The sequence below is a fragment of the Rattus rattus genome, chromosome 5, assembly GCF_011064425.1.
Source record: "Rattus rattus isolate New Zealand chromosome 5, Rrattus_CSIRO_v1, whole genome shotgun sequence".
NCBI classification, from domain to species: Eukaryota; Metazoa; Chordata; class Mammalia; order Rodentia; family Muridae; genus Rattus; species Rattus rattus.
The window spans coordinates 158,010,703-158,073,403 of record NC_046158.1 but is presented as its reverse complement, the minus strand read 5'-3'; the positions used below and the strand labels follow the sequence as shown (position 1 = coordinate 158,073,403).

Genomic DNA, 62,701 nt, shown 5'->3' with positions numbered 1-62,701 from the left:
CAGATCTCTGACTTCCAGGCCAGGCTGGTCTACAGAGTGAGTTCCAGGACAACCTGGGCTGTACAGAGAAATCCTGCCTCAACAAACAAAAGAGCAAAATCTAAGCCAGACATGAAGGCTTAACCTTCCACCTCCTATGTACTCTATGTACTTACTTAAACACACACACACAATTATGTGCAGCCCAGGGCATAGGAAAATGGTGACTGGAACCTCAGGTAAGGGTCTGTGATTCCACTTTTATTGTGAGGATATGTTAATGGCCTTACCACCATTACCACAGACCTAGCCTTCACTGGGCTGCTTTGCTTATTTTGTTGCTCTGGCTAAGGCAACCATGGTGGCTGTGCTTCTCAATGGTGATGACACCACAGCATAAATAACAGAAAAGTAGTCAAGGCCTTGAGCCCAGGCCCTTGATGTGGCCCAGCATGATCCAGAGGGTCCCGTGGCTCCCAGGGAGGGTAGCAGGGAGGAAACAGCTACACAAGCTAGGTGTAGTACATATAGTACATGTGAGCTTGTGAAAGTATGTACTTGTTCATACCTATGTATATATATGCTTGTGTGTGTGTGTGTACTTGGTGTGTAAGTCAGCATGACTTGTATGGCGGTGCAGGTGCTGTATGTCTAGGATCTCATAGATCTCTGGTTCACCACACGTCATCTACATAGAGATATTAGTTATGGCTTGTGCTGAGGGCAAGTGTCTCTCCAGGACCACTCCCTAAAACAGGCACATGTATACACTGCACAGCTACCAAAGACACAACCTAGGAGGGCATGAGACTAACATGTCAGGGTTCTGTGGCAGACAGAAGTGTACATGCAGATCTGGGCTTCTCCCACTCATGGCTTTCAGGTAGGTCGGGCTGGTTGAAATGCTACTTGGCAGGTAAAAGCAAGTGGACCTGACCTGGTTGTGGTTCTCACCTTGATCAAGACATCCTTTTCTGTGTGCGTTTGCGCATTTTGTGTCAACTTGACATAAGCTATAGTCACCTAAAAGAAGGGAACCTCAATTGTGAAAGTGCCTCTAGAACGGCAGCTCTCCACCTTCCTAATGCTGCGACCCTTTAATACAGTTCCTCATGTTGTGGTGACCCCTAACCATAAATTTATTTTTTGCTACTTCATAACTGATTTCGCTGCTGTTATGAATCCTAATGTAAATATCTGATAGGCAACCACAAAAGGAGTGGATTGAGAACCAGGCTGAGCAAACTGCTAGGAGCAGGCTAGTAAGCATCCCTCCTCCATGGCTTCTACATCAGTTCCTGCCTCCAGGAGCTACCCTGTTTCAGTTCTTGTCCTGATTTTCTTCTACAATGAACAGTGATGCGGAAGCATAAGCTAAATAAACTCCTTCCCCCCAAGTTGTTTTTGGTCACTCTGGTGATCACAGCAGTATTAACCCTGACCAACACACTGCTCCAGGAAGCCCCACTGCTCAAATGTGAAAACCTTTTAAGCTCACCCTGAAAACATCCTCCTCAGCTCCCTGACCTGGGTTTTCTCACCAGGGTTCAGTAAGCGTGCTTCCTGGACTGGCCTCCAGGGGGCAGGCCACCCCACTTGGGGTTTCATCGGAAACAGTCTTTTATTCCAATCTCCTGAAAGTCTGTGGAGGAAAATACTGCCTTGGAAGGGCTAGATAGTTCTGGCGGGCCACCCAGGGTTGGGATGCAAAGGGCTGATGCAAGGAAGACTGGCCAGGTACAAGTAACCTGGATTTCAGACCTGGAAGGAACACTCTTGCCTTGTGTAACAATTGGAGTAAAGGATGATAAAGAACTTCCTCCTGGTGACAAAAAGGCCTTAGTTAAGCAGCCTGCTTGGCCTGAACTGGGGCCCTTCCAGTCAGAGGGCAGTGCTAAGCCCTCTGGTGTGAGGCCTACTGAATAATTCAGAGTTCACAAAAACAAAACGGTGGGTGATCCTGAGTCCTCACTACGAAAGCTGTTATTTACTAGCCCCAGTTGCCAGCGACCATACAGCCAACACCCTGAAATAGACAAGACAGAAAACACAAAGCCTTTGTGGGTCACCATCAGTCCTTGTGACCAGTTGGAAACCCAGTGCTCACCCTCCGTCCTCTATAGTGTACTCACCATGGGCCTTCTGGGTACCCATGGCGTATAGCACCTCTCTCCAGAGAGTAGGCCTCTGGTGGGGGAGGAGCGCACACACCAGACCTTAGCCAACAGCACAAGCACCCACTCCTTCACTGGTGAGCAGGGTTGAGTCGGTGGAGGCTGACCTCCAGCTGACACCATACCAACTGCATCACCCTCTCCTTTCTCCTAGGAACTCCCTATATCCCCTAGAAATCCAGATTGTTCCCAGTGCCTGGTGCAGCTTCACCTCATGTCACGCCTCCCTTTCTCTTTGCTGTGTGCTGAGCAGAGCTGTGCTACCTCCCAGTGAAGATTTTGCTTTTTGTTCTTTTAATGAAGCTGAGGCTAGGTAGCAGGCATTAGCCGTTGTCCACCTCACCAAAGGTTTTGCTTTCCTGTTTTGTTTCTTCCTACCTCCAGATCCTTCCTGAATCAGGAGAGAAGAATGTAAGCTGGCCCAGGTCCACCCAGATAAGGAAGGCTGCTTCAGTGCGGCCTCTGCCCCTTTGGGTGGTGGGAGGGGCCTTGATGTTGAGAAGGGCCTGGAAGAGTCCAGCCTGTCAGCTCCCTGCTGCAGTCTTGCAGTGTTCAGGAGGGACTGGAGGAATTGGGACGGGGTGTGGGGGGGGACTAGAGGAATGTCAGAGCGGGCGACACTGCAAGGTCAAGAAGCCACACAGGCTTCAGAAGAGCAACTGTCCTTGGAGAGGAGTCTTGGACCATCCTTCCATCTTAACCCCCCAAGGACCTTGCAGCCATGTTGAGTCACATTTGGTCACAGTCACTAAGAAGGTGCCAGGACTGGCCAGCTCCTCAGATTGCAGGCTCCGTGGCTCAGATCTCCCCTGTGATGGTTAGAACCCCAATACTCCCTGTGCCTTAGCTCCTCCCATTCCTGTCTTAGGTGGGAGTCTTTCTTGATTCCAGTTGCTAGAGGCAGAAACCCAATGTTACATGGCAGACACAACAAGGAGAATGTATTAAATCTGCTGAAAGCCGGACACTGGAGAGCAGACAGTTCACAGCCTGCAGTGGAGAGCTAGCTGCCTCTGTGCTCCTTGGATATCAGGCACACTTTCTCTGCATTGTAAGGCCGTTTTTAACTGTTTGTGCCCTCAGCTCCAGTGAAGCTAACAGCCCTCCTGAGGGAAATGCCGACAACAGAATAGTGGGACTTTGTTGGTCTTTTTTATTCTCTACAGGGTTCTTACAGAGAGGTAAAACAGAGGACCTGGGAAGAGTGCCCTGTATACTGTCCAGCAAAAGTAAAGTATGCCCCACAGTGAGAAATGCCCGCTCTGTGACTGTGAAGCTGAGTTTGCTGAAGGGATCATTTCTACATCTCCCTGGGTACTCTGCTGTGATTTAACGACAGGGTCTTTTCTAGAATTCATGCCAGGCCTAAAACTTTAAGGCAAGAGCTTTTCAGCTGTGGTTGTAGAGAGATGGATGAATAAGAAGGCTTTGACCTGAGAAGTGGAATAGCATTGCTATAAAAGGGCTCCAGGTTGAAAGGTTCCTCCCTCTTCCTCTCCCTCTTCTTCTCCCTCTCCCCATCCCCTCCCCTCCCCCTCCTTCTCTCTCTTTCTACCTGCCTCAGCAAGGTTTCAACGAAGAGCCAGCTTGGAAGCATGGTGGCTACACCAGACACCAAATCCAGTGAAGCTAAATCTTGGAGTTACAGGTTTCTGAGCTGCGAAGAGTAAGTTTCTGTTCTTTATAAACTACTCTAGCTCAGGTGGTTCGTCTCAAACATTGGTTTCTTGTTGACATCTAAGAATCATGTTATGGGGCTCCATCATGAGAGAGAGGGTAACAGGGAGAAACAGAAAGTTGAGGGAGAGGCCCAGGGAGTATACATAGGATACACTGAAAGAGAGCAGCTGCTATCCCCAGGAGAGGGCAGAGAGAGCCAATGGGGCTTGCAGCTGGCTTTTGATCTCTTTTGAGTTTTTCCAGTTTGTTTAATGAAACTAATGCTTGAAAGCTTGTGAGAAAAACATCAGCCCCGCCTGCCGCCTGCCTCTGCTTGGTTGGACTCTGACCCAGGAGTTCCTGATGCTGAAGATGAGGTCCCAAGACATCCTGGTCTGATCCATGGCCTTGGGCTCCCATGGAGAGGGTCTGAGAAACCTGGGTATATAGCCACAGCAAAGAGTCTCCTCCCTCGTACTGTTAGATTCCAGGCATGGGCCCTTCTGCTACAGGGCCTTCTGGTCTCCTTGAGACCAGAGAGATGGAATTTTCCTAAGGATACGTAGGCAAGCATCTATTAACCCCTGATAAGGCATCAACTATAGGCCAGAGAAACTATTCCATTTGAGTCTAGCTTAATAAAAAAGTGAGTTTATCAGGATTGCTTACAGAAGCATAAATAAGGGGTTGCTTACAGGACAAGGGTGATTCAAATGCAGCTACATCACCGAAAAGCCCACTTCAGCGTGATGACTCCTGAGTGCTGCATCCAGAGAGCTCACTGCACGGCCTGCAGATAGATCCATGGGAGAGTCTCCTCAAGCCAACCATCGGTATTGCTCATATAACCCTGGGGAGTGCCTTGTGAACCTGTAAATATTCTTAGCTTCCCAGGTCTGAAAAGTTGCATGTGCTTCTCCCTTCTTTCCAGGAGAGAGTGTTTCAACTCCTGAGGAACTGGGTGCCAGGCTTAATGTCTCTTCTGTAGCTGATCACGGTGTCTGACACCCTAGTGAACTTATCAGAAGCGACTGGCCTCACCTTGCTCACCCTGCTCTGGTCTAGTGTCCGTAATCGTGAGATCACCATCACTGGCTGGTATGGGCTCCATTCTACACTGAACTGGTGGTGGTCTCAATACTCGGGCTTGAGAGTCTCTCTTTGCCGTGGGACCCAGGGAGGCCCAGGCCTGTTGCTGGCCACTCAGCAACGTGCGGGATTCTGTGAGAGCAAATGTGCACTGCAAGACTCAGCCTATCAGGCTTAGCTATAGCCGACTTCTCCTCTCCTTCTCCTCTCAGCCGTGTAAGCGCCCTCACACAGCTTCCAAGTCTGAAATGAGAATCAGGCTACCAGCTCCGAGGAGCAAGAACACCCGATAAGAAGCCAGTCTACCGGCAAGGCCAGCCCATCTTACTCCAGCTGTATTAGTCAGGATTCCCTAAACTCTGGAGTGGTGGTTCTCAATCTTCCTAATGCTGCAACCCTTTAATACAGTTCCCCATATCACGGTGAGCCCCGACCATAAAATTAGTCTGTTGCTACTTACAACTATAATTTGGGCTGGAGAGATGGCTCAGTGGTTAAGAGCCCTCTTCTGGTGTGTCTGAAGACAGCTACAGTGTACTCACATACATAAATAAATCTTAAAAAAAAAAACAACTATAATTTTGCTGCTGGCTATGAATTATAATGTAAATATCTGATATGCAGAATGTCTCAACCTGCAGGTTGAGAACCACTGTCTGGGGGATCAGAACTGACAAGTGTGTGTGTGTGTGTGTGTGTGTGTGTGTGTGTGTGTGTGTGTGTTAATTGGAGTGACTTACAGGATTGGTAGGCTAGTCCAATGGCTGCATAATGATGGAAAGTTCAAGAATCCTGTAGTTGTTCAGTACAGGAGGCTGGATGCCTCAGCTGCTCTTCAGGGCAAACCAGAATCCCAAAGAAGTAGACTCTAAATGCCAGTAAAGAAATGGGCTTGTGTAAAAGTACAGGGTTTTTCTACCCCCTCTTATGTTCCCAAATAATGACATGGAGACATTTATTATAACTATAATATTATATCTATTAATAAGCTTCAAGAACTATAGCTGGATATTCGTCCATTCCATTATGCTACCTACTACCCAGCCACATGTCCCACTGCCTACTACCCAGCCATGTGCCACATTACCTACTACCCAGCCACGTGACCCACAGTCTACTACCCAGCCATGTGCCTGTTAGCTGCCATATTAATCTCACCCTATCTGTTCCTGCTCCATCCATGTCCTCATGCCCACCCTCTCATCACAACTCTCCCCTCTCCCTCCTTTCTCCACCTGGGACCCTCTCACTGGGGTCAAAAGTCCTGCTTCAACTCTCCTCCCCAGCTATAGGCTAGTGGATTCTTTATTAACCAACCAGAATGATGGAAAACACTTCTTACACAACATCGAGTCAGGCGATGCTTTAGTAATAATGACAGTGCCAACATCTGGACTGAAAACCGATCTCTGGGCACAGTAATCAGTGAGAATGAGGACAACCAAGGAGGGGGGTTGAGAGAGAGAGAGAGAGAGAGAGAGAGAGAGAGAGAGAGAGAGAGAGAGAGAGAGAATTTCTTCTTCAGGATCTTTTACATAGACTGCCAGCAGAAGGTATGACCCACATAAATCATGGATCCCCTCACCTCGAAAGATCCTGGTTAAAGAAAATGGGCCTTCCCACTTCAAATGGTTTAATTAAGGGAAAAAAATCTTTAGCATGTGAGCCTGGCTGCTTGGGTTTTAGTTAATTCCAGATGTAGTCAAGTTGACACCAAGAACAGCCATCAAAAGTCCACTCCTTGTCAACTTGACACACAATCCTATCTCCTCAGACCACGCTTAATTTCCAAATGAAACAATAACCAGGTTATAAGTGCCCCTAGTGTGATACGACTATTCCACGAACAATTATAAACACATTATACGTTTAACCAGGTCATAATCACATCTAACTTGATGTAACTCTCTGGGGTGCAACTGCAAATGCATTAACGGTTTTAGAATAGGTGGCACTGCTCCTCGAGCTACTATTCATAAGAAAGGCAGTCCCCATGAAGGCAACAATAGATGCTGCTCTGTAAGGATGGAGCTTGGCACAGGGAGCAGACGGGGAACTGGAGGGAGATGAGACTGAGCATGTGCCTGGGTTGAGCACAGAGTCACACTGTGAAGTGGAGGAGATGAGCGGATATGTCCTGTCCATGCTCTACTTGCCCTTCCATGTACTAAGACCAGCTGAGCTCCAGGACAGGAAGTTGGGGTGACCCAGAAACTTGGTGTGACTCTGGATGCAGAAAGGCAGGTTCCCATAGGTAGACTAACAGCCGAGGGAAGCCCTGGGGTCCTAGCCACCCCCGACCCATAGCGTGTGTCAGGAAGAGTCCACCGCTCATGTCTGTTCTCCTATGAATAGAAATACTCTTCTTGTCTTAGAGAGTGAGCTCTAAGACAGGCTATCATCAAGACTCAAGGTCTTGCAGGCACCAGAAACAAAATGCCTGCTGTCTACCAAGAAAACTGGGAAGAACACAGGCTGGGAACCCGGCTGGGTGAAGGTATGGAGGGTGCAGGCTTGGACCTAGTATGTTAGACTCAGTACTGCACTCTTGGTGTTGGCTATAATATGGATACCACAGACAGTAGGCAGCAAAATGTACACCTGTATGCAAACCATGCCGTGGAGACTGTGGCCCACACATGTGGCCGTGGTGAGAACGTACTCAGAGGTGAGCACAGGGTCATGTGGTGGCCAGTGCCACGTGTCTGTACGCACGGTGCTGTAGCTGCCCTGACTACAGAAAAGTGCCGTTTCTCTGTTGAAGTTAAGGTACCACTAACGTTTATCCCAATCTGCCCAGGAGCACCCCATCTGAGGAGATTATCCAGCTCCACATGTCAAGAACTCTCTTCCATATAACGTACACCATTGGTCTTTTTACGGAGTGACCTTCCATGAATACCTGCCCAAGAAGTTCTGCCACCGCACACAGCTTGCTCTGATGGTTAGGACTTCTAAACACCACATGCGGCAATACCGCTGCCCTGTTCAGGTAGCATCCATTTAGTCTCTATCCTTGATGGGTGGTTAGAAGCCCTTTCCTGGGGTCCAGTTCCCACCAAGGCCGCTCTGAGTGGGCAGGGAGTGATTGGGAGCCCCACCTTCTTTTTTTTTTTTTTTTTTTTTTTTTTTTTTTTTTTTTTTTCGAGCTGGGGACCGAACCCAGGGCCTTGCACTTCCTAGGTAAAGGCGCTCTACCACTGAGCTAAATCCCCAGCCCCGGGAGCCCCACCTTCTTGTCTACTTGATTTCTCCCTTCTCATCAGCCGGACCCTACGCACACCTCTCTGAGCTTTATTTACTGGGTTCCGAGACCCGCACTTACACAAGCTCGGATTAAGGATCTTGGCTGGCTTCCTCCCCAAGGCTGAAGGCGTTGACCTACTCTTCTATTCAACGGGCTGGGACGATTGGAGACTGCCAGTGCTGTTCGTGAGTGTCCACCGAAATGGGATAAGGGAAATTTGGTAATCCATAAAATTCATCATAGTACGAGTGATTCAGGGGTCAAGTAGCCACAGGAAGTCACAGGTTACTTCTCCACGGGAAGCCAATGGTGAAGGGGTTCTCAGTGCACAATGGTTGTCACACAGAGGAAAGCTATCCATAGATACTCGGAGCGTCCCCCTGAAGCTGGGTCACGCTGGCTTCGGTTCTCTATCGCTGAGCTGCTCGTCAAGGGCAAAGCTATCTAGACTCAGTTTCTCCCAGAAGCCTGTGGCCAAACTACCTGCTGAGAACTGCTTCTCCTGTCTACCTCCCCTTCTTCCCACAGTGAACTATCCTGCTGCCATACTGGGACCTCCTTCTGTTGCTAGCACAGGATTCCTGCCCCAGGGACAGGCTTTTTATCACCAGGACCTGCACTACAGCCCAATGCTTCCCTCTGACCATGATGTCCCATTCCTGCCTGGTTGTTGTTCCTCTACAACCTAACTCAATCCCATTTTCAAGCCTCTGTGAAGCAGGGGTTTTTTGTTCACTGTTGTGGACAGGACACCCCATTAGGGTGCCTAATGCTGTCCCCGAGCAGACCTGAACCCACACCTTCCAGAGAGGTGAGGTACTGGTGAGCCCATCATTTCTCCTGCTCCTGAGTGCCCCCTCTCAATACAGACATAGAGCTCTGTACCAGGTCGGGGCTTCTAGAAGATGAGGAGTCTTGGAGACTTTCACACTGAAAACACTTCATTCACGGGGTACCTCTGAACCTCCACAAGAATGGAGTTTGATGTCAACAGTGCAGAGGTGTACGTCCCATCAGAGGATTTGGAGCAGAGACAGAAGCCAGGCCAAAAGCTATCTGGGGTAGACACAGTTGCTGATTATTCTTTTATGAGCACTCTGGGACAGACTCGTTGACAGATCAAGTCTGTCCTGTGGCCACTGTTCAGCCCTGAGCTGCTCTATGCTGCCAGAAAGCCCTGTCATCGCCGCTTTAAGAAGGGGTCCCGCGCCTCCTCTCCGGACCGCTTGAAGCCCCTAAGGGCTGCAAGGACCAGGGGTATCTAAGCGTGGAGACAGACACAGCGCAGCTGTTACCCAGAGCTGGAGAGAGGGGGTGGGTGGGCGGGGTCCATAGAGCGGGTGGGCAGGGGCGGGACCTAAAAGGAGGGGCAGACAGGGCTGGGGTCTACTAAGCTTACCCGAGACAAGATCCCGTTGGGGCGGGATCTGCAAGCTGGAAGGAGGCGGCGTTTTCAGGGGCAGGCAGAGGAATGGGGGTGGGGGGTGGGGAGGGTGGACAGAAGATTTCGCACGCGGAGGACTCCGGCCCCCTCTGGCAGCAAAGGCTCCAGCGGGCGAAGTGAATACCATGGGCTCTTGCTCCGGCCGCTGCACGCTTCTTGCGCTCTGCGCTCTGCAGCTGGTGAGTCCGGGTGTCCTGCGTGGCTCTCCGGACCTGCACCAGCCTCGGGTGGCTCATGGGATGACGGCTTGGACTTAGCTGCTGCGGCCGATTTTCTGGCTGCCAGGCGTGCGAGGGGAGCTGTCACGGTGCGGGATCCTGGCTGTGCCCTGCTGTGTTTTCTTGGGGAGTAGCGTCCCTGCTGGCGGGGACAGGTGCTGGGTAGTGTCAGGGGGCCCCGACCGCTAGGAACAAAAGCCTTCGGGAGGGCTGCCCCAGGAGCTGTGCTCAGGTCCAGAGTGCCTGATTGGGGACGATATTGCTTTTGATGCCTACATGCCACAAAGGCGCCTGCGGCCGGGAAATGCAAGCGCGGGTGTCTTACTACTGCGGCACAAGGTGCTGGCAAGCCAGCCGCAAAGTTCAGTGTCTTGAGTGTGGACTTTAGAGTCGGATGTGCTGCATAGTGTGATCATTTGATGCGCCCAGCTTGTGCGCAGGCACAGACTACCTTGGAGTCTCCCAACCTCCCTGGGCCTGTAAAGGGAAGGGGCTCTGAGGCCCAGATGCTTATGGTTGAGCCCAGCTCCACTAGTTGGAAAGCCTTGTCAGAGAACTTGGATGAAGCTGAACAACTTTGCAGCTCTCCCTGAGCTTGGAGCCTGGAATCTGAGGCTGATGGAAGACGGGGCTAAAACAAAGGTCGCTGGGGAAACTCCTTTGCTAAATGCTAATGAGTCCTGAGTATCTGGTCTTAAAAAGGAAATGTAGCTTTGTTGTTTCTGGGTTGGGTGCGGGCCTGGGCCCAGCTGAACTAGGTGCCTCCTCCCTGGTTGAAGTTGAAGGCCCCTGAGGAAGAAGTTGTTTTTAAGACACTTTAAGGCATTTGGTGTTTTGTCCTCCCAGCAACACAGGCAGTGTCTTGTACCTCCAGGGACAGCCAGGCATAATATAGGATTCCAGGGAGGTCCACGATCCAAGTCTTTACTGGTCTGCAGGTTTCTACCGCGCAAGTCAGACTTAAGAGATCTGCCTCCAGTCTTGGAGCAGTGTTGAGAGCTGTCTTTCTGTGAAGGGATCCCTCAAGGGGAAGATGGAGAAAAGTTCTGCAGGATGACCAGGTAAAGGACAGGGATAATAAGTTCAATTCACTGGCTCAGGCTTAGAGCCTGCCCCATGTGGGAGTCAAGAAACAAAGTTGCTTTGTGAGGGGGGAAGATTTTGGTTTCCTTGCCCTGGGTTTGGCATAAGTGTTCTCTGACCTGTAGCTGAGAGAAGCAGGTACTTCTGCCACCTCTAGTTCAGAGATGTGGCCTTGGGGTGAGCGAGGGTAAGATGAGGGCCTGTTGCTTCTGTTTGACCTCTGTCTGCAAGTAAGAGGAGAGGGGTCATTTCGGTGCTTGGGTTGTAGGGCTTTCCCCTGGACAGGGCTTCTCAAACACAGTCTTAGCCAAGACAAGCCCCAAGGACTTTGTTGAGCTGTACTGAGCCCTGTACCCTTGCTTTGTCCAGCAGGGCCACAGCTGAACCGCCCCAGGAAACTGTCAAGGGTCTTTTGTCTTGCACTGGCTGGCAGTTGGGGGCGGGCCACCCTCCTCAGCCTCTGGGCAGAACAGGCCCAATACCACCCACTGCTCTGGTCTCTGCTTTCCAGTGGGGAGCAGAGGAAGCTGGGAGTAGCAAGGGGGTCCTGAGGCCTCCCTTTTTTTTTTTTTTTTTTTTTTTTGACAAGCGTGAGAGTTTTCTTGTTACCAAGTTACTGGACAAAGGACCCAAACAACTCTCCCTTGAAGGACAGCAGGAATTTTGTGGGCTATGAGCCAGCACTATGCTGAGACCATTCCCAGCCCTCACTTTGCTGTGATGACAAGACAGGAGATTCGGGGCCCATGAAAGGGCCTGCAACTAGATTCTTCAGGGCTACTAGCTCCAAATCTCCATGCGATGGGAGACTCACACATGGCTGTAGAGCTTCTGGGCATGTTAGCCCAGAAGTGAGAGGATGCGTCAGTACTCTCCTCTCTTTCAAGGTTTGCCATTCCTGAGGCAGCCAAGGGGCTGGCAACTCTTCAGACTGAGGTCCTGCAGCAGACATGTGCCTCTGACCCAGCATCCAGTTGGGGCCTCACAGGATGGTGCCTTGGGTTTCTTAGTGGACCAAAAGGGGTATCTTCATCTCCCCTTTCTTTTTCTCCCCCAGTGGGATGAAGACCAGTCAGATTCAATCATTCATAAAGAGGCTGGCCTGGTTTCTGTCCCCCGGTGCTGCCCCCCTCCCATTTGTAATTTTATGTGCAGGGCTCCTCCAGGAACTAACTAGAGAGGCTTTCTGGGATGGAGACAGCTGGCTCCAATGCTTGAGATCCATTCTAGATCACGCATTTTCAGATTGTGTGCCTGTGGTCAGTGCCTCTAACAGTAGAAAGGAACAAGCAAGTCACACAGCCCACTGTGTGACTTCTCAGGACAAGTCCATCGTGGGGAAGGGGAAAGGCCATCACTATCTACCCGGGTCCTGGGCAGGAGCGTGCAGGGGTGGAGACCCCGAGTGCTGCCTAAAGGAGGGATGTCTCTGTTCCGGAAGCTGAGAGGGTGCACAGGGCTCTGAGATGGTGGTGGAGGCAGGAGGGGTGAAGGTAAATGATGACTTGAGTGAGGGGCTTTGGTGCTCAAAGGCTGGGGCTGTTAGAGCCTCCCTCTATGGGTCAAGAGCAGTCTGTGACCGTGGTTCCATCAACAGTCTCTGTCCCAAACATTCAAGCAGGCCTCCGCCGTCCTCCATTTTATAGGGTTGGTGTGGACAGCCATCTGGAGCCTCCTTAAAGGGAGATTCTCACTGTTAGTGGGTTTTCCATAGAATGCTCTTCTGATGAAATGAGAGCAGAGGAAATACCCGTCCAGGGCTTGTCCTGGCAAATCTGATGATGTGAGGGGGTCCTGAGTGCCTTCCCAACAGCTATGTGTCCAGTAATTCAGCAGTGAGCTAGGGGTACAGCTAGTGGGCCAGTGATTGGCTAGCAAGTGCAAGGTCCTGGGTTTGATTCCAGCATCTCTGTCTCTGTCTCTGTCTCTGTCTCTGTCTGTCTCTCTCTCTCTCTCTCTCTCTCTCTCTCTCTCTCTCTCTCTCTCTCTCTCTCTCTCACACACACACACACACACACACACACACACACACACACACAGCTTGGAAGAGTTTCCTGGCCCCTACTGACACTCAGAGACTGTCTTCTGAGCTCTGTCACAAATGTACGCTGCTTTCTGTTGCCTTCTGGGAAGCTGAGGGCAGAAAGGGCATGCAAATTGAGGACCTGTAATTCTCAAGGCCCTTTCTTACCCCTATGAATGCCCCAGGGTGGCATCTCCATCATTTTGATGCAAGCCTGAACTGAAGTTTAGAATCTGGACATGCCTTGGGACACGGATCCAGAACCCAACAGTTCTGGGAAACTCTGACAGAGAAGCTGGGGAGGGGCAGGCATTTCCAAGGTGCCAGAAAGTCAGACACCAGAGGTCCCCATAAGATTATTGGAGCTGTTGATTTCATAGGGTCATGGCAGCTATGTAGACTCCCTTGTGGTGCAAGGTACTAGGTAGGCAGAAGACAGACAGAATATGGGAGGGGTAGTATGTCAGACCTCTTTAGAAGGTTGTGCTGGTGGGCACCAGTCATTCTGCAAGTTTATTGTGGCCTCAATGTGTTATGCTTGGCTGCTGTGCTTGGCTTGTACTCCATGTCAGGAGCATTGTAGGGAGGGTCAGCAAATGCTGGGCATGCAATAGAAAGGAGTTGGCTGTGATGTAGATGGCCACGGAGAGACAGGAGGATATAAATGGATTCTCAGATCAACAGGAGAGAACAGACCTTGCCTGCCAGGCAAACTCTGGTTGAAGGACTGGAGAATCAGGCAGCCGGGGTCAAGGCCTTTCCAGCAGAACACTGGGCCCATTGGGCCAGGGCAGCTTGTGACAGCTGGGAGAGTAAGTGCAAGTTTTGTATAACAGAGGGAGAAAGCTGGTAAAGGGTTAAGTGTGTCTGAGATACCAGGTCGGTAATAAAGGGGTGCTGGGCATACAGGTTGCAGTGATATGGGGTACAGATGTACTTCAACCATGGGCTCTGAGGCCTTAAACTCAGTCTGACCATTGAGAGTCCATCTTGCAAGGGCTCTAGGCAGAAGCAAGGCAAGGCTGACACCCTACCTTGGAGGTTTGTGCTACTCCTCAGGAAGAGTCTCCAGTGCATATTCTCCTCCTGGGGACAGGAGAATGACATGCGGGGTAACTCCCTTCTTGAATACCCCTCCTCATTCCCTGCTCAGGGAACAGGCCATGACTGACAGTCCCAGGGTTACTGAGCGCCTGAGTCAAGCTCACTGAGTCTCTGTGACCCCCACATTCCAGGCCTAGAGCCACCAGGGTGTGTCTGAGCTGAGGGAGGGGCAGGTTCTGAAGGAATTTGGCAGATCACAGAAAGAATCTCCCTCCCCAGAGAAGTTATTAAAATCACCCCCACAGGACAGCAAGTCTGGGAACAGCAAGACAGGAAGCACTATGGACTTTCAGTCGTACTGACTGGGTCTGTCATTAGGCTTCTCCCTGACTTCTGCTGCATAATACACATGTGCTCACACAGACAGGCACGTGCAGGTGTACTCACACACCCGCATGCGGACATGTGTACACTGGGCGCTGTATTTTATGCAGACATGCGGCTCATGTGTGGGTCCACTTGCTGGCATTTCAGGCATTCTCTGGTTACTTCTGGGGTCACAGCGTCTCTGAACAAATAGTCTGGACTCAGGATCCGGAGAGCCATTGGAATGGACGCTGAGGGACTGTTTCTGCCATGTGTTGGAAGTCCAGACAGTCTGAGGAGACGAGGCCTTATCCCTCCTATCTGCTGTGTACAGCCCTGGACCTGACCATTTACTTGTCCAACAGAGCATACCTTCTGTGGGAGGAAAAGAGGCCAGGGACCCTGTGAGCAGCCACAGAGATTCTCCTAGACTCAAGCTGAGAACAGAAGAGGCCCAGACCATCCCTAGAAGGGGGTACAGAGAGCACAATAACCCACACTCAAGACCCCTGTGGCTGTGCAACAACTGCAGTGGGGTAGTCAAGGCCTGGCCAGGGATGCCGTCACCATGGTTATAATCCTCACTTCAAATGCTGTGCTGGGTGAGTATTGGCATTGGTTGATCCTTGAGCTCCAGCGCCCTCTAGGGAAGTCAGCAAGACTGTCTTCTTGTTGGGACGCACCTATAGCTGATTCTCCCACACAAAGGCTTCTGGGTTAGTCATCCTTCTCTGATGCTTCTCTGGTGACCATGGGATGTACACTGGCTCTGGTGGCACAAAGTCTCTTGGGAAAGTGTCTTAGGCGGTGTGACCTCCTAAAGTCTTTTGGCCTTCTACTCAAGTGGTATTAGTTTATGTTTGTAAAAGGGTTTTTTTTTTTTTTTTTTTTGTTTTTTTGGGGGGGACTTCTGTTTTCTGCTCCATCCCCTTGTTTTTGTGAAGGTTTCAGGAAGGGTGCAGATAGCTTGATGCGGGGGGTGGGGGTCCAGACCTCATACTTTCTTTCCTCATCGCTGTGACAAAATGCTTGACATGAACAATCTCGGGGAAGAAGGGTTTTATTCTGGTTCATGGCTTCGAGTTCAGCTCGTAGCTGGTAAGTTATGGCACAGCAATGGCTCCCTTTTGTACTGGGAGCATATCACAATGGCTGTTCATGTGTCTCTAACCAGGAAACAAAACACAGATGGGAACCTGGGAACTGGGGTTGAGCACAACCTTCAAAGGTCTGCCCTTTGTGACTCGCTTGTACCAGTCGGGTCTGACTTCCTGAGAATCTTAAGGACACTGCCTCCTAAACCAGTGCACCAACAGGAGAACAAATATTTAAACATGAGCCTGTAGGGAACTTTCAGATTCACCGCTAACACCTGGGTCACCGACTGTCTCCATCTACACTGTTTTCCTGAGACGGTTGAAAGTCACACAGTTGGGTTTCTTCCACACTCTGGTATGATGTGTATCTCCCTGTGTAGTCCCAGCACTGTTTCAACGTTAAGACTCTACCTGACGCATTACCACAGGGCTCTGTTGAGGTGGCTGCTCCTGAGCTGTCCTTCTTGTCTTTGGCCTCTAAGACTTGCCGCAGCTTCTGCTGTGCACAGTGTCGGTAGCTACAACAGCTGACATGCCTATGTGGGGCCAGTACCTACAAGCAACTGCTCTATATACTGTATAGGCCAAGCATGGTCTGGCACCCCTGTGGGAGTGGAAAATCCCTACCTCATATTCATGGTCCAGAAAGGACTAGTCAGGGAAGACAGTGCTCATCTCAAGCAAGAGGCTCAGGGAGACCCTGGGACCAGCTATGTTTGTGTCACCCCAACTCCAGCCCATGCTCAATGCCCGCAGGCAGAGCAGACTCTTAACCAACCCTGGGAGGATTCTTGGCATATTCCAATGAGAAAAGTATCCTGGCTGACACACCAACTCCCAATTCCTTAGAGATGATGTAGCTGCAAGGCAGACAAATGATTCCTTGTAAAAATAAGCAAAGATCTTGCAGAGCTCCCCAGTGACCTCCTCCGTGCATGGCTACCATGCAAAAGGCATGTGAATAAAGAGGTGAGAACCATCGGCTAGACCAATTGTGTCTGCCCATGCAGGGTTAGTGATGGCCCATCCTCTTCCTCAGCGTAAATAGTCTGTCAGGACTAACAGGACCCAAAAGTTTGGCCAATCAGCTCTCTGTCGATCCTGTGAAAGGACAGAACTGAGAACTGATCCTTGAGAACTGCCAGATGGGAATTTTTTCCATTGGGGACTGCTCCAGTCTTCACGTGCATCTTTAAGGGGTTTACCCCCATTAGGAGCCAGCAGGCGTGAGTGCTTTGGGACCCGAGAGAAGACAGTTTACGTTAACACTTGGACAGAAGAGGGATACTCGAGCGTGAATGTTCTGTGACAGGAATAAGGGGCGCAGAGGGAACTCTGACAGGAGTTGGGGACAACTGATGTGAGCACCCTGATGGGAGATGGGGCAGAGGGGGTGAGTTCTCTGTACTGGAGGAGTGGATGGGTCTGAGAACTCTGCGATTAGCCAGAGGGCAGTAAGTGTGAATACTTTGTGGGTTTTGTGGGGCCGTTCTTAAACGGATCCTGCCGGACCATTCTTGGTGTTCATAGGAGATCTGCCCTAACCGCTCCACTTGGCAGACCAAGTCACCCAGAGAAACCTAGACTCCTACAGAACATGCTTGTTGACAGTCCTCTTTCGAGACTTCTTTGGACATAACCCACACTTCTGGTCCATCCACAGTTGTCATGGCAACGCCAAAGCATGCCCTATTGCAGATATTTCCTGAGTGCTGTCAGCACACTTTAGGGGTCAGTCCCATCATACAGACCCCAAGCAGCAGGGAGAAACTGGACTGATGTTAGTGTCTATGGCTATCCAACCTAGTAACCAGATTACTCAACTCAAACTTGACACAAGGCATAAAAGGTCATGTGGAGATGAAGGGAGTCTGTGCCCCCATGGAAGCCTTGGCTTTCTCTTGATCTCAACTTTTCCAGCCTTGGAAGGGGCTTCAACACTGTAAGCAGACCTGCCTTAGGGTTTCTATTGCTGTAATAAAGCACTATGACCATAAACAACTTGGGGAGAAAAGAGTTTGTTTCAGTTTAAAATTCCCAGGTCATACTCCATCACTGAGGGAGGTCAGAGGACAAACAGGGAAGGAGGCCAACGCAGAGGCAGAGGCCATGGAGGGGTGCTACTTACTGACCTGCTCCCTACAGCTTGCTAATTGGACTTTCTTACAGCTCCCAGGGCCACTCACCCAAGGTGACCCCCTACAATGAGCTAGGCCCTTCCACATCAATCATCAATTGAGAAAATGCACCACAGGCTTTCCCACAGGTCAATTTGTTGGGGACGTTTCTGCAGTTGAAATTCTTTCTTCTCAATAGACTCTGGCTTGTGTCAAGTTGACAGAAAACTAGCTAGAAGAGCTCGAACTCAGAGACCTGCCTGCGTCTGGTGCTCAGATTAAAGGCATAAGCCACCACCACCAGGCACAGAAGCCAGTATCAGTCGGGGAATGTCTTAGCTTTTCCAGCTACACAGATCTGATTGCTGCTACACAGAAGTCCAGTGAACGTCACAGGCTCAGCCAATGTGCTGCCTCTTTAACATTGCTTCTCTTCCAGAGGTGGTCCATCCGTTTTAGTCCTTCCTGGACAAACTTGTGTCATCCCAAGTGCAGTGGTTCCAGAGAAGATGTTAGAACACGGTGTAATTAGCCGTGCTTTCTCTTCCTTCACCTAAGCCTGCTCGAGGAATGGAGCCCAGTGAAGGATGGGTGGGTGAGTGGTGAATGAAGGATGGAGACGTGAATGGAAACAGGAAGGAATGTGTAGGTAGATAAAGGAATGGGTAGATGAATGGATGCTGGGTGAATGGATGGATAATGGATGTGCAAACGGTTAGGTGGATGCATGCCTTAGAGTCTCGATTCTACTGGGCATAAGCTTATTTTCCCCAACTATAAAACATGTTCCTTGTATATAATCCATTCTTTCCCATTGATCTCTCTGTCTACTTGGGTAGAGGGTATTATCTTCAGAGCTACAGCATCCCCTGAGTGTCCCCAGAATAGAAGTGTAGCCAGCCCATCAGGATAAGAGCCATCTTATCCACAACGGTCTCCAGGACAACCGTAGAGAGATTAGTTACCAGGAGACATGGATTCTCTGGGCTTCGTGCTTAGCACCCCGTGTAGGCTCGGATCTCATCTGCTACCAAAACGGTTGGGCAGTACTTTAGGATCTGTACTTCTTGTTTATGTCACCACCAACCCCCAGGTAGAACAGCCTTGGGTATGAGGCAGTCGTGATGGTGCATGACTTTAATCATAGCACATGGGAGGCAGAGGCAGGTAGATATCTGTGAGTGCGAGGCTGTTCTGGTCTACATAATGAGTTCTAAATGAAAAAACACAAAATGAAAAGGAAAGGACATGACTGGTCCTAGGCACGGTGGAAGAGAAGGTTTATTGTAAAAAAAAGGGAGAGCACAGCCAGAGGCAGGGACATCTGGGAACATTCAGAGTGGACGTGACCCTGATCCATGTGAGGAGAGTAGGGAGGGGAGAGGGGAGAGCCAGCCCAAGAGGCCAGGAGGGTAAAGAGCAGACAAAAGGGCCAGGTAACCAAAGTAGCTGGGGAAGGGCAGCCCAGCTCCTGGGTTGGGAAGTTCAGGTTGGGGGGTAGAGAATGCCAGGTAGGGACCAAGGAATTCTGGGAGAATCTGGGGTTCACTTTGGTATGTTAAATAGGCACTTAAACTGTTAGTCAGGGTTTGAGACCTAGCAAGTTCCTGGATAGCCAGGACTGCGTAGAGAGACCTTGTCTCAAACAAACAAAAATCAAAAACAAAAAACAAAACCAATAAAAAACACACACACAACAACAAAAAACAAAAGTAAAAACAAAACAATAAACCTCTGTGTTTTGAGTCTGGGGACAAGGAAGGAGCCTGGTTCCTCCAGTGGTGACATTTGGGCTGGTCAAACTTGATTTTTGCTGGAAAGGCCACATCATAGGCACGCGATACTGCTCAGGGTCATGGCCGAGAAGGAGTTTGTGGCCCACCTGGTGTGAAGGATGTTAGGAGGGAGGCAAAACCTGAGGTGGTCCATTAGTGTCCACTGTCCCTCATGGGCCACCTGTTCTTAGGTCACAGCTCTGGAACGACAAGTGTTTGACTTCCTGGGTTACCAGTGGGCACCCATCCTGGCCAACTTCGCCCACATCGTCGTGGTCATCTTGGGGCTCTTCGGCACCATTCAATACCGGCCACGCTACATCGTGGTGGTGAGTCGCTGTGCTTGGCAGCCTCTATGCAAGTAGTATTGGTAGCAGCTTAGGCAGGATATCTGTCCAGGGTGGGTATCTGTCCAGGGTGGGCTTAAGGAAGCGTTTCCAAGCTTAGTGTTGGGAAGGTCAGACTCAGGGAGCCCCGACATTGCCACAAGTTCAAGGGCTTTCTTCCAAGGGGTTGGAGAAAATCAGATATCCACTCTGTGAAGCTGCTGGGTTCAACTTCTACCCTGTTCTTCTTGGTCTCCCTAGTATGCAGTATGGGCAGCTGTCTGGGTTACCTGGAATATCTTCATCATCTGCTTCTACCTGGAAGTGGGGGGCCTCTCAAAGGTGAGTAAATGTGGGGAAGGGCTCATCTACTGGGTTTTGGCCAGATCACCATTTGACACTTGGTCCAGTTCACTGCATGCTCCTAATGCTAATGGGCACTTGATACACAGTGCTGGCCACAGCGCCAGGACAATTTTGGCTGTGATCAATGCCTCAGTAGTTTGGGAGGACTGTTTCTCGGGTGGTAAGGGCTGCTGGTAAGACACTGTGGGTGTCAGTGTGCCAGGACCTCGGGCTGGGTAGCACAGAGGGCGGGAGTTCTGGAAGAGGGCAGGAATTCTGGAAAAGGGCCTTGGAACCAGGCAGTACCAGGGAGGAGTTGGGACTGAGCAGACAACTGGCAGAGGTGTGTAGGTAGCTCCTTCTCAGAGATGGTGGGATTCGGGAACAAGCAGAGACCTTCCTCTTGTGGCCACATATAGTCTTCTGCCCTGGCCAACTGCTATGTGCCACCCAAGGAAGCCCTGGGCTGGTACAGCTGTGTTCTCCTACGCTAAAGTTACAGTTAGGAAGTAGCTTACATGAGACCCAAAACCCACTGTGGCAGCTTTGGCCAGGGGCATAAAGGTTTTGAGGAAACTGGATACTATAATAATGAGTCCTGAGGTCTTCCTCAGGCAGAAGGCCTTCCTGGAGGAAGGGGTATGAGGGTTGAGGGCCAACAAAATCAGGCTTTCCCCCTTTAGGGACAGCTTTGGGGACACTTGTTCCTGCCTCTCACAGCTGGAACCCAAAAGGAAAGGGTGGAGAGAGACAGGACGCGTCATCCTTCCCCACTTCAGCCTGTGGTTGGTAGAGACAGGCTGCCTCCTGATACTAACTTTTCCTCTTTGTTCCCAGGACAGTGAACTCTTGACCTTCAATCTCTCCCGGCATCGTTCCTGGTGGGAAGAGTATGGGCCAGGCTGTCTTCACGAGAAGGCGGCCACAGCTGGCCTGGGTGCACTGCACGGACAGTCCGTGGTGGTGGGTCCTGGCTGTGGCATGGTGCACAGCTATGTGGAAGCCCTGCACAGTGGCCTGCAGATCCTGCTAGCGGTGAGTGTGGGGTCAGGCACCCAGGCTGGGTTTTGTTTTACCTGGGGCAGAGTCAGGGCCTTTCCTTCACACAGAGGAACTAGCTTTCCCCCTTGTTAGGTGGCACTGCCCCCATATCTTGCAAGAAGTACAGGAGTCAGGGTGGATGTCTAACCTCCGTAGTCACTGTTTCTGTTGCTGTGAAGGGGCACCATGACCAATGCGACTCTTATGAAAGAAAGCATTGGATTGGGGATTTGCTGACAGCTTCGGAGGTTTGGTCCATTATCCTCATGGCGGGGAGTGTGGCAGCAGACAGGAAGGCAGGGAGCTGGAGAAGTAACTGAGAGCTACACCCTGATCCAAAGACAGAGAGAAAGAGACTGTGCTTGCCATGGGCTTTTAGAACCTAACCCCGGTGACACACTTCCTCTGACAATGTCCCACCTCCCAGTCCTTTGAAACAGTGCCTCTTCCCGTTGACTAAGCATTCAAAACATGTGAGCCCGTGGGGGCCATTCCTATTCAAACCACATCACTGTTCGTGTAAGACAGACTCGGAGGCAGAATCAGACTTCAGTCTCTGACGCTGCTGCAGTGTAGCAACCAGGCACAGCAACGGCAAAGGTGAAAATGGGTGCTCCTCTATCTCCCTAGCAGAGGACTAGAACAGGCCAGGGTGGAGGCTGACCTCAACAGGACTGTGAAAGGGAGCTAGAAACCCCAGACCAGCCAATAAGGCTGCAGATGGGCCCTACTGACGCCACTATTTAATCCCAACAGGTATGGTCATTAGGATAACACTTCGATGCTTTTCCATGAGTCTCAGGGCCCTTGGGGATAGTTCACAAGCTCTCATCTCCCAGGAGAGAAGGCAGGAGAGGGGACACACGCCCTGGCACACAGTGGGCTGACTGGGTTGGCCGTGAGCCCACAGCTCTGAGAAGTCTGCCACAGAACAGATGCCGTGAGACAGGGAACCGTGTGGGGACCTGGCAAATTTCCTAGCACCGTGATACCACTGCTCTCCAGGAGTCCTGCTCTGTGAGCAGCAGAACGGTTCTGTAACCAAGTAGCTCCTATATCAGATGTGGAGCTGAAGGCTTCTAGGTAACTTTCTCACCACCCTAGTAGACATATAGAAAATTCTGTCACCAGCAAGTGACAGGTGCCTTTATCCTGTCGATGGGGACATCCCCCTGGACTCAGGTTGTCTACATTGAGCCTTGAGGGAGACACAAGTTTCCTTGAGTTCCGAGAAGCTGAGACTCCACTATTTTCCATGTCTGTTCAGGAACCTGATCACAGAGGAAAGATCAACGTAGCCTGATGGCACTCTACAGCTGTGATGGAGCAGAGTAGGAGGTTGAATTCAGGGGCGCAGGGCTATGGGGTATCAGGGGACCTGAGGTTCTGAACCCCAAAGGCTTTTCCCCAGAGCCTTAGCCCATTTAGATGGCCAGGGAGCTGAACGGTGCAGAAAAAGTGCAGAAAAAAGCAGTATGGGGAGAGGCCCAAGGAGGCATTTGAGAGACTGGTGCTGAGGCTGGGTTCCTGCTGCACTGTCTTGCTGCCATGGCAACACAGGTGGCCCAGGCTTCAGCCTCCTTGCAAGGCTTGACGTGGTCTACCAAGCACGGGAAGTTGTGGCATCTGTGGAGATGAGAGATACGTGGCCTGTGTGTTTGTTCTGAGACCTCATAGCGAATGCAAGGACTGAACCCAGGCTGCAATCTTCCTCAGCTAGCTATCTAAAGGAAGTACTGAGACAAACCCCCTTTCAGGAGCGGCAGATGGCAAGGAGACTATGTGTCCTCAGACTACCTATCAACAGCACCAGCTGTTAAAGACCAAGCCAAAGACACATGAGCCTTTCTGAAGAGCCCTTCATATCCAGAGTGGGCAGCAGGGGCATACAAACTCCCACTGTAGTCCGCAGCCCTCTTGCTCTCAAGGCCTCTCACACACTCCTCAGGCGGTCCAGGTGGAGAACACTCAGCCTCAGGGAACACTCTGGGTACAGTGCCAAGTCTGGGCTCCCTCCCTGTCAGTCATTGGACCTCTTACTGTATCCCAAGCTCTGTCGTTCCAGGACAGCGCCTGGTGTAGCAGAGTGTCACATCCCGGTCAGTCTAGACCTGGGTGCTTTAGCTCTGAGTTTGGATTTGGGTTGGTGCAGGGACTGGAGTACTGAGAAGACCAAGCAGATAGTGACTCATGAACTCTGCCTGGATGTTCACGGAGAATGATGTTGTCATCAGGAGCCTTTCCAAAGGCCAGTCAGGGCCCCATCCAGCCACTCCAGAGTACCTCAGCCTGCAGGGTAAGGGGCTGCAGGAGCTGCTATAAATGCATTGAAGCCCAGTGAGACTGGATCCCTATGCTTGGTTCCACCAGGCCTGCTACCACAGCATGGATCAGAGTAGGACCCCACATATTTGGACTATCAGAGAGGCTGAATTCTGGCTTTATTTCTATAAAAATCTATAATAACAACCGACCAGACAGGAGGAAGCTGGCATAACGACACAGCTTACCATCCCAGCATGTGAGAAACAGAGAGAGGAGGACTCAAAGGAGGGCCACCTACTCAAAGGAGGACCACCTACCCAAAGGAGGATCATCTACTCAAAGTCAGGCTGGGTACAGAGCCAAACCATCTCTGGAAAATAAAATAGAACTGAGCTGTGGTGACAGATCAGTTAGTAAGATGCTTGCTTTGCAAGCATGGACCTGAGTTCAGTCCCCCGGAACCCATGTGAAAGATGCTGGGCACCTGGACAGATGCTCAGTGGGCAAGAGTACGTGTTGACCTGGTACCATCACCATGTCTCAAGGCAATAAGGTGGAGGGCACTAGGGCAGGTCACTTGAAGTTCTCTTCTGGCCTCCACATTCACTCACATTGCTGAGCACACATGTCTGTCCATCATACATACATACATAAAACAAATAATTATAACATAGCCCTGGCTGTCCCAGAACTATGTAGATCGGGCTAGCCTCAAACTCATAGAGATCTGTCTGCCTCTACCTCCCTCTCCCAAGTGCTGGGGTTAAACCACCACCACACCTGGTTCATTACATATAATAAATTGTATTTTAAAAGAGAAATGGTGGTGTGTACTTGTAATCTCAGTGTTTGCAAGGTGAAGGCAAGTGGTTTGTGAGGCTCACTGGCCAGCCAGTCTTGCCTGTGGTGAATATCAGGTCAGTGAGAGATGTCTTTTAAAAAAATGAAGGTGGATGATGCCTAAGGAATGACATCGAAGGTTGTTCATTTTCTTTCAAGTATACATGCACCCTCACACACAGGTACCCATAAAGATGCACACACACACACACAGGTACCCATAAAGATGCACACACACACACACACACACACACACACACACACACACACACATACTGCACACCAACATGCACATACATTAATGTAAAATAAATCGGCCAAAAGGGCTAAGAACAGAAACTTGCTCTGTCACAGCTCCAAGATCAGAGTCCAAAACTAAGGAATTAGTGGGGCTGGTTCTCTCTGGGACACTGAGGAGGGCAGTCCATGTGTCCTCTAATCATGGACCACAGCATTCTCTGGCCTAGGGAAGCACCAGCATCTCCACCTGTCACACAGCCTTTTCCCTACATGGCCGTCTCAGCACCCTCCCTCTGGTAAGAGCACCAGACTTTGGTTTAGGGTCACTTCACCTTATCTAACCACATGCTGACAGTTTGTGGACCCTATTTTTAAAAAATGACCAAATTCCAAGGCACCAGAGTTGGGCTTTGAGGTATGTGTAGCCATGGTTTAACACACCACTAAACACTTCTCACTTTGAGCTCTGGCCCCCGAGGACTGGATGTGGCAAGCCATGACCTGAGAGGACTTCCTCAGACCCTTTCCGAAGCTGTGTCCTGCCTGCAGAGAGGAGGAACATCGTGGCTTAGAGATGCACCTTGTTCTTGGTAGTTCATCATGAACTAGGAGTACATGCCCTTCTGAGAAGTAGTCCAGTGGGTCCCATCCATGCCAATCCTGCTCGCTTCTTTCACTGTCTCCAAGTCTGTGATGATCACAGAAACCAATAGGTGGCTTTTCCCAAAACCTCATCGTGACCCCGGTGAGGATACCATCTCCTAACCGTGTCCCACCTAACCATGGATTCACTGGTATTACATGAAACTAAAGAACGGCTATAGCTGGCGAACGTGAAATTGATTCCATAGACCTCTCTAGCACTGCTCAAATTAGTGAAGAACAGTGGGGAGAGAGACAGCTCCTGGGCCCAGGCAGTGCCACCTTTGTGGCCCTAGAGAACCATTTGACCTCTCCCTTCTCACCTATCATTTCTTAAAGTCAACGCCATCTTGACGGATGGACTCGAAGGGGCGGGAAGGAGAGGTTTAGGAAACTGTGGAGCAGCAGCCACAGTGGCACAGCCCATAGGATTGTCCATACCTTGGGCACAACCAGGTTTGACCGTGGAGAAGACTGGTCACATCTTGAGGCTTCCAACCTTTCCAGTGCACACAGTGCTTGGTAAAGGTCAAGTTCACAGGACAATCAGCAGCTCATGGAAGAAATTGAATTCTATATCTGAGGGCATCCAAGATATAAGAAAGCATGCAGCAGACAGTGCAGGTAGCTTTGCGGTCCACACTACACCTCCACTACTCCCCTAGGCATCTTGCTTCAGTTCTGCCTTCACAGAGGGAAGCTGAAGTTATGTTTCACTCTAATGTAACTCATGCAGAGAGGCAAGAGAAGATCCCAGTTGAACCCTAAACATGAAGGAATACAAACATGGTTCTCATAGAAGAGCTGATTAGTCAAGGGTCTCTGTCAAGAGTTCTAAAGTTGAAGACTCTGAAAAGACAGTGACTGGAAACTAGAAGGCAAACTAGAAGGGCAAATGAAGGTCATCTTTGCAGGGTGCAGAATGATTTTGGTGGAACTGGTGCTGGAGGGACAAAATTCTGCATGCCAGTGGGGAGACAGCCTGCAGCCGTACCTTCTCAAGTGGGAATGCCAGTTCACACGTCTGGTCTGCTTTTGTACTTGTTTTTCCTGTAGAGAAGTGACATCTCTGTTGTCCACTCTGGATAGTAGGAGAGAAAGTATCAGACTTAGCTCTTAACAGACCACCGGTAAGGAAGGGCCAAGGAGAGGGGAAGCTTCTGGAAGAGGCAGAGTAGAAAGATGTTCAGGGAAGATCTGGGTGAACAGGGTGGACAAGACGTAGTGGGAAGAAAAGGCAAGAATGTGCAAGTAGGATGTCGTGAACCAAAGGGGTGGCTTGAGACAGTGGATGCCAGCTTGGATGGCCTCTTCCCGAGGAGAACATGCCCATGTTTCAGCACCGTGGCCAGCTCTTCAGGAGGTGGGGGCAACCCTGGGGTGTGACCCTTCACCTCAGACTGTCCCAGCGAATCACAAAAGGCCATGTGAGAGACATCTCAGGCTTTCTTCTCAGTGAGGAGGATGACTTCCAGGCTCGGTTCTGGACTCATCCCTAGGGTGCTGGAGTCCTCTAGAGGGACCACTGCCTGCACCTGAGCTGGGTAAGGTCTCACAGGCATTGAGCTCATGCATTTCCAGCTTTAGTCTGATAAAGTGCTGTCTGTCTCCTTTGACAGGAGGGTATGGTGTGTGGCCTCTTGGGAGGCTGCTGGGTCAGGCCAGTGTGAAACCATGGCCTAGAGGGTAAGTGAATCCCTTGAGGCTGCTTGTCGCTTTTGCAAAGGGACCTGCTGCATATCCAGAAAGTCCTGCTTCCTTCCAATCACACAAACTGGATACTGAACTGTCACCTCTATTGTAACTCCCAGTACTTTCACTGGTCAGGCCACTCCCAGCTGTGGTGTCCTGAAACATTAACTCTGGCATCCAGAGAAGCCGTTATAGCATCTGCTTAGCTTTTGAAATATTCAGGTGCACCAATCATCCAGGGTCCCAGCAGGACACAGACTTTCCCCCAGACCAAGCTGTTGTTAGGGGCTGGGGTATATATGGTATAAATGTTATGTTGGGACACACAGGAGCAGTACACTCTCCTGAGATTCATGGCAGTGTCTTGGGTCCTGAAATAATACACAGAGTGAGTGGCCAGCACCAGGGCAGGGAGGCAGTCTTGCAGGGAAGTGACTAGTTCTTTCAGTTTTGCTGGGTTCCCCACTAGACATCTTAATCAAAACACCATCCTGTCCACATAGCCAGCCTTGCATGCCAGGGACAGAGGCTAAATGTGGAAGGAAGGCCTGTGCCATGGAATTCTCCTGGAACTGAGTGGAAGGGGCTCACAGGACATTTCGGGGTGACATGACAAATACAGACCTGAACGTATAGGCTCAGAGGGCACAGGGCATGACCTTGCCCCCTCCGAACTACTTCTTAGGCGTCCATGTTCCATGGGAAAGTTCAACTCTGGTTTTCCATGTTTCATCTTCCAAGCCCTGAAATGGGAAATGGCTACTACCCTTCAGACTGCTGTGACCGCCCTCCTCACCCATGTGGTGCCCACTGAGGAGTGTGCCAAGGGGGAACTGAGATATCTGGAATGTGGGAGCTTGGGAAACAGGGCAGGTCAGTGTCCACCATTCCATTCTGTAGGGGAGGAAACGGAGGCTTGTGAGACGCAGTGATTTTGTCAGGTACACATGGAGTCCTCCGCACAGTCCTCGTAATACAGGCTTGACATGTCTGGCCTCTCGGTGTCTTTCAGCTCCTGGGTTTCGTCTACGGCTGCTACGTGGTCAGCGTGCTTACAGAAGAAGAGGACAGCTGTAAGTGTATAGCTGACAGGAGAGACAACCTTGAGTGCTATGTTATCTTGCGTAGGGCTTGAAGGTGCCCCTTAGTGGTGCCCCCTGCCTATTGGGTCTTCATTTCCTGCCACAGGCCTGACCATAGCGGTGATAGTACAAAGATCTGAGGATTGGGGGAGGGCTGTCTATGAAGAGGGGCCCAGCAGCCCTCAGGTCTAAGGACACTTATCTCCATGATCCCTACAGTGATCCCAGGGAAGGTCTGAGTCTTTGGTAGCAAGGTCCATTCTGCCTGCCTGGCATCCATATTGATTGACACTTAGTATTAGGTGGGACCCAGACCCCTTCCAACTTAACTTTGATTTGCACCATAACACGGTAATGACTCAAGGCATCCCTTTGGGGACTCCCAATCCTAACATAGTCTCATGGGACGTCCCCACAGAGGAAGGATTGACAGTGTGTGGGTGGGCAGTCAGGCGTCTTGTGGATAGAATCTTCCCCAGAGTCAGAATTGAAACTCAAAGCCATCTGCCCCAGAGAGTTGGACCATGGAGTCAGCTGTCTCCATATTTAAGAGGCTTGGGCTTGATTCTAGAGTCTGGTGAGGGATGGTCTCTTGAGTCTGGGGATCAAGGCCCCCGGGTGCTGCCTGATTACCGACCGCACGCAGCTGGCTGCTGACGATGAATCAGGAGCTCCACCTGCTCTTTGAATTCAGAACTGCACCCGCCTCTGAGCTTCAGAAATATCGTTTTGCCCAGCAAGTGTGTGGGTGGCTTCACGGGGCAGGTGCTTGATGCTACTGAAGGCTACAGGATTAGTATCTGGGGAGTTAGTGATTTGGAGAGTCTGGCGGGGTGGGGTGCAGTTCCATCCATGCTGGAGGGCTCTTGTTGAGCTCCCCACACCTGACACTCTTCTAGAAAAGTCCATTAGGATCGCAGAGCCAGAAAACTGTGCGCGGTGCCCCAGAGAGATCCCAGCAAGATTCGAGATACAACGGGGACTGATGAGGGTTCACACACGCACCCTTCACAGGCTCTGGCGACATCCCTCTAGTTAGGAATCTGCCACGGGGGAAAGTTTTCCATTCTGCCATCTTTTCCATCATTTGGGTTTTATTTTATTTGGGCTTGATTTCTTTCAGTTGATTTCATTGGTGGATTTGACCCATTCCCCCTGTACCATGTCAATGAGAAGCCGTCCGGCCTCTTGTCCAAGCAGGCATATTTGTAAGTATGGCCCACTCAGCCTGCGTTAGAGTGCTCACACACAAGGCTCTTCTTTTGGGGACTTTGCCAGGCATCTGTCTGTCAATCCATCTACCCATCTATCACTCCCTTAGGATCGTGCTCTGGTTAGATGTCGGGGGTTGAGTGGCTCAAAGCTCGGCGGGGATAGATTCTGTAATAACCAGGTCCCAGAGACTCAGGAACGGGGGACATACCCCAGGGGTTTCACTGTTTCAGGAAGTGTAGAGGGTGTGGGTGTCTGTTTCCTATATTTGGCTGATTATATTTCCTCCTCCAAAGTGGCACCAGGGCCTTACAGATCCCGTGGGCTATGCCCGGGCTTCCTGGTGGTCCCGGAATTGCAGTCAGAAGGGGCATCTAGGGGTTCCCTTGGTGACCTGATCCCAGAGAGTCCTAACACCCGACCTCAGAGTGTCCTCGGCTCTCATGGATAATGGGTATCAGAAGTAGCAGGACTTCAGCTCCCAGGATGAATAACAGGAAATACAGAGCAGGGAAGGGGATGACCCCCTGCAGGCTGCCAGACCCATAGTCTTCAAAGTCTTGACAAACATGCTGCTAAGCCAAGCCTGGGCTCAATAGGTCTCCATGGTAGAGGCAGCAGCCTCTGTGAGATTTCCTTTCAATGGGGAATCTGACCAGGGTGAAACCCTTACTCCACTTCCAATCCCCGGCCCTGGCCATCAGAGTATAAAACCAGTACCTGCCCTGTGCATGGAGAAGCCTAGTCCCTGGCATGTTTTTGCTATGCTCTGAGCAACTATCCCTTTCTTGGTTTTGTGTGTTTTGCTTTTGAAGTTCTCCAAGAGAAAGGGCACGGTCCTTTCTCTCTCAGGTTCCCCTGACCTCTGCCTTCTCCACAGGCCTGCATAAGTGAGGGAATGGTTGACCCCGCTCCTGCAACCCAGCCTCAGCCATGGAAACAATGAAGAGACCCCGCCCGGGCCTGGAGTCGCAGCTCTGCTTCCCTGCCTGCCTAGCATTTTTTTCAAGTTCACCTTGGATACGAGTGAGGGGCTGGGGGACACTGCAGGCCAGGGTGGCTACAACTGTGAGTTTGTAATTTCCTTTTTTTTTTTCTAAAAAAAAAAAAATAAGAAGAAAAAGAAAAGGCACGAGAGACTGCAGAAACAGACAATTCGCATCCCTGGTCTTCTTGGACAGCCGGTAGCAAACCTGGGCAGTTTCCCCAGGAGTCCTCTGGGTGCTCTGTTCTGGGGTCTTAAGACTTGCAGACTATATACTGCTTCCAGGGGAAGGGCTTATCAGAGGACAGTAAGAAGGTTCAGCCCCAGTAACAGGTCCCTGTTATGAGCCACCAAAATCCAAGAGTGACTAAGGCCTTAAATAAATCCTGAAGTACTCCAGCTGAAGGTCTTATTCAGGCAGAGGCCCTGGCCCCACTGAGACCAGTGGAATCCCTGGAACTGGTCCAGGAGCCCTGCCACTCCCAAGCTAGGAGAGTCCCATGGGTGAAATGTGGAGCCTGGGGCTAGCACGTGGATTCCTCTTTGGAGAACACAGATAGATAGCATCATTCAGAAAGACAGACCCTGGGCGAGCACCCTGAGAACACCTGCATATGAGGAAACTAGAAGCGGGGGCCTTGAGAGTCCGAGGAGGAGGCCAGTCTATTCCGGAGGTGTAAAATCCAGCGTAAGGTCGCCGAGATGGGAAAGTGGGAAGGAATTTGAACAGTGACTGGAGGTGGCTGGACGTCCGACAGGCGCTGCTCTGCCCGTGAGAAGCAGCGGAGACCTGTCTAGCGTGGACTAAGGGACATGGATGTCATAGAGCCTAACTGAGCACTGAGGTGAGGCCTCCTGCTTTATTATCTTCAAGGAGATCCAAAAAGCTACAGCAGAACCACTCTCTCACACAAACCAGGAACTCTTCCTCCAGGCTGCACCACTTGTGGTGGACACTGAGTGTCCTCGGCAGACGCACTGCGTGGTCTGGGACAGGTTGGGGCAGGCAGGGTGCCCACTCTGCAGTTTAGCGCCTGGAGGGAGAAGAGGGAGCACATATGAGTTCTGTTCTCATCAGACTTGTCTGAGCCAGGGGCCATTGGCTTCGGGGACTCCCTTGACCTACCACTCTGTTTAGAAACTTCTCAGGCACATCTTGGGGGACATATTGACCTCTGAGCACCCAAGAAGGGCCATGGCTCCCAACCCTCAGCAAGGACAGGGGTGTGACACATTTATGTAGCAACTGAGGTTCATGTGTCCCTCCCAAGCCCAAATCTAGCCCACGTGCCTCTGAAGTTGGCCTCTCCAAGCCCTTAATGACCAGCTAAACAAGAGGTGTCCCCCAGCCCTCTCTCCCTCCGACTCCACTTAGTGGGTGGAGTCGACCAGTGGAGGGGGTAGGAATTGTAGCCTAGCCATCTCTAGAGTTGTTAGAAGCAAGACACTCGGGTTACATGTAGGCTGCAGGAAGGATGCTGGGGATACCCTGGGCCTCACCTGGTTTAGGACAGGAACGTGCGTACACAGTTACAGATAGGCACCCTGCAGATCGGGCACAGCCGTAGGTTGGGGGCACACTCAGTACAGACGAAGTGGCCGCAGGGCACGAAGACTACAGAGACGGCTCGGTCCAGGCACACCTTGCATCTCCTCTCTTCCTGCAGCTGTCGCAGCTGTTCCTGCACATCCTCAGCTCCTGGGGACTCAAGGATTCGCCAGCATCCTCAGGGACTAGGAGACTGATTCCTCAGGGAGGGAGTGAGCTTGCCACACCCACCCACCTATCCCCTGCACTCCCCCCACCCCATGAAAGAGAGTGGCCTATTTGACTTATATGGATCCCGGCTATACCTGGCTCACTGGCATCTTCAGACTGAGTCTCTCTTCTGGATCTGAGTAACTCAGGGCTTCCATGGGTGGGAGCTGTAGAGAGTAGGAAAGGATTAAAGGCCTCACTTCTGTGGGGGAAGGGAGGCCTGGCCCAAAGAAAGTCTAGCAGCTACCAAGTTTTTAGTTCTGACCTAGAGACCAGAAGGATTTGTGGGGCACTCAGCTACTCATGAGCTCAAGGCCAGAAGCCTCCTTGAGGACACCAAGGACAACTTCCACTAGGGTACTCCACCACCTGGCCCCTTAGATTAGGTGGTATACTTGGCACTAGCATTAGGTGTATATACTTGGCACTTTGGGAGGAACAGGAAACAGATGGTGATGGATGCCCAGAGGACTGAGACAGGGGAAGACAGACAATGCTTAGAGGGGGTGGATGTACCTCTGGCTTTTGCCATCTGGCCCTCCTCTTGGAGCAAGGCAGCCACCATTTGTGAAGGGGACATACTGGGCACACCTGAGCTTTGGGTCCATTGCCTCTGGGGGGAGGGGAGAGACAGAGACAGACAGAGAGAGACAGAGACAGATAGAGACAGACAGAGACAGACAGGGGACAGAGAACCCAGGGTTGTGGAGAAAGGCTAGTGGTCTGTGGCATGCTCTGTCTATATTCACGTGGATCTGTGTTCCCAGAAGGTGCCAGGTCCAACTCTCTTACGCTGAGGATGCTGCATTATTAGAGCTTCTGTCTAGAGGTGCTACCACCACTGGAAAGGACAGTAGGCAAAACACTGCCAAGCGCCAAGTACAGACTCACGTGATTTTGAAATGGTTACTGTTGTATCACATCTCACAGCAATGAGACTGGGGAGAAAAGCCACTTGCCTGTAACCACAAGTTTGGCAAGCGTACCATGTGGTCCCCAAAGTCAGAAGTCCCCCTCAGGGGCTCCTGAAGAACCTCAAACCCCTGATCCATAGGTCGGAAGGGAGGGATTTGGAAAGCCATGTCCTCTGTATCTCTGTTCAACTGGCTTCTTGTTGCAGCCCACTTGGCTTTAAGAAGCTATGGCTCATGCCCAGGAGAACCAGCCTAGCATACAGCCACGCCCCCAGGTTTGCCCTAGTGTATTTAGCAGGCTTCTCACTAGGATCAAGGGGATGCAGTGCCTTGGACACAACACGAGGACACAGTCCCCACCCTCCCTGCTGACTGGCAGGTGGAGACACTCGGCCGTCTTACACACGTGCAGGCTGCAAACACCAGCTAAACTGCAAGGGCTGTGCATCAGGCTCTCACCTGAGGGAGTGGCAGAGACCGTATCTTCCTGTTCTTCCCGTTGTTCCTGTTAGGGAGCCACCAATGCCTTAAGTAAACAAAGCAGAGAGACTGCCAACCCTCCTGAGCCCTGAGGACAGATGGACTTACCCAGGATCCAAGCAAGGGGGTGTAGGCCTGGATTCTTTCCACAAAGTCCCTTCCTTTTGACCGTAGCAGGAACTGGCACCTGGAGAAGAGAGCTCAGAAGGCAGGACTGGTCTCTCAGAGTCCCACTGTCACATTCGAGCCCCGAAAGCCTTTGGGATTAGGTCATGCCTTCTGTTCCCATGGAACCCATTACTTCCTGTGACAGGTAGTCAGGGCTGTATCCCCCATGGCACCTGCTAGCAAGGCTATCCTGGAGATGGGCTCTGAATACCTAGGTGAGCACCTAGAAAAGGATAGCGACAGGGAAGTACCTACCCTAGCAGCCCACCTAGAGAGGGCTCTGTGGAGAGTGAGGTGTGCAGAGATATCTCAGGACCATGGGAGATGGGGAGGCCGTACAGAGTTCTTTGGGGGCCCTTCTCATTAGCCAGACCCACAGCAGCCCACAGGGCCCTTACCTGGGGAACCATCGTGCATGCTCTGTCCAGGGGTCGTCTCCACGCTCCCAGCTCTGTAGACCCCCGTAGCAGAAGAAACATCTCACCTTGTCCTGCTGGCCTGGGTATGGCGGAGACACACAGCTGGTAGCCCCACCTAGCTGACAGTTCCAGGGTGTCCCTCCATGACCATCAGAGCTTGGGCATGCGGGACTGGAATCTGCCAGCAGGTTAACAAGAAGGGAACAAGGCACATGGACGCCTCTCTTGTCTCAAAGGTGAATAAAGACAATGGCCCTGGGGCATGTGTCGGGCTGGCCCGAGAATATTCCGGAAAGGTCGAGCTAGCATTTGTGTTGTTCGCAGAGCGTGTGGGTAGGGTTGAGCCAAAGGCTTGGAGCATCTGCAGCCTGGGAGTGCCAGGGCCTCCGAGGAGGATTCCTAGTTACAGGATAAGGAGGTGACCCCTTCCGTACCAGTTTTCAGACAGATTTTGGTTTTAGTGGCTCAGGCCTCAATCATCTCTGCTCTGCGCCCCTCCCCCAGTCATAGGAAAATGTACCCCTCATGACCTTGAGCAGAAGTTCCAAATAGGATTGCTTACAGGCAATGTCCCACAAAAGGCATCCATGGTCCACAAAATCCCCCTGACATCTTTTGGCCCCAAGGACGCTCCTTTTTAAAGGGGGGTCCCACCATTCCAGACATTGACCTTTCCTAACCAGTGTCCGATTCTCCTAAATCAGTATGGACTCTTGACTGGCCAGTGCAAGGAAAACAGCTGTTTCCTCCCCTGCTGCTGCCACAGGTGAACAATTTCTCTGCTTATGCTCATACCTACAAAGCCCCTCAGCGGGTCTCACTGACTCACTTCCCCTCAGCCAGGAAGACAGCCTGAAATCCTACTGTGAGTGAAGGGCAGACCAAGCTCAAGGAATGCTCTAAATTTATAACTAGAACAGGTACTCAAAGGATTTATCTGGAGTTGGTCCCTGCACTAGCCTGGTACTTGGGAAGCCTGGAGGATTACCTACAAGATGAGCACTGGATGGTACAAGCTGACCCCTGCCCCGTAGAATAGATTCTGGCTCTGTGGCTTTGGGTCAAGGGATGAAAGGGATTAATCAGCTCTATAACCAAGCCTGAAAGGCACTGATGACTGTGGGGATCCCCGAGGAGTGTGGGAAATCCTCAGAACCATGTAAGCCAGGCGAAACCACCAGGTCAGCAGACTCCGCATGCGGAAGGGCCCTCAGAACAAGGCCAGCATAAGCCCAAGATTTCATAGCAGCCTTGAGTGGAGTAGACCCCAAGCCCTGGCCGGGCAAGGGTGACAGGAGTACCTTTTATTAGTCCTCCCTCAGGGCAGGAATGGACAAAACCATTTGCCTGGAAGAGCGCTAAGTAGCATCCAGACCACAGCAAAAAAGACCCCAACATTTACCTGTGTGGAAGAAGCCGGCAGCAGCCAATGGCTCAGGCTGAATCCCTGCAGTAGATGGCCAGTCGTAGAAGGAGGCTAAGCGGAGATCCTCTGAGTCCATCTCTGGGAAGGCAGGCTCCCCGAGGAAGGTAGCCCCAGAGGATTCTTCCTCTTCTGACAGGGGGCGCAACTGGCCTAAGATCTGCCCATCTAGGCAGTCCTGGCCCAGGACACGGTTACAAGGACAGTGGGGTCTATGCTGTTCCTGTGTGGGGCCATTGCTCTCTTCCCTGTGGCTTAGTTCTGGGCCACAGAACGAGTCCCTGTCCTTACTCTCAGGCCCCATGGGTAGGACAGCAGCTCGGAGCAAGCCTGCAGGCGAGAACATCACCAGCCCTGGAATGTGCCTGGTGACTTACCTCTCCAGCTCCTGCCTCTAGTCCTTTCTAGAAGCTGTGGTGGCTCCTGCTTCTAACTGTAAGCATATGCTGCTAGATGTTCAGATGCAGTGGTGTCCAGGGATGTGCCAGTTTCTGAAAGAGGCCAGAGTGGCAGCCACGTGCTGTCTGCAGCATGTCATGGGGCCTCCTGGCAGGCACATAACAAAGGCAGTACTCTACCAGGCAAAAAACATCTCTCAATAGGGGGAGGGACCAAGCTTGGGACCTCTCCAATGGAATCCCCTAAGCCTCAGGAAGCAGGTCGTGAACACGGACAAAGTGGAGGAGAGGGACTGCAGCCACTCAGGGTCCAGTTCTGGGTAGAGAGAGACCCAGACAGGGGCCTGCAAGATAGGAAGCTAGGTTGTCCAGAACAGAATGCAACCCCACCATTTCTTCCATCCCAAGCCTGTGCTGATGTTCAGGGATGACCTCATCACTGGCTTATCTTGTCCCTAGCACTTAGGAGATTCCTGCTTGGCTCAGCCCTGAGTCAGAGTTAGTCCACCTATCTGGTCACAGGTTGCTCTTTTTCTGTCTAGACAGTCTACAGTCAAATCAAGGGTGGGGTATGCCCTGGCCTTTGTCTGGAGGAGCTCAAGGTTTGGATTGTGTTTGTTCTGGGCCAGACGTTTCCACTTGCATTGTGACATGGAAAACGCATCCCTAAATGAGCTCTGCCCCAGAACCGGGTCTTCTCTTCACTAACCAGCCCCAGGTGAGGGATTCCATTGATGCAGAAAAACAGGGAACAGAGAGGAGGGTCATTACCCCAGAGACGCCATAGCTACAGGTTGGGACCCCTGGAAGAGGCAGAGAAGTAGACCCAGGGGCCAGCTCTGCCCCAGCTTGCACTGTAACCAGGTTTCCGCACAAACCTTTACCCTTAAGTAGCTCTTCGCGGATTGTGAAGCTTTTAGTATTGTGAGTTTTAAAACATATATACTTTATTAATTCCTTGAAAATTTCAGGCAAAACTGGGCATGGTGCTTCCCAGCACTCCAAGGCAGAGGCAGGCAGAGCTCTGAGTTTGAGTCCAGCCTCTCCAGAGCTAGTTCCAGAATACAAAGGGGATCTCCTGTCTCAAAAAAAAGAATTCCACTCCAACTTCATGCCCTTTTTCTTTTTCTTTTTTTTTTTTAAATGTATAATCAATTGAGTCCAATTTGTGGTGTCCGTACACATATGGGTGTGGGGACATCCAGGGAGCATGGTCAACCTACCAGGGGCCACAACCTTAAAGAAAACTGACCCTCCCTCTTCCAGAAGCTTCCAACTGTCAACAGTCCTTTAGTTAGAGGTTGGGTCTTGTGAGACATTGTGATGGTGGTTCATGCATGCAGTCCCAGCACTCGTGGGGATAAATCAGGAAGATTTTTTGTTAGTTCAAGTCCAACCTGGGCTAGATAGTAAGTTCTGTGCTAGCCTGTGCTAGAGAGAGCCCCTGTCTCAAAAAATAAAATTAAGAAATAATAGTTTGTAAGGAATAGAGAGAGCAGAGCAGATAGGGCAGGACTCCTACCTTCTCAGCTGTAGGGAGACCATCCTAGGATTCTGCTTCCTGTGGCCTAAGGAGGCACCTGGCTTGGAGAGGAAATCTGGGTCCCAGCCTGTCGATGCATCTTACCCTTGACACTTGCCTCAGCAGAGGTCCAGTACACACAGTGCGCACAGGCAGCTTTTCCAATGTTACTGGTTTTAGAATGCCCTGAGAGGATCATGCTTCACAGAACCTCTTGTTGTCCTTTGGGATAGGCACGGGGTTGCCACCATTTCAGAGATGTGGAAACTGAGGCAAAGTTAGCAGGTTCACTGAGAGCTGAGGTATGAGAGGTCAGCCCAGGAGATGGTGGCCTGTCCTACTCCTGTCCCATACCAGGTCAAGCTCCACAGGGCTGGAGTCCCTGGGGTATCCACCATCGCCAGCTCAGCCCATGTAATGCCACATGGCACTACAGGGATTTAGGATTCTGTCTCATTCCCTTCTAGGCCCACATGCTAACTATATTCTGTGGCAATAGACCTTCTGGGGTATCCCACAGGACATCACAACCTTTTTCTTTCTCTTTGCTTGCCAGCAAAAGGGAAGAATCACAGCTGAGCACTTGAACCTGGAGCCCTGCCTCTCCAGGCCCCTTGATGGACTTGGTTCCCTTGGATTGAGGCCACGGGGGCTAATAGAGGGGAACAGGGGCAGCTGCACCAAATTCCTTTTCCATGCAAACCCAGGCCTGGGTCCCTAGGTGTCTGAGCACTGGACTCTGGGCCTGCTGCCTCGGCCTTGGGGTCTGCGACAAGGGACAGTCTCTTCCACCTATGACCATGAGCATTCCTGTTGTCCTTGTCTGAAGCAGCCGACTCAGTCCCTCTCTCTTGTTTGGAGGTTTGAAAGCCCCCCTGGAAGAGGGAAACATCCTGTACCTGTGAACACAGACAGAATGGGGGCCTCAGGGCTCTCGGCAGTGCACAAGGCCCGTGAGAGCATCAACATAGTATGTCCAAAAGGACTGAGAATGAAGCACCTGGGTGACTGTTCCAGCTGCATCCATGCTGGGACTTCATAGACACAGCAGCCGTCTCTACAGCGTCTTGCCTGATGCCTATGTCCCTGCTAAGAGCTCACACTACAAGCTGGGTCCCTTGCTAACGCAGTACCTAGGTGGTGACCAGTTGTGGTCGACGGTGCTCATAGCACAGCCATGATGTCACTCTGGGTCAGGCAAGGCCCAGTGTGGAAGTGTGGGGGCTACTTGGACTGTCTTCCGTGTGGTTGAAGACTAGGGGAGGACTGAGGGTTCCTGGTTGTGGTGGAGGAAGGGATGAAAGGGAAGGAAGAAAGACAGAGAAAGTCCAGTGGACCACCCCTCTCTAAATTCCCTTTCTATATGGTTCTAGAGATGGTCTGTCCTGCCCTGAGCTCTATAGAGCAGACCCTAAGCAGGTTGAAGCTTGAGTGTCTGTGCCAAGTATCATGCTGGCAAAGAGTAAATGTGTCGATACTGAACTTTCTCCTGAAGGCCACTCCCCTGGGTACTCCAAGGGATTTCCTCAGAGCCCAGAGACCCTGAGGTGTACAGTCAAGGAAGAGTACCTAGGCATCATGGGCTGGCTGAGATGGCAACAGTTTTCTGTTCCCAAAGACCAGAGGAACCCAAGTGTCCCACAGGTTGACCCTTCAGACTGTGTGCTTCTGGGCCCAGACTCTAGCCAATGAGGAATCTAGGGTAAAGTTAGGTTCGGCTTCAGAAAGGGCTGGATCAAGGAGCTCCAGGGCCTCAGGATGGGCTGCAGGGAAGGAAGTGGGAACTGTAGCCTACAAGGAACAAGCTTGACACTACTTCCTCCAATCCAATTCAGTCAGAGTTGCTAGGGTGTGGGGGGTGATGTGAGTGGAATACCAGGCTCAATGGAACTGTCAGGGTCATCTATCTGTGAGCCTACTACACACACAGGTCTCCAACTTTTCTCAGGGACTTGGACTTTGAGTGTCCTACACTCTGGACCCTAGCTAAGTGTGGCCGGTTGAATCTTGATAAGATGAAATAAAATGAAAAATACAGTCCTTCAGATTCAAATACTCCACAGCTACACAAGGTCAGTGGTTATGCTGTGGGGCAGAACAGCCACTGCCCATGGGATGAATGAACGTCAGTCTCCAGGAGTTGGGAGGTGAGTGAGCCCAAGGTCGAACACCTGATCCAGAGCACACCCTGCTGGACACCAGGGGAATGACAGCACAGGGTCAGAGACCAGGCCCTGGAATAAGTCACACAAAAGTGGACCAAACACTTTCGAAATGTTGTGAGATGGATGGGTCACCGGTGTCATCTGGCTCTGAGGATACAAGCAGAACAAGTGGCCAAATGCCAGGAAGATAGCAGAGGGACTCGGGGGTGCTGTCAAGGGCAGGAGGGACATGTGGCCAGCGTCTGGGAACCACGAGAACACCAGGGAGTATGGAAACCCAGAGACTAGCTAACAGGTGCTGGAGGAATGGAGTGTGTACCTGGTCAGACCTTCCCCTGTGGAACCCTGGCTGGGTTAGGACTGAATATCCTACACTGTCGTCGTGGTGACATAAACACAAAGCTTCAGCAAAAATGAATTGCTTTAGCTCACATGACCCAAGTGCAGGGAGGACAGCCTCAGGCTTAGCTCTACCCATGTTCAGGTAATGCCGTCATCTGCATACCTTTCCCTCTCTGGGATAGCATCGTTTCTTGGTAAAGGTGGCCATGAATGTCAGGGAAAGGCATCTCGGTTTCCCCAAAAGCATGAGCTTAAGACTGAGGAGAACTTCCCGAGCTTGCATCCGCTTGGAGTTACCAGATTGAAGGTTGTTGTGAGTCATGGAGGGACACAAACCTAGTAGGGGAGTCTCCTACAGCCTTCCCATCCCCTGGATAGCTCACTCTCATTCCCTGAGGAGGGCTTTTAGTCAGGCCCTCACTCTGGGTTAACAGCTTCATCTGTGCCCGGCACTCACCCAGCTACTACAGGTGTCTTCAGGCACTCCTTGTCCCAACCAGTCACCAAAGCCCCTGTCCAGGGTTAGCCCTGCTCACTCTCTTTCCTGCCTGACCCTGCCAATACTACCTGGCTCTCTGTACATCCCTGATCTGACTCCTATGATACCAGCTTTGTGTATCTCTAATAGGGCCTCAGAATCCTTCTGGTTCCCAGGACACCTTTCACATCAGAATGCTGCTGTGACTGCCTTCTGGACAATCTTTGAAATTATTTTTGTAAATGCCACCTGCTGAGATAATTGGGCCTGGGAAGGGCTTGGGGACTCAGCCCAGCACAGCCCAGCCTCCTTCTACCCAAGAATCAGTTCTTAAATCGGAAATTTCTTCCACCCCTTGTACCAGCAAGAGCCTAGGTGTGGGCACAGCGTATTCAAGATCCATGTATGGATGGTGCAGGGTGGCTTGGGTGACTGACAGCACCATTCTACCTGAGGGAGCATGACATTAAAAATCAAATCGGGCGAAAACCAACCAACCAACCAACCAAACAAACAAACAAACAAACAAACAAACCATCCTGACAAGTCTAGAGGGAGCTGGTGAGGGCAGGAGGAGGAAGCCTTTCTTGCTTTGTGAACCAGAGCTCCTAGTTTTCATTTTGCCCTTGGAGGACCCTGAGTGAGAGCCAGACTTGGTTGCCACATGAGTTGAACGAATATGTCTCTTAAAGCAGCCTGTGTTGTTTCATGACTGGAAGTCAAGGCCTGAGGCTTACATGATCCTAGAGCACCACAAATCCTGCTTGTTCTCTCTCAGCCTTGAGGCTGATCTCCGGAGCTGTCTGGATCCCAAGCCATCTGGTACTGTCCAGACAGACAAGCCCCACGGTGGCAGCATAAGCTAGATACAGTTCCTGGAGACACAGAGGCAGTCAATAGGCCATGGACCCCTCAGTGGGCAGCAGGTTTCTCGTCCAAGTTAGACTGTTGATCTTTGGCATGCTGTGTAGATGGTAAAGAGATAAAGTCATGAGTAGGTTGGCGCTCAGATTGTTGGCTGTGGCCTAGCATTTGCTCTAACTTCTTGGAGGCTTGCTTTCTGATCCTGGACCACAGAACTGCTTGGCTTTTGAGAGGTGGCTGCAGGATAGATCGGCCAGCGCCGGCCCAGGCAGCTGCACTCAGCCATGGATGTAAGAGTGGCTCCTGACACAGGGAGCTGCCCTTGGGGTGAGTGTCTGCATTCTCGCTCCTGCTGTTCCTCTGTCTGGAGTACCCCGAGACAGTCAGTACCCACTCACCTAGATTCTAGTTAAGAGACACCCTAGAGACCAATCCAAGGACGTCCTTTCTTCTTATTTCTCCCTGTCCTGGCTACCTGCCACACTACAGGCCTGATTTATGGTGACTTGGTTAAACCATCCTTTTTGTGTCTGGGTTGAAGGGCAGCACCTGACCTGTGAACATCTAGTGGGTACTCACTGTACAGTGAGGCTGAGCAGATTCCATTTTAGGACTGTGTAGCATCCCTCCCCAGGAAGCTAGCAGGGAGGGACCACTGGTACCCCATTCTATATTTCCCAGGCATGGTGTAGGTGCTCAACTAATGCTTTGGGATGAGTGACTAACGGATGTTTAGAGAGAGGAGTTGTGGCTCACGGGAGCTACTCAAGGCTGCTGTTGAGGGTCAGAGAACAGCAGGAGCCCCGAGATCACAAGCTGGTTTCCTGGAAGACAAACTAGACACCCCAGAAAGTATGGAAGGACAGGGTATCCAGAAGGAGGTCTGCTGCAGGGAGGTTGTTCATTCCCAAGAGGGCATTCCTAGAGAATGGGGGTTGTCACATTCGAGCAGCTATGATGTCTGCATGGACAGGTGTCCTCACTGCTGGCCTACATAGGGCCAGTTGTTGAGTGAGCCCAGCCCAGCACAGCCCAGCACAAGGTAAAGGCTCATTCCAGCCAGGTGTCACTTGCATACAGGGCTTATAGCCTCTGGGCCTCATTCTTCAGCCCTTCTAGCTGAAAACTTCAACCCGGCTTCCTCGGAGGACATCTAACATCTACAAAATGGCCCACAGATGTGTCCTTCAACCCAGTGATCCACCTGCAGGTGCCTCCCTCTGGTGTCCTCTTACTGACGATGTGTATCAGAAGCTAGGACATTTACTCCAACAAATCCAGGGACCAAACTCTCCCCAGAATGGATGTGTGGATGCATCTGGGTGTTGGTCCCTAGCAATGTTCTTGCAGTCATCTGATGGCTCACGATTTGCCTGTTATTCCAGTTCTAGGCAATCAGACACCTTTTCTGAACTTCACCCGCACCAGGCACATACATAGTGCACATATATACGTGCAAGGAAAACACTCATACATAAATTTATGTATTAAATTAAAAGGGCTAGAGAGATGGCTCAGGACATTAGAGCATTTGCTGCTCTTTCAGAGGATCTAGGTTAATTCTTAGCATCCACTTTGGCGTCCGAACCATCTATAACTCCAGTTCTGGGGCACCCTCTTCTGGCCTCCCTGAGCACCAGGCACACATGTGGTGCATAGACATACACGCAGGCAAAACACTCATACACATAAAATAAAATTAATCTTTTAAAACTTATATTCAAAAGATTTGTTTTATTTTGTGTGTGTGTGTGTGTGTGTGTGTGTGTGTGTGTGTGTGTGTGTGTGTGTGTGGTAGCAGGTTCCCTGAGCAAAGAGCTTGCCTGAAAGTGAATGACTAATGGAGTGAGTTCTTTGTTGGAGACTCTGAGGGACCAACTGAGCTCTCCCCACGTGGAACCCAAAGGGGGACGCCTAACTTTCCTCAAAGTCCTATTGTCTTTTACTCTGGGTGATGGAATCGGGTACAGAACCTAACGCGAACATTGGTCACACACTGGCACGCTTCGGTCAGGCCCAGATTGTGGCGGGGTAAGGATAGGTCAGCCCAGCAGCCACAAAACTCTGGGACAGGTGTAGCTTAGCTACAAACTCCCACCTTCTCCCCAATAGGCGCCGCCCCAGGAGCCGCACGTGACTCCCTGCTCGCCCCGCCCCATCCGGTCTGGTCCCGCCCCTCCAGCGCGAGACTGAGTCCCAAGCGCGAAATCCTGGGCAAGGAGCGACGATGCGCAGGCGCGGTAGTGGCGACTCGACGGCGCTCCCGGCCTGCCCCGCGCGCTGACGTCGCGCAGCTTCGTCCCAGCCGCCGCGGCCGCCATTGGAGTCGGCGCCCCCTCAGCCTGTCCGCTACCTTCCGCTGCTTCCCGCTGTTCCGGCCTGCGTGCCTACAGCTGCCGCCGCGCCCGGCCGCGCCCGTGGAGTTAATTGGCGGGGCACGGGACCGCGCGCGGCGTGACAGGCCCGGCCTCGCGGGAGGCCCGAGCCGGCGGCGCCCGGGTCCCGCGCCGCGCTGTTCATGAAGCATGTCGGCCACCAGCGTGGACCCCCAGGTAGGGGCGTCTCGGGACCACGGTCACGAGACCAGGCCGTGGACAAGGCAAAACAGAGGTTGCGGTCTGGGTCGCGCTGGGGACCTGGATACTGGACTGGGGTTAGGGTGCGGGGTCCGGGCTGGAACAGGGAGGCCGGGTCAGGGCTTGGATCTCAGGGCCGAAGATCTGCATACCAGGCCGGGCTGGAGTTCTGGGGTCGGATGGCGGGGTCGCTTGGCTTGGCTGTGATCAAATTATGGGAGATCTGGAGGCCCGGCCGGGGTCGCAAAGCCCTCCGGGTAGCATTCTTCGCATAGTAACTTTGTGTTTCCTTTCCCGGGCTGGGTGGTGTCCACCCGCATATCCTGGCCTGCGGCGATGCAGAGAACAAAAGGACAAGATAATAAAGGTGAGGAGAGTTCGGGGAAGTCTTCCGGACTTTGGAGGAGAACCGGGCAGCGCCAGTCCGTGTGGACAAGAGAAAGTCCACCAAGCCGGCCTGGGATCCGAAACTTAGTTTTCTCCGTCAGTTTGGAGGAGATGAAAGTTTCCATTTCCGGGGTATTTGACAGATTGGAGGGGAACTAGAAAAAAAAAATAAAGGCGTACCCGGAGTAGTTCAGATAATATTTTGCAATTTCCTTCATGACTCTGCCAGAACAGTTACCTGGTGGGGAAAGAAGTGGTGATAAGACGGCCTTGCAGAGGTTAGCGGTGCTGAGTGACTGACTGGTCCTCTGTTGCTAGGTAGTGGATGGCTCTGGAGGAGAGTCAGCCAGCTAGCTGTGGACCGGGAGGCCCTGCCCTCCACCCTTAGTTACAGTCATTGTAAGTTTGTTGTTATCGCCTGTGATAATTCTGGCTTGTAATAAACTTCCAAAACTCTTGTGAGAACTCGAGAGTGACACTAAATCTTTGAAAGACTGTTTTTAACCAGTGCGTGTTGTTGTTACTTGGGTGTAACCAAATATGGTTCATCGTGTTTTAAGGTTGGAAAAGGCCCAACACTTTATTTACCATTCCTTTCCTTTCCTTTACTGGCTGTGCACTGTAACAGTGGAAAGTAAGTGGAGAATCAGATGATAGTGAGCTTGGGTTACAGCCCTTTCCAACTGAGCATCCTTCCCTCAGATCTCTCTGCATAACTGGACTTTTAAAGCGTGTGTCCTGTTTGCCTGGAACAGGTAGATCTGAGACACTGTAGATTTCTGCATCAGCCCGGGGCCTAGGGGAAGCCCTGGGTTCAGTCCCCCCCTTCCGGGTGGGGGAGGAGCCATCACGAGACTGGCTCAAAGTCTGGCTGTAAGTTTCTTGCCCTTTGTTTTGATTGCAACAAAATGACATCTGACCAAATTATGATTATATTTTTACTTAAAAGAAGGAATTTAGGAAAAGTTGTTCAATGCCATTCTAACTAGTCATGTAAGCATCAGCTCTCTATAGAGAGTGTACCCATTTTGAAAGAAGACCATATCTACCAGAGATTGATGAAAATAAGGTTTCCATGCTTAAAAGTATTTTTTTTAAAGTTTGGAGATAATGTCTTGCAACTTTTTGTTCTAGTACAAAATGGTTCTTTGCATCAGAAGGATGCAGTTCATGACAATGACTTTGAGCCGTACCTTTCTGGACAGTCCAATCCGGTGAGTTTATTTTATTAGTGTAATTTTTATTTAAAAATTCGCTTGTAATACGTTTACTATAATATGTCTACTTTTCCATCCCACACAGCAAAGAGACAGGCTGGAAAGTATTAGAACTGATAGGTGGTCTTGAAGATTTGCTTTGTGCAGGTCTTCCTGTTGGGCCTGGGCCTGAGTGGTGAAGATGGTCTTCTCTCTGTAGGACAGCATCCCCTGGAGGTTGGGTTCAGGCAGACTTAGCATTTGTGGGCTGGTGATGGAGTGCTTCTTATGATGTATAGGACTGTGTGGGTCCCGTAAGCTTTGCTTGTGCCATCTTTATGTTGTCTCTGGAGGGTTGGAGTTACGGTGTAGGAGAGTAGGTAAGCACTGGACAGTGCAGCAGACTCCTTTTCTGTGTTCTACCTACATCAGGAGACTTGCCTTCCCTGATTCTTAGCTTCCTTTTGTATGAATAAAAATCCTAGGCTGGAGAGATGGCTCAGTGGTTAAGAACACTGACTGCTCTTCCAGAGGTCCTGAGTTCAAATCCCAGCAACTACATGGTGGCTCACAACCATCTGTAATGAGATCTGATGCCCTCTTCTGGTGTGTCCAAAGACAGCTACAGTGGACTTATATATAATAAATAAATCTTAAAAAAAAAAAAGAATCCTGCTCTCAGGCCTGTTGGGAGATTGGCATTGGAGAGGGTATGTATAAAGCACAGAATGAGCACCTTATGATCAGGATTTCTCACCTTTGGCACCATGAAACTCCTTCTGTGTTCATGTGTATGTATATACAGACACAGGTCTGTGTGGCTGACTAGGTGTGCGAATGGGGGGTGGTGGAATAGATATGCTGACCTGATGCTAGTATGCAGATGGGGGATGGAACACATATACAGATGTGATGTTGAGGTCAGGAATAATCTTCTGTCACCTTCTGCTTTATTCAGTGATGCAGGGTCTCTTAAACCCAGAGCTTGCCAGTGTGGCTAAGTCTAAGTTATTTTGGGAATCTCCTGTCTTTACAAATAGGCCACCACACTCACCTGGCATTTACATGGTTTGAGGGGATCCAAACTATTCCTAAAGCTTGAGTGGCTATCACTTTAAACTGAGCCATGTCCCCAGTTGATACTGTCATTTTTAAGTGTAGGGGTGTGTACATGCACAGGTGACCTCAGAGTCTTAAAAGAGTGTGTACGAGCCTCCAGAACTAGAGTTACAGGTGGTTGTGGCAACTGAGCTGCAGGTGCTCAGTCTCTGAGCCACCTCTCTAGCCCAGATAACTAAACATTGTTGTAGTGTATTCTTTTAACATTCCATATGTATGTTGATCAAAGCAGCCTCACATTTCCCCAGGGTGCCCCTCCTGCCTTATGTCTCTTTCCTCTAACCTACTGGGACCATGGGCATTTTATGCCTAAGCATTACTTGACTGTCCCCTGCACTTAGGATCACCTATACACCACCTCTTGGCTTCTACCCACTAGATTTTCTGTGCAGCTCTCATGAAAATTGTCTGCAAGGTGTTTCCTGGTAACAAAATTGCCCTGTTCAAAAACCATAGGCATTCTGGGCTTGGTGGTACACAGCTTTCATTCTAGTATTCAAGGGTAGAGACAGACGGCTCTCTGAATTCAAGGCCAGCCAGGATTTTATAGTAAGACCTATCTCAAAACAAACAGAAGCCATGTGCAATTTGAAATTTAGATTTAACTAGAATCTCTGCTACTTTTAAATACATGCTGCATATTTAGAGTCAAGCAGGCTTTGCCTGGGCATTGTACCAGAAGGAAATGGTTTACCTGCCTCTCTACCCCCCATCCCCGCCCCCTTTTTTGTTCATCTGCCTTTCTAGGTCATCTTAGAGCATTTTATAACTTTCTCCATCTTCCTTCCCACCACACTCAGCATATCAGAAGCTTAAAGAGTCTGAGGGAACATTAACCTATAGGGTTGCTTGGTTGGTTGCCCCTGAGTATCTGGGCAGTATAGGGTTATAGAACTGACTTGGCTTTAGTCATGGGCTATTGACCATGACAAGAACAAGAAGTTAAACATTCTTTTGAATATCATATTTCCTGGTTTTCTTTTTTGTTTGGTTTATCAAGACAGGGTTTCTCTGTGTAGCCCTGTCTGTCCTAGAACTCCATCTGTAGACTAGACTGAGCCTCAAACTCAAGAAATCTGCCTACCTCTGCCTCCTGAGTGCTAGGATTAAAAGCCTTCACCATCACTACCTGGCTCCTGGTTTTCTTATAGCAATGGTATATAAGAAATATTAAAACAGGGAACTAGGGTTGCTTTACTATGTTTGAAATGTTTTTATAAAGTAGGGACTCGTAGAATACTTGAGGAGTTTCTTAAAAGTAGAATTAGTTTCCCCTTACTGTCAGTTGCATGTCCCTGAAGTCTTGGGGAAACTATGAAAAGGAATGTTCTTCAAGATAGCACCCTCAGTAAATAGCTTTGAAGTGTCACCTTCATGTCTGTTCAGGTATACTTTTTAGTAAAGTACTTAACCAGAATATTGCTTAAGAATAAGTTTTCTAGAAATGCCCAACTTTGTTAGGAGGTAACAACACAGGAGGCTTTCAGGCTTTCCTGAGGACCAGCATGGTGGCATTTACCTGTTTGGAGAAGTGGAGCCTCTAGTCATTTAGCAGGTACTTGCTCTCTTTGTATTGCTTATTTTTCATATGGGGCCAAAATGCCATTCTGCCCACCTACTTTTTTGTAGTACATCCTTATGGCCAAAGATTGTTTAAAATGCTGGATGGACCTTGTCACTCATGTGGCCACGTTGAAGTTTTAACTCTGTGCTCTTTTGGGAGGAACTGCAGGCCTTGGGAGCTCTTAGCTTATCTTGAAAATTGAGCCGCCTCAGTCATGCAAGGTTTTTATCAGAGTTTATGTAGTTTTTTCGCCTGCAGCCAGAGTTAAATTAAATAATGCTGAGCCTTGTTAGGGCGTACGCAGCCTCCGTTGTTTGTGAATATCTGGGAGAAACTTGACACTTGGGTTACTGCCATGTCTAGGCAGTTCTGGTAGGCTTGAATTAGCGCATATGTGCCTGGCCATCCAGCCTGTGTCTGGCTTGGATTCTGTGGTTACATGTACGTGCTATAAATTTCCTTAAATGTCCAGTGGTAGTACCCAGTAAGGAGGGATTTGCTACCACTACAGCTTCCAAGAGGGGATAGGGAAGGATGCAATGTGTCTTTACTTGCTCCTTAGCAAGGTGCTTAGACAGATGTAGAAATTCTTGTCAGAAGCTGCTGTCTCTGCATAGCAGCCAGATAAGGGGTTCACACCACAGTCTCAGAAGGATCAGCCCTGAGGAAAGACCAGGAAAGTGACTGAGTGAGCGTTTCCTCCTGAAACAAGTGTGTACATGCTGATTGACAGCAGTCCCAGGAGTCTTAGACACTTGCTCACTTTTTTCCAGCCTTGCCCTCAGTGCTTCCTTACATACAGTGGATTTGATTTGATGAAGTACATATGTCTCAGCATGGTGCAGAGATGATCTGCAGGGCTGAGAAGAGACTGTCCTGCATCTTCTTCCAGTCTCAGTCACCCTATTATGGTCTCAGATTCTTTCCTTCTCAGAAAAAAAGGGCAGAAGTATTCTAGTCATTAAAATTCACCCCCTTGTCACTCAAGGTGATTTGGATTAATAATAAAAGCCCTTAGTTCTAGAACAGATTTATGACTTGGTTATACTTTCTTGTTTCCAAATGACCCAGGGTAACAGCCGTGATTGTTTAAATTCTCTTTGTGTTTTTGGGAGTGTCTATTTTGTTTATCTAACTTTGTAGTTATCAGGATCAGGAAGAAGAGACCTAAGTGCTCCAAGTTGTCAGTGGTCTCTGACTTTGCCTGGAAGACGTGTTTGCCTTACTTGTGTGGTCTTGTACCCGGGCTTTGATTAGAAATCTTAAATATGGCACTACCTGGTCGTCTGATGAGCTATGGGAAGCTAAGTGTTGTACTTAGAGGTGTGGTCAGATGTGAAGAGCACCTTTTGAGTTTGGTTGCATAACTTAGTTTATTCAGCTGAGTCTCTGGTAAACCACTTCATACTGCAACTTCAACAATACTTTGGAGCTACCAAGCCAGAAGGGACTGTTTGCTTGGGACATTTACAAGTGAGTGTAAACTCTTGTGCCTGGCCATACAGAGAGGCGGAGGACTTGGACATACTCTTTGTACTTTACCAGCAACCCCAGTGTGTTTATTTCCAGGGCACACTTGAGCTAAGTTGTTAAAACACCTTGATCAGGATAGGCACCATATACTACAAACTGATGGGAACCACTTCTTTCCCAGGAAAGTTGTATATCATGGACTGGCAGTCAGTCTGGCTTACAAAGTTGTGGGAGCAGCTCTTAGAGGATTCTTCTGCATAAAATGGCCTAGTTGAGATAGCTTTACAAAGTAGCTTGAAATAAGGAGACAATAGAAATTGGTCTGTCAGTGGAGTTGAGGTAAAAAACTGGAATGGGCCTAAAGCACAGTTTGACAGTGCTTTTGGGCCTCTCAGGTTGGAGAGAGTTAGGAGACGTGTGGCTGCCGGTTCAGAGGCAAAAGGGGGCTGTAGCTAGGTGTTTGAACTACTTGTGGATGCCTGCAGCACTTTTCAGGAGACCTTAGTAAACAATGACCTTTTAATCTGGGATTTTACCTTCTCCATGGGGTTTAATTTTCTCTTTTCTTATTCCATCTTCCATGCTACAACTCAGGGAAGCAGTGAGGTCTCGCCAAGGCTTTCTCTTGCAGGAGCTGCTGATGCCTTTCTTCTCTGGTGCCTCACTGCCTCTGTCCTACATGTGTTTCTGCATGTACATTTTTAGCTGAAGCATCATGCCCTGGTCTTGAGGTGTGATGATTTTTGCAGAGAAAGTTAGCTGGAATCTTTGTGTTAGAAGCTGAAAGAAGGATTTGGGGCAGAGTGTTACGGAGGTGTTGTGCTTGAATCTACATGTTCAGGTAGCATTTGGGCAGTACAGGCTGGAGAGTAATGGGGATACCTGTTGTGTGGTGTTTGTATAGCTGTTTGTGACCTGTTTGTTCTTCGGATGGTGATCTTTCAAGAGGGCTTTGAGAGCTGTTGGCATTGGATGGATCTTACCTCATGATCCTAACTTGTGTTAGTCTCAGTTAAGGACTAGGTGTAAGTCAGAACAACCTGAGTATCTTTTCTGACTCCTTTTACTGCTGTTTGTTGGTTTGTGGCCAGTGGGTTAGAATGACAGACCACCACTAGGTCTTCCCTTCTGTCTGTCTTATGCATAAAGTGTTTTTGGAAGGACTGTGGCCTCAGTTTTGTATCCATGAAGGTATGCTTCCCTCACAGCAAAGCTTCTGCCCAGACCTCATTGATTCTTCTTCCCTCTGGCCCTGTTGCTCAGGCTCCTTTGAAGAATGCTAGGAAGAGATACACAGCAGGAGGTTGCAATGGAGGAGCTACAATCACTGAAATCTTTTCAAAAGAGGATGTACCAAGTTTTTCCATGTTTATAGAATATTTATAGTGATCTGTTTGTGGATGCTAAAAGTTTTTGTTACAAGGAAGCAATTACTTCATGTTAAGTGATAGTTCTGAAATGGTCTGGTGCCTAGTGGAGCTTTCTTATCTTCACTGGACATGTCCACCCCCAAGCATAGATTGACATGGTATAGGAAGGTCTCTTCACTTATGTCACTGATGCTTGCCTTTCAGAGATTGAAAAGAAATATAGTAAGGTAATAGAAACTAGCCTGTTGGTAGAGGCAGAAACTGAAATTGAGCCCAAAGTACTGTGCCTGATTCTCACCAAAACCTTGGCTGAGTGTCTCTCCAAAGAGATGGTATTCTAGAGCTGCCAACTCTAAAGTTACACCTACGGGCTAGGAAACTCTTTAGAAGTAGAATAAGGCTACCAGGTCAAGATGGGTGAACCATTCCATCCTCCTCCCTCTTTGCCCTATAACCCACACTTTAAGCCCCTCTTAGAAGCTTCTGCTGTAGATGGTGTTGGGGCTCAGAAAGACTTTGCTAAGTGGGTCTTCTGGTATCAGATAGCAGGGTTCTTAAACTCCAGGGACTTAGACTGGTAGAGGCACAGCAAAGAAGCCTGTGCTCCACTCTGAGTGTCCATAAGTACACTCAGAAAACTATGAAATGTGAAGAACAGACTCTCAAAAAAACTCAGCTGGGTAGCTATCAGGAATATTGTGTAGGAGAGGGTCTTGAGGGTGACATGAATACCAGTGCCCAGGTGTGTTAATAGGTCAGTGAGCTGGAGCCTGCTGGTCATTGACTGTCAGAGCCATCTTACGGCTGTCCTCACTTTCCGCTGTGCTATCAGTGTTCATTATAAATATAATTATTTCAGGACTGGGCTGTACTCCTCGGATGGTAAAGGCAGAAGGGTGGTTTTGCTAGGTCATTTCACCTGAGTTCAGATCATTGCAAAGTAGGCCTTGTGCTTTGAGACAACAACCTGGTTTGCATTTATTACTAGTGACGTCTGTTTTGACATTGGTGAGCATATCTGTCATTTAGGAAGACTTAATCATGTGCTATATTACATTAGGTTTGTTTCTGCACCTGTGTATGATGTGGTTGGCATGCTGAGCTGTCTGATAGTTGTTTAACTCATCACCTGTTTGTGTTCACAGAGTAACAGTTACCCCTCGATGAGTGATCCTTACCTGTCCAGCTACTACCCACCATCCATTGGATTTCCTTACTCCCTCAGCGAGGCACCATGGTCCACTGCAGGGGACCCTCCCATCCCGTATCTCACTACCTATGGACAACTTAGTAATGGAGACCATCACTTCATGCACGATGCTGTTTTTGGGCAACCTGGGGGTCTGGGGAACAACATTTACCAGCACAGGTTTAATTTTTTCCCTGAAAACCCTGCATTCTCAGCATGGGGGACAAGTGGTTCTCAGGGGCAGCAGACTCAGAGCTCAGCCTATGGGAGCAGTTACACTTACCCACCAAGCTCCCTTGGTGGCACAGTTGTTGATGGGCAGACAGGTTTTCACAGTGACACCCTCAACAAGGCCCCTGGGATGAACAGTCTGGAGCAGGGCATGGTTGGCCTGAAGATTGGAGATGTTACCACCTCTGCAGTTAAAACAGTGGGTTCAGTTGTCAACAGTGTGGCACTGACTGGTGTCCTTTCTGGCAATGGTGGGACAAATGTAAACATGCCAGTTTCAAAACCAACTTCATGGGCAGCCATTGCCAGCAAGCCTGCAAAACCACAGCCTAAGATGAAAACGAAGAGTGGGCCGATAGTAGGAGGTGCGCTGCCTCCTCCACCTATAAAGCATAACATGGACATTGGTACTTGGGATAACAAGGGCCCTGCTCCAAAGGCCTCGGCCCCCCAGCAGACACCATCCCCCCAGGCTGCTCCACAGCCACAGCAGGTAGCTCAGCCTCTCCCTGTTCAGCCCCCACCTTTGGTCCAGCCACAGTATCAGAGCCCTCAGCAGCCACTTCAACCCCGCTGGGTGGCTCCTCGAAACAGAAATGCAGCATTTGGGCAGAGTGGAGGGGCCAACAGTGACAGTAACTCTGTTGGAAGTGCTCAGCCTACTTCTGCCCCAAGTGTAGAATCCCACCCTGTCCTGGAGAAACTGAAAGCTGCCCACAGCTATAACCCTAAAGAGTTCGACTGGAATCTTAAGAGTGGGCGGGTGTTCATCATCAAGAGCTATTCTGAGGACGACATCCACCGCTCCATCAAGTACTCCATCTGGTGTAGTACTGAACATGGCAACAAGCGCCTGGATGGCGCCTTCCGCTCCATGAGCAGCAAGGGGCCTGTTTATCTGCTCTTCAGTGTCAATGGGAGTGGACATTTCTGTGGGGTGGCAGAAATGAAGTCCCCTGTGGACTACGGCACCAGTGCTGGGGTCTGGTCTCAGGACAAGTGGAAGGGGAAGTTTGATGTGAAGTGGATTTTTGTCAAGGATGTGCCCAATAATCAACTGCGGCACATCAGACTGGAGAATAACGACAACAAACCTGTCACAAACTCGCGTGACACGCAGGAGGTGCCCTTAGAAAAAGCAAAACAAGTGCTGAAGATTATTGCCTCCTATAAGCACACAACCTCTATCTTTGACGACTTTTCTCATTATGAGAAGCGCCAGGAGGAAGAGGAGGTAGTGCGCAAGGTGAGTTGTCCTTAGGCACCTGTTCCACAGGTCCCCCTGCCAGGTGACCTGCGTAGCAGGCTGGTGTGTGACGGCAGTCTGTTGATGGTCTAGTGACATGGTCCTGCTGGCCTTACTCAGGTTGAGACAGTACAGGTGACATCTTTTAACTTAGCTATCACATCACTGGAATGAGCCAGTAGTGTGTTTTGAGTAGATGTAGATGAAAGTCTATCACTTTCCTGTTATGAGATATGGTAACCTGGACCACTGTGTACATGAGAACAGAGTGAGAATGCAGAGAAGCTATTGTATGTGGTGTCTGTCCATTCAAGCACACTTAGAAATCAGTTTGTGTGGCCCAGGGAGAATGTCCAATAGTAACATTGGCTGAACCATGATGTCCTACCTGCCCAAGGATTTATGCTGCTTGGGCACCCCCACATCACAGTTGTGAGCTCTGGATCTAACAGTCACCTCCTGTTGGCCTTTAGAACTTGAAAGGCCTGCAGTTGGGGGAACTTAAACCTGCATCATTTAGAGAATGGTGTGTTGGGGTGGGGGTGATCGATGGTTCTATGGTTAGGTCCATTACCTAAGAGTATTCCTGAGATTGCCCTTTTCATGAACTGTCACTTAGCATGGGTGGGTGGTTGTTGGATTGGCTTCCAATCTTTTTGTCTCCTGAATTAGATAACTTACTTGTGTGATTAAGCATTTTGAGGAAGGGGGTGTGGAGAAAGCAAGGTAGCAATGCTGTTGCTAGTACCATTAAGTTAATCTTATCACAGGTACTGATAAAACGTTAAGAAAGAGATGGTATCTATTTCCAGTAACTGAAATTCTGTAGGTTTAGCTTTTTGGGTATGAATAACAGACAGGCATTCCTTAACAGTGGCGTGTGTTCTTAGAAATAGTTATTTTGTTTTGCTAGCATCATATGTATACGTACGCAAACCAAGGATGCCTAGAGAGCATTTATAGATCAAATCAGCTGGAACCATTGTGTTAGTACAGTGTTTACCTGCATTAGAACAAGGATAGTGAATGAAACCTAGATACATCTTTTATCTGGTAGTTAACTATTTGTGTGCACATGTGTTAATGCTCAGTTTTCTTTTAAATACTGCATTTTTAAAGAGTTCCATTAAAATTCACTGGGTGGGACTGGAGAGATGGTTCAGTGATTGAGTGTTGTCTGGTATTCCCAAGGACCTGGGTTCGATTCCCAGCACCCATTTGATAGCAGCTGTCTGTAACTCCTGTCTTACGGGATCTGACAGCCTCTCTAGCCTCCAAGGGCACTGCACTTCTGTGACATACATAGACCTATAGGTACAGGTAAAACACAAACACGCAAATAAGTAACAGAAAACAAAAATTTCTTTTTTCTTTTTCTTTCTTTCTTTGGTTTTCCAAGACATGGTTTCTCTGTGTAGCTATGGCTGTTGTGGAACTCACTTTATAGTCCAGGCTGGCCTCCAAGTACTTTGATACCTTGTTTTTGTTTTAAAGATTTCTTTATTTTATGTATGTGAGTACACTGTCACCGTTGTCAGATACACCAGAAGAGGGCATCGGATCCTGTTAACAGTTGTGAGCCACCATGTGGTTGCTAGGAATGGAACTCAGGACCTCTGGAAGATTAGTCAGTGCTCTTAACCTCTGAGCCATCTCTCCAGCCTGATACCTTGTTTCTTTTTTTTGGAGCTGGGGACCAAACCCAGGGCCTTGGGCTTTAGGCAAGCGCTCTACCACTGAGCTAAATCCCCAACCCCACCTTGTTTCTTTTAATGTTTTGTTTTTTTGTTTTGTTTTGGTTTTTTTTGTTTGTTTGTTTTGTTTTTTTGTTTTGTTTTGGAGACGAGGTCTCCCTATATAGCTAAGGCTGGTCTTGAGCTCACAGAGATCCATGTACCTCTCTGCCTCCTGGGCTCTCGAATTAAAGGCATGCTCTTCTAGACTTGGTGTTTGGGGTGTTTTGTTTGGAGACAGGGTCTCAGATACCTTGGTTTTTTACATTTAAATTTGTTTTTACTCATTACATTTACAGGTGTATTGTATGCTGGGGTATGTGGAAAGGACAGCCTGAGGTTGGCCACTCATTTTGTCATGGGTCTTAGGGGTTAAAGACAGGTTATCAGGCTTGCCACACATGTAGCTTGCTGGCCACCTTGCCATCCCTATATGGTTACTTTCTTTTGTTTAATCTATAAATAGGCCTTTTAAAACATTGACAGTTGAGTGTTTTGCAGTGTCTACTGGCTACTGACCCTAGTCTGACAGACCTTTGGGATGCATCACATACACCTGTCCCTGTAAGGATGATGTGTTTTGTGTACTTTATTTTTCAGCTGAACCAGCCCCCTCCCAAAAATTATGAATAATGTCTTCAAAGAGCAGGTGACAAGCTATGTAGCTGTTGCTAGGGCTGAAGGCTGAAGGAGCCAAACACTGTCTCCCTTTTCCTGCTGCTTTACTAGCAGCCATTGCACTCCGGGGAGACAGGCTTCTGCTTGAAAAGAGTTTTTCTCTTTAAACCTCAGGGTAGAGTTTATGAATTCTTACTAGTAATCCACCTTCTAATTGATCTGGGTGCTCTGCCACCCTTAAGATTAGAGCCACACGAAGGTTCGAGAAGCCTCACCTTGGACTTTGGATGGTAGTCGGCACTGTGTCGGGCATATGTTTAGTCCAGGTTCGCCCCAACGGAAAGAACAGATGTTGGCTCAGATATACTAAATGTAGTTAGTTAGGTGCAGTAGCATGTGCCTGTAATTCCAGTGCTTAAGAGGTGTGTGGGGGCAGAAGGAGTAGGAGCAGTTCAAGGCCACCCTTAGAAACACTGTCTCAAAACTCCAAAGCCCAAACTAAACAATTACAAACCACAGTCACTGTATAGGTACTCTACTGACAGCTTTCTCAGTTCACACCTAGGAGGGCCATGCTAGGGATTGAACATTTAACCTCTTGAGTGTAGTTTTTTTATTTATACACTTTCTCCAATAGCATGACAGTGTGGTACATGTGAGAAAGTGGGGATGGTGGGGGGCAGGTGAGCAGACAGACACACTAACACACATACACACACATGTGACTGCTGTACAAAGGGTCCTGAAAGGGTTAGGACAGAAAGAACATTGAGTGTTTGTGTGTGTGTGGTGGGGGAGGTGCATGCTCCTTGCATCAGAGACCTTTGTCATGGGCTGAATTTAGATGCATTGCAAGGGAAGACAGGGTGGCTGCTAGACCCACTGATCAGAAACCAGCTAGGCAGACATGAAGAGTGGGTGTAAGTTCCAGATTGGTATGACATGCATGCTGGGGATAGGGAGCTGTCTATGGATATAGGAAGTCAGCTCGGTTGAGGAGCTGTGCCCCTGACTTGATCAGTACTGCTAGAAGCCACAGGAAACTTGAGCTGGTGGGAAGGGCTTAAGCTAGATGGATATAGTTTGTCTTCCTGTTCTACTTAGCCCTGACTTGGAGCTTACTTAGAACCGCCTGCCAGATAGATTTTGGTGTTCTGAGTCATTGGTTTATTAAAGTGAGAGAAAATTTAGAAAAATTATTCATTTGTACTAGGCATGCTAGAGTGCCCTGAGCATGCCAGTCCTTCCCTTGGGTGTAGGTGCTTTCATGGTTCTCCTGTTCTTCACTAGCATGATTGGCACGAGGGAGAGCTGGCTGGGTTGGGAGAAGGGGAGGCATGGGATGAGTGGGTAGAGGACACATGGACATGTCTCTGTAACTTCTATGCAGAGGTTCTTGAGAAAGGACAGGACAGCGTGTGGTGGCTCCTGCCCTGATCTGAGGGACCAGGCTGCTTGGTAGTTCAGAACCAAGTCCAAGGGGACTGCCCAGACAAGCCCATAAGATGGCCTAAGGCCTCGCCTTTGTGGGCCTTCGCCTGCAAATCAAAGTGCCTGGTGAGCTTAGTAACCTCTTCTTTTCTTTTCAACAGGAAAGGCAGAATCGAAACAAACAATAAGGACGAGCCGGTTCGTTTTTGGTTAACGGTTGACTTTGAAAACAGAGTTTTAAAGCTGTATGCTTGGTGCTGTCTCCGAGTCAGCTCCAGTGTCGTCCTCGTGCGGGGTTGATTGTTGCATCTTTATCTTTGTAGTTCATTTTTGCCAGATGGATCTGCATTCATTTGTATTTTTCTATGTATTATAATATTGTAGAACTCACTAATAAAGGAGTATTTTGTTTGTCAGCTTATCAGTCAGATTGACCTAATGCAAAATATAAATATTCTTCAAAACAAAACACCTAATACATCCCAAAGATATTTTTATTTTGGCAGAAATTATGTTCTTATTCTTATATCTAGTCATTTACTATCCCTATAGGATACTTCATATTTCTTGCCCTCTCCTGCTTTACAGCAAACAGCCCATTCAGCATGTGCTGTTGTCGTCTCCTCACAGTACTGAAGTGGCTTGCCATTTTACTATCTGTGGTATCCATCATTGCTGACCTGCCCTCTTGAGTTTCCTACTAGACAGGTAACTTTTAGTTTTAAGTGTGCCCACAGCTGTCTATGGACACACGTTCCATAGTTTAGTGCCCACACAGAGCGGTGCTCCAGTTCTCCTTGCCACCGTCTGCCACTGCATGAGGTTCGGGCTCTGTGGCAAGGAACTAGAAGGTGTTTTAAGTCTGGTTCAGCATTGCGACATTCTTAGTTGTTCGTAGATCATTTTTAGTTGTCCTCTTTCTTCTCTTGAGAATCCTGATGCTGTCTTAAGTTTTTATACCAGTAACGCTAAGCTTTAAATGTAGGATCTGATAGTACAGGCAGTGTGATGGATGCTGCTGCCGACTGTAAATTTCACTGTGTGTCTAATTTTTTTTCCTGTTGAATGGGTGAAAAAAGCAAAAAACAAAAAATCCTTTAGAAAACAAATTTGCTATCATGTTTTGTGGAATGAGGAGCCTCGGAGGAGCTCACCGCCACCTGGAGTTGGAGTTTAGCATGAAAGTGGTGCTCATGCCCGACGCCCTCGCATACTGAATCTGCACGCGCCCACTGTAGAGGATCCTTACTGTCTTAGAGAGCAGATACCTTCTGAAACTATTTACTCCAAAAGACCCTCTGAGTTAACATTTAAGCTGTATTATTTAGACTTGTATTTAGAACGTGTCACTTCCTCGAGCTGTTACTGCCTGTACGGAGTCATGGACAACATCGGATACCTGTCCTCTAGGAGAATACAAGCCTTAATAAACACCTGTTGAGCAAACTTGTGTATTCTTGTCTTCCTTGCTATATGTGCCTTGTTTCTCTTATAGCTGAAAATCTATGGGGTCCACTCTAAGCAGTGGAAGCCAAAGGCTGTAGTTTTGTTTACCCCTTGGTACTAAGAGGACAGAGGAACTTTCATAGCTCCATCTAGGATTGGGACTCAGTCCCCAATTATGTAAGAATCACTCAGTCCCCAATTATGTAAGAATTTGAAGCTAACAGGTGGATGAACTGTTTAACAGCCATACATCACCTTGTTTGCACACTTGCCTCTGGACTGGTACTCCTTGACCGTTCCCTTATATCTTTATTCTTACATTTTAAAGTTGTAGATTTCCAATGTACTCTCTCTAATAACTAAATCTCACGTGTTAAAGACTGTAAGGATGTGCACCAAGGCATGTGTGTGGAGGTTAGAGGACAATTTGTGGGCAAGCCCATTCGTTACTTGCTGGGTTCCAGGGATCTAACTCAGGCCATCAGTTTTGGCAGCAAGCATCTTTACCCACTCAGCCATCTTGCTGATCCCTTATTGTTTTAATGTTTGTCTACAGCATCTTTCTTGCAAGGGAAAATTAAAAATGAAATACACAAATCCAAGCTACAATAGTTAGTTGCCCTTCTCCATTTTGAAAACCGTGCTGTACAGCCCAAACTGTTGTTGAACTCCCAGTCTTGGCTGTTTCTACCTCCCAGGTTTGGGTAGGACGGCTTTTCCTCCATGTCAGTCTGTGTCTACATTTTGATGTGTGGGATTCAGATAAAGAGCCTAAGTGATCTCATGCTTTCCCCAAACACGGTCTATTTGGAAGAAAATGGTTGATGTGGAACACAGGAAAATTAGTCTCTGGTCTTAATTTACTCTATTGCAACTTCAAGACACCTCCTGTATTTTAAGGAGTAGCTTTTAAAGCTTTCGTCTTCTCACCTGTGTGTCTTGCTTGTCCTTGAGCTTCAAAGATGAGGAATTCCTGCTTTGATAGCAATTGGCTGAGAAGCACACAGAAGTATAGACTAAACAGGACATGGGGTCAGTACCTGGGATGATGGGAGGGCTCAATTGAGCAGGATCAATGGTCACTACAGAGCTTGAGGTGGTGACATACCAGCTAATCATTGCTGATTGGTTTTGTGTCATTAATGGACAGTGCCCTTGCCTCCTAGTCCTCTTGCTTCTTTATCACCTTGTGTAGAGTCAGGAGATGTGGTAGGCTACTGGGAAAGGGAACCTGAAGAAGGCCCAGACTGAAGCTGTGAGCTTCAGTAATTAATACCAGCACTTTGTGAAAGGCTATAGACCAATGTCCTTACTATTACATCCCCGGCCTGCGTTCCAAAAGCTAGACTTAACCTCTGAATGTCCCCAAAGCACACAAATCTTTAGCAAGGTGTTTTGGTTGAGGTCTATCTCAGCCTATGGTGTTGGCTGTCACACCTACTGCGCTGCCCTGGATGAGCTGGAAAACACTGGATGAGCCGGAAAACATGTGATGGACATACTTGAGTGCATTTCTGGACTTAGGACCCTTTGTTGGCCATCTCTTATTCTTGGTTTCTTGAGATCCAGAATTGGTGAGCTCTCCCTTCACTTAAACAGGAAAGAAAGGAATTAGTCGTCATACTGCTATGACTTCGCAGGTCACTAGATCTTGCCTGGTAAACTCAAGAAATGGGTTGTCTTTGATTCTCTCTCTCTCTCTCTCTGTGTGTGTGTGTGTGTGTGTGTGTGTGTGTGTCTGTGAGTGTCTGTCTGTCTGTCTCTGTCTCTTTCTGTCTCCTGCTTTTAAGAAAATATTTAATGTATGAGTGCATATACATCCACAGACCAGAAGAGGGCATCAGATCCCATTTTAGATAGATAGCTGTGAGCCACCATGTGATTGCTAGGGATTAAACTCAGGACCTCTGAAGAGTAGCCCATGCTCTTAACCACTGAGTCATCTTAAGAGCCCCTGTTTTACCTGCAGGAATGATATGGATGTGGGAAAACACCCCTAGATTCTGCAGTAATGTATTCAAGTAAATAGTGGGATTTACTCCTTCACGGTGTGGCCCCATGACTGACAGCTTTCTATAGCTAAAATATGTATGTATGTAAACCTTTAGAAAGGGCATTTGAAAAGTTACTCTTCATCACATTTTAAACATCATCCTGTGAATGGCAGACAGGATACATTCATTTAAGGTAAATGAATTTCAAAGTTTTTCGAAAGCCACCAGGCTTCTTCCTTTCCCTATGGGTCTTCCTTTAGCTCATAACTGTCCGCTAAAGACTATTACCAAGAAGAACCAGGGCAGGGTCATGGAGGAGGGGCCACACTAGCCTCCAACTTTTCACTCACGTGAAGTGTAGCGACCTTAATCCCCTCCCAAGCTGTGGACTGTGGGGCTAGGTGCCTAAACTGGGATCGCACATGAGTTTGTTTACCGTGTCATACCTAGAACCTGAAGGAGTCAGACTTGCCAACTCACCAGGCTGCCCTTCTCCATGGGTGGAATGTTGACTCCATACTTCCAGTGGCCATTCTAGAGAGCAGCTTGAGGTGAGCAGGTGCCCACTGGCCCCTCTTGCTTCCTATAGTGAGATCTCAGATTTTGGGATTAGCCTTTTCCCTTCCCAAATGTCCAAGATGCTCTGAATCAAAGACTGACAAACAGCCCTCAGTCCTGGAGCGGGGCTCTGATGCCAGGATGAGATGCTGATGCTGTGGATGAGATATGTCTCAAGCATACCCCGTCCTCCACAGCTCCAAGGCCTAGCTAGGGAAGGTTGATTCATGTGAGCTCTGCTGTGTGCTAAGGTATGTGGAAGGCTGTGGAGTGCAAAAGGCTGGAGACATAGTGCAAAGCTGGCCATCTGTGCCTGGCCTTAAGGAAGAGTAGGGGCATGGGATATCACTGGGAATCTACAGTCTTCAAGGAGGCCACAGCACAGTGGGCCTTACGCATAGCCCTGAAATAAGTGAAGTCCCCATCTTTATTCAGTGGGGCAGGCATCATTAGGCTAGTCCTGTTGATCTTATCCCTGTCCCAAATTGTCTCTTCCTCATCTCTCTAAGAGCCAGAGAGGGGCAGCCCAGCCTCCTAGGAGAGTTCATATACTCTGTACCTCTCTGGATTTGGAGTGATTAAAAAACACCTTTGAAGGTCTTTCCTGACCCTTTGGAAGACCACAGGGAAGAATTTGGAGACTGTCAAAGATCACCTGGGTTAGGAGCTACTTGAGCAGTATTGACCAAGGGTCTCCTGGTATGAAGAGAGCTCTCCTGATGTGGGGTTGGGCCATGTTCCATTCACCTCAGTTCTGTTCTTAGCTCTACTGTCAGGTCCCTTTTTGTCATCTAGGTTAACCAGCTGTCAGTTACTGTAACAAAATGCCTGAGATAATTAACTTACAAAGAACAAAGATTTATTCAGCTCACAGTCAGAGGGGTTGCAGTCCATGATTGGGTGGGCCCCAGGCCTTTTAGCTTGTCACAGGGGTGTGGATGGCCACAGCAAGCAGTAGAATTGCTCACCTCATAACCTGGAGGTAAAAAGGAGAAATGGGAAAGACCCAAGGGCTCCACCTTGTCCTTCATGGACACATCTCCAAGTCCTTCCCACTTGGGTCCAGCTCCTAAAGATTCCTCACTGTGAAGACAAAGACTTTAGCATCTGGGAGACATTTATCTGAAACATGGCACCTAAGCGAATACAGGCCTTCTGAGTAACCTTTGGGTAGCCACAGTTCCTGTGCCACATCTTCTTTCTGCTCCTCTGAAGAGATAAAAATAGGACCAGACAGAAGGGGTGTTTAAAGGCCTTAGCCTGAAGTTTAGAGATGATGATGATGATGATGATGATGATGATGATGATGATGATGATGATGATGAAGTTGATGATGGAGATGGTGATGATGAAGTTGATGATGGAGATGGTGATGATGACACCATGATGATAATGATGCTGGTGGTGGTGGTAGTGGTGGTGGTGATGGTAATGATAGTGGTGTTGGCGAAGTCATGATGGTTGGCTAGCTAACAGTGATACCAATGGTTGAGACTAATGATAATGAAAGTGATGAAGGTGGTGTTGATAGTGTTGACCACAGTCACAATAACCACATTGACTCGCTGGACATGCCTGAACTTACATCCAACCACAGATGGAGAAACTGAGGCACAATGGGGTGAGGAAATCCTGACTCCATGAGTGTGGAAA

The 62,701-nt window shown here is 49.5% G+C and overlaps 3 protein-coding genes across 3 annotated transcripts; 2 read left to right on the top strand and 1 right to left on the bottom strand.

Moving 5' to 3' along the window:
- Window positions 1-9,623: 9,623 nt before the first annotated feature.
- Window positions 9,624-29,000, top strand: Nkain4 (sodium/potassium transporting ATPase interacting 4). The gene is made up of 6 exons (XM_032904954.1): window positions 9,624-9,771; window positions 19,507-19,644; window positions 19,903-19,983; window positions 20,824-21,021; window positions 27,719-27,779; window positions 28,912-29,000. The coding sequence occupies exons 1-6, from the start codon at window positions 9,718-9,720 to the stop codon at window positions 28,998-29,000; spliced, it is 621 nt and encodes a 206-aa protein (XP_032760845.1). The 5' UTR covers window positions 9,624-9,717.
- A 2,485-nt stretch (window positions 29,001-31,485) lies between these two features.
- Window positions 31,486-35,636, bottom strand: Birc7 (baculoviral IAP repeat containing 7). Its single transcript, XM_032902509.1, has 6 exons — window positions 35,128-35,636; window positions 33,705-33,804; window positions 33,247-33,325; window positions 33,118-33,163; window positions 31,840-31,911; window positions 31,486-31,684 (listed from the first exon to the last, which is right to left on the bottom strand). Exons 1-6 carry the CDS (start codon window positions 35,492-35,494, stop codon window positions 31,491-31,493), a joined length of 858 nt encoding a protein of 285 aa, XP_032758400.1. The 5' UTR covers window positions 35,495-35,636; the 3' UTR covers window positions 31,486-31,490.
- Window positions 35,637-43,297: 7,661 nt separating this feature from the next.
- On the top strand, window positions 43,298-58,496 carry Ythdf1 (YTH N6-methyladenosine RNA binding protein 1). Its single transcript, XM_032904953.1, has 5 exons — window positions 43,298-43,469; window positions 43,836-43,860; window positions 45,015-45,094; window positions 51,748-53,268; window positions 57,212-58,496. The coding sequence occupies exons 1-5, from the start codon at window positions 43,443-43,445 to the stop codon at window positions 57,236-57,238; spliced, it is 1,680 nt and encodes a 559-aa protein (XP_032760844.1). The 5' UTR covers window positions 43,298-43,442; the 3' UTR covers window positions 57,239-58,496.
- Window positions 58,497-62,701: the final 4,205 nt, after the last annotated feature.

What these genes read in the sequence shown, in the direction of transcription:
- Ythdf1 (XM_032904953.1), top strand. Translation starts at nt 43,443, where the DNA reads ATGTCGGCCACCAGCGTGGACCCCCAG. An exon ending in TTTCTGGACAGTCCAATCCG is followed by an intron (nt 45,095 to 51,747) that starts GTGAGTTTATTT and finishes TTGTGTTCACAG; the next exon opens with AGTAACAGTTACCCCTCGAT. An exon ending in AAGAGGAGGTAGTGCGCAAG is followed by an intron (nt 53,269 to 57,211) that starts GTGAGTTGTCCT and finishes TCTTTTCAACAG; the next exon opens with GAAAGGCAGAATCGAAACAA.
- Birc7 (XM_032902509.1), bottom strand. Translation starts at nt 35,494, where the DNA reads ATGTTCTCGCCTGCAGGCTTGCTCCGAGCTGCTGTCCTACCCATGGGG. An exon ending in TGCCGGCTTCTTCCACACAG is followed by an intron (nt 33,805 to 35,127) that starts GTAAATGTTGGG and finishes CGCCATACCCAG; the next exon opens with GCCAGCAGGACAAGGTGAGA. An exon ending in CATGCACGATGGTTCCCCAG is followed by an intron (nt 33,326 to 33,704) that starts GTAAGGGCCCTG and finishes TCTCTTCTCCAG; the next exon opens with GTGCCAGTTCCTGCTACGGT.
- Nkain4 (XM_032904954.1), top strand. Translation starts at nt 9,718, where the DNA reads ATGGGCTCTTGCTCCGGCCGCTGCACGCTTCTTGCGCTCTGCGCTCTG. An exon ending in CGCTCTGCGCTCTGCAGCTG is followed by an intron (nt 9,772 to 19,506) that starts GTGAGTCCGGGT and finishes ACCTGTTCTTAG; the next exon opens with GTCACAGCTCTGGAACGACA. An exon ending in AAGTGGGGGGCCTCTCAAAG is followed by an intron (nt 19,984 to 20,823) that starts GTGAGTAAATGT and finishes CTTTGTTCCCAG; the next exon opens with GACAGTGAACTCTTGACCTT.